At 41.4% G+C, this 60,948-nt stretch overlaps 1 protein-coding gene across 1 annotated transcript; it reads right to left on the bottom strand.

Annotated features, from left to right (window-relative positions):
- Nucleotides 1-249: 249 nt before the first annotated feature.
- On the bottom strand, nt 250-37,282 carry LOC139340257 (voltage-gated inwardly rectifying potassium channel KCNH7-like). The gene is made up of 16 exons (XM_070976003.1): nt 36,895-37,282; nt 36,198-36,428; nt 26,927-27,082; nt 22,209-22,643; nt 20,725-20,936; nt 18,556-18,981; nt 15,331-15,730; nt 14,889-15,088; nt 14,706-14,708; nt 13,337-13,589; nt 10,008-10,213; nt 9,729-9,816; nt 9,407-9,568; nt 7,741-7,897; nt 4,271-4,451; nt 250-3,220 (listed from the first exon to the last, which is right to left on the bottom strand). The coding sequence occupies exons 1-16, from the start codon at nt 36,968-36,970 to the stop codon at nt 2,906-2,908; spliced, it is 3,501 nt and encodes a 1,166-aa protein (XP_070832104.1). The 5' UTR covers nt 36,971-37,282; the 3' UTR covers nt 250-2,905.
- Between the last annotated feature and the right edge of the window lie 23,666 nt (nt 37,283-60,948).

The raw sequence follows: 60,948 nt of genomic DNA, 5'->3' as shown, positions 1-60,948 counted from the left end.
ATATTCCTTCCATCACACTAGTATGCCGCACTGCCCAAGCCCACCCAACAACTGCTGCTAACAACAGTAATAAAGTATGGACAGTACAATCCAATGACCCCTGGCCTTTTATCGTCGACTCGAAACCCCCAGGGATGATTCAATTCATCCTATCTCTCTTATTCTGCATACTGTACAAGTAACAACAGTATTTCCATTTTTTATACGACAATACGGACATGAAAAATCCAGAGACTCAACTATAAGTGTGTTTTTGTTTATTGCTCCCACAGCTTCAAAACAAACATATGCTCTACTGTTTTCTAAAGAGTTTCTCATATAAGTTACTCAGTTAAAAAAAATACATTTTTTTTTTATTTTTTACATCTGGCAATAAGATGTCTATTTTCTAACAATTGTCTAACAACATTTTAACTTTATTGTACATTGCCAACAAAAACAGTACAGGGAAACGATATGAATCGTTGATGGTTAGTTATACATGAAGATGCTGACTTAGCATTTGGATTGGTTGTATAGGCACAAGACCCTCTCTGGGGCCTGCTTATGCGCAAGTGCTAACTTTCTATGTGTTCCCCAATCCCCCCTTCCCCAACCCACCCTCTAAGTGCATCCTAAAAGAGACAAGTATGCTGACATCATTTATATTGTAATGTGCTACTTTGGGCTTATAAGCAGTGCAAAACAGTAAATATATATAAATAAAACGCATGCACTGCCTTGTAGAAATACCTACATCATACTTGTTTGTCAGAGGCCTAGCTCTGGGATAACAGAATGTTATGATATTAGCCTGGACAAACATGTACGGTGTATTCTGTTGGCTTCAGGTTGTAGAGTAGGTGCACGTCAGTGACAGCAGTAATAATGCACATTGTTTAAAGAAAAGACTACAGTATTCTTGATACTGTACTGTATATTGCAGTGCAATTGTCCATAACCCCTGAGTCACACTTCAGAGAAGACAGGCATACAACGAAGGATAAGAAAACTGTTCTCACACCTCTGTAATAATGCTGTATTACACTATTAGCTGCAGAAAATATTTTGTATAATCAGTTCATATGCAGGCTCAGGCCCTGGTAGAGTCTGTATATGTGTCACACATAGGCTTTCGACTCTAAAAGGCTCTAACAGCAATGACTAGGTTCTTCAGGCAAGTGTCCCAGCAGAGGAAATTTGTTGTGTTTCCACCTCATGGCCTTGTCAGTGCCTCAGAGTCAGATGCTATGCAGAGATTTCAGTGACTGGAGGAATGGCATCATTGTCATCATTTTCCTTACAGTTTTGGTATGCTTACCTGTATGATAGCCATGAGGACACAAAGCAGTGCAGGGCCCTAGCTTGGCTCACATTCTTGCCTCTAAGTCTCAGGTTTTGCTTGCTAACTGCCTCGACAAGCCTTGGTGACAGTGGCAGGCAGCCGTCAGGTGGCATTTAGAATCTTCCCTGAATCTGCCTCGATCTCTACTCGCCCATCGCACGGACTGGGGCATCAGAAGCTGAGCGATCGATTGCGTTGCTGTGTCTCCAGGGCTACTTCGACAGTACTGTAGCTGCTCTCTGTTAACACTCAGCTTGTGAGATAACTTTTCCCTCTTCAGATTGCAGGAATGAAAGGGTGGGAAAAGGCTTGAAAGGGTTGTTGGCAAATTCCCGTCCAAAGAAATGGTCAGCGTTAACCATGCAAAAGGAATTTAACAATTCTATTAGTCGATGGACAGGGATTTTCCTGGCAGTGTTTGTCCTGGAACTCCAGATCTCTGTTATGTACGGTGGGATGACCTATTTGTGTGGCCTTTTATTGCCCCCTCTCCCTTGCTTTCTGCACAGGAGTACCCCAGTGAAGGGTTGGTGGCTTCCGATTGTCACCTTGTAACTTTGATTTACTTAAGTCCCTGTTTTTTGTCTCTTCCTAGGTCTTTGACAAGCATGCTCGGCACCCACAGGTACCTTGCCAGGTGATGTTGAGGAGCAGTTGGCTTGATTCATACTGTGCATGCCCTTCCTGGATTGTTTTGCCATCTTCCATCTGCTGCACAGACTGGTGAGTGGTGGAGGCTGGGGCCTTGGTTTTGTGGAGCCAGACTAATACCAGGTCTGAAGAAGTAAGCCACTGGATGTGATGCACCGATGCCTGGAGTACTGGACTTGTCTAGCGTGAGGTAGGTCAGTCACGCCTCATGCTTAGCAAGTAATGATAGAGAGGTTGCCATGCCTTTTTTCTGGATCTAGGAATAACATTGTGAATAAAGTTCGACTGGTGCACCGAGATCCAATTTGCAAACAACTGGACAGAGATGGTGTTCATTATGGCTGTTTGTAGCCTCGCACCCACTCAGTCCATCCCAGTGTGTGTTGGGACATAAAATGTTGCAACAGAGGAACCAGAAGGGATTCAGAGCCCATTAGAGTACAAAGCCTGGGTTAGACCAAAAGTTATGTGTTGTGGTGCTCGATTTATCACAAGCAGCATCCCTGCTGACTCAGCGGAGTTGAGTTGAGAAGCTGCAGACTTAGGGTTAGGGTTCTCCTTGTGGTTAAATAGGTTGTCCTGGTTGGTTGGAACATCTACTTACAGATTTTTGAGTGTGTGAATCTGTCAACATGACGATGCTGAAAGTCCATCAGAGGGCTTCTGTGTTGATAGAACTACTGTTACAATGTGTAACCATTGTTAGTCCAATGAGAACTGCAGAAGGCAGTTTGTTAATGCACTGTGACCTGCCGCAAACAGTATTTTATCCACATGCATAAGGAACAAAAAACAAAAAACATCTTACCGCTATAACCAAGCCATTGCAAATGAACAATGCAGACATCTGTGCCTGCATACTGATAAAAAGCAGCTACTTAGTAATTACAGCATTACAACCCAGGTATTAGAACACTGCTGCCACAGGGTTTATGGCCTTGGAAACTCTGGGTCTGAGACAGGCCTATGGAGTCCAGTGGTGTTGAGGTTGGAGTCAGATGGGGATGGAGAGGAAGAGGAGGAGGAGGTGGAAGAGGTTTCAGTTGGAAGAAGGATCAATGCTGACTGTTGATGCCCTGTGATCTGCTGCTGCTGCTGCTGCTGCTGCTGCTGCTGTTGTGGCTCTGCGTGTCTTTGTACAAGCAACGCTGTAAGGCGGTCCTCGACGGGTGCGTTCACGTTAGCCAAGCTCGCCAGAGAGTCTTTGGATTCCTGAATGGTCCTCTCCAGTTTGAGGTTGGGGCCCTAAAAGAAGAATGGCAGGATATGTACAACTTACTGTAATTGCCTGCGATGGGGTAAATTTGACCTATAGCTATATTTTGTTTCAAAATTCTGTATTTTGTGGTGAAAAAATGTTAAGAATTGGATGAATGTGAAGTTATAATTGCCAGAAGAAAGCAATTATTATAATATTGAAACACTAAATACAATAAATTGGGTACAAATATCCAAAAGTCACTCTCTTGCCTCCAACTAGTTCTGATTGTAGCAGCTACACCTCTTACTGGTTTGAACAGACGACATCACATGACCACAATCCTGGCTCCACTCGCTCCCTGTTTAACTGATTGTAAGATTTTACTGATCACTTTTAAAACATGTCTGGGTCTGTCCCCAAGCTACATAGAAATGCTGCCCCCATTCGGGGCAGTTCGCAGCCTTAGTCCAAAGTCGAGGTTTAAATCTAAAGTTGGCCCCACTGCTTTGCAATGACCTGCTTGATGAGATAAGGCTTGCAGATCATGTGATGTCATCTTTTTACTGTGTCTTTCTTTCCTTCGATTTGTGTTTATTTACATTGACATTTTGCATCTTGCATTTTTGCGCCTTTGTGTTCTTGCTTTAATTTCATTAACTTAACTGTCATTTTTTCTTGGTTTCATTTGCCCATACTGTTTGGCTCTTTGTTGTTATAGTGACTTCTGAGTATCCTGATCCAAAATATACTACACTACTACTTTTAGCCTGTATTGACTCCCATATCGGTGAGGTCATCCAGACAGTTCAGATGGTGACAATGGCTCAATGATTCTTTCCTGTGATTGTCCAGACTTTCTGGCAAACGCTGTGGCAGACAAACCAATCAATCAAAACATTCAGCAGTAACAGTGTGAAGCAGGTAGCAGCAAAGCATTATGGAACAGTGGGAGCTTGTCAGATTACACAGATCACCTCATTGTCACTGATGACTTGGTGAGAATGTGATTGGTGATTGCAAAAGCCAGCTGATGCACAACTCGTGTGCAAAAATAGCAACAATAACATAGCCTGTACCTCCTAAACCCCCCTTACTTGAGTTCCTGTATGGCTGAAGAAATGGCTTGCAGTCAGAGCAACTGGCTGAACCTTCACAGCAGGTCTGTGATAGTCTGGACTGGCAGTCACAGTGCTGTAGGCTGGAGGACCCAGCGTCGGCTGTCTTTGCAGCAGCTGCAGGATGGTGTGAATATCTGACATCAGCTGAGATTCCAGCCTGAAAAAGAACAAGAAAAAAACACACAGTATGAGACAGACAAGAACAACTGAATGCATAATTCTGACAAGTCTGATCATGTACTGTAATGGCTGAAAACACACTCATTTGTGCTTCACTGAGCACTAGATGGAGCTTGTGCTCCTCGGTGGACAAATGAAGAGACGCTAAAGGCACGGAAACAAATTCTGCCAGGGTAGTAGACAAAAGACGCTGCTCCTGCTAGGAGTGATAATGAGCTTTGTGCGGGAGGTGTGAATTCAGCGTTTACTGTGGAAATGACTGCATCACACTCATTTGGTCAATCTAATTATGAGTAGATTTCATCCAAGCTCTATATTTAGGGCATCAGGCAAAATCGGGTAATGCTGAATAACGTTTTAATTACCTGTATTCCTTCTAATATACAGACATTGTCAAATTTGTTATGGTCTTGTTTTATTGTGCTGCTCTGTTGTAGAGAGGCAGCATTTATTTGCTAGGAAATGACTGATGAGGGACAAAGTAAAAGCAGGCGCATAGAAGACTTTATTGCAGGTGCAGCAAACTGAATTTTTCTTGGCTATTTATGTGGATTTGTTGAAGAGAATGCTGCACCAACATTTTTTTTTCCTGTCATATCCTTTCAGACTAGTCAAAGCCACAGAAACATAAAATGACAGAGAAGTGCTGCTCATCCTGCAGCCAGCTAGCATTAGGGGGGAAAAACAAGGTCAGGTAGAGTGCAGTGGATAAAATGTCTTATTTGTGCTAAATAAAATGAGCCAGGCTGGTATTTCAGGCTGCTGTCTCTCATTCTCTGTGATAATTCCAGCTAAAAATACCTCCTGCTGTTCATTTGTGTGTCTATTTCAGATGGCCTGCTAGCTGCAGGTGTGTTGTTTAAAGTACGGCCAGTGTGGTTGTCCTCTACAGAAAATAATGAGGCTAAAATGCAAAGCATTCTCTCTGCAAAGGCAGTGCAAATGCTAATTTATTGTTTAGTTAGAGAGTGGGTTTTCTTCCAAAGATGATTCAGAAATAGTTTGTTCTCTGTCCTACTCTGCAAAATTGCACAAACAAACCTTTTGTACCAATCCATTCTCAAGTTTGATATGTTCCGGTTCTGCAGTGGTACATCCTGCTTCCAGTAGATCCAACCGCCCACTCTGAGTCCGACAACAGCTTCTGCCAGCTAGTTGCCTTCCTCCACCTACTCATGTACATTGGCAATTGAACTACACATTACCAGTGATCGCGGTGGGAAGTGTAGCTTACTTTTAACAGTGTGGGAGGTGACAACTTTAAAGAATAAAGCACTTCATAATCATTAAGTCCCCAACTCAAAATGCAATGGTAGGATAATTAATAAGAATAAGCAAAATTTAATTGTGTTAACTTCATCATTAAAATGCAATGCCTAAAATAATGCTTCTGCAAATTTCTGCACAGACCTGCCTGATTTCCAACCATTTATTTGATTTGTAATGATCCCTGCACACAGTGTGTGCTGCTTTTTATACACAGACAGTGCAGACAAGGTGCTGGGCACATGCAGCCCTATTCCATCTAGAGACTTACTACTATTAGTACTCAGCTATTTACAAAAATAAGCCACCTTTAGAAGACATGAGCTGAACACAGAAGTTTTAATAATAATAGAATATTATAATAATTAAAGCTCCTGTGAGTAAAAAGCAAACATTTTTGAAGAGTTTTACACATCAGATTTAGATTTGGGATAGCTGTTTTTGCAGAATTTATATTGAATTTAACCCCATACCACACAGTTTCACTTTTTTTAACCCCCTTAAGTAGCATCAAAGCTAGAAATATGATCTTTATTCCACTCTGCCTGACAGTATTGCCTTCATACATCTTGTTTCTATTTGTTCCAACTCTTCATGGAATCTGTAGGACATTTAATACCAACATCCAATCACAAGGCTACGTGTTTTCCCCCTTTTTAAGCTGTACCACTCAGAAATGTCTTGTGCATTATTTTATACGCATTTTCCCAAAATTCAGTATCACATGTTTGTTATCTTTTGTATCTTTGGGAACGCCCCACACATTTTAAATAAAACTTCTTTGGGTTTGAACAACAAACAACGCAGAGATTCAGAGAGTGTACAATACATTACATTATTAAAACCAACAGTAAACTGGACTGTGTAGGGGCATTGCAGGCACATGACTCCAGATTTATGGAGTCAACACTGCCTACTGGCTCTTCCTGTTGTAGCTGATGGAGTTTACAGTGCATTAATACACAATACAGGTGCAGCTATTTGTGTAGACCTAAGTCCATCCAGGCGAAGACAACAAATGCACGATCCTCTTCATCAAAAGAATTACTTTAAGCCTAAAATTTCAGTCCTTGAGCCAGTCACTGTGTTTTGTTTTTAACAAGTAGAGTTTGAAAAAGTCAGTGTTGAGATATTTGCACGTAAACCTGCTGATATCAAAATCTTTCAGAATGTTTAAAAGTAGGTGTATACTTTCTCTTCCCACCAGAAATACAAGCCTTTCTTTCATGCATGCCTCTCTCTCCAAATCTTGCAAACTGTTAGCTATGCAATGCACAGAGCTGACCGAAAACACAAGAGGCCACTTGTTGCAAACTATAGTAAAACCCCAGTTGGGACACATATTTCAAATGTACTGTGCACATGTCCAATGAATGCTCCTAAAGCCTGAATAATATCGTCATGTCCAACACATCTTAATTGGAAAATTCTCCATTCAGAATAAAGCCATCTCAGAAAATCCAACCAGAACATGGTGTTTAAATGACCTGTATCAAATCTGGAATATAGTCATATTCGGAATAACAGTGGAAAATTAGCATGCAGCTAAACACAGTCAGTGTGTCCCAACAGCAAGTGTGGCTAGTGGCCATGGAAGACAAACAGTATGATGCAATTTCAACCAGTGAGTTATCAGACTCAGATTTATTTTTAACCTTTGTTTATTCAGGGACGTTTCACTGCAGGGATGATCAAATTCACACCGTCGCACGGTTCACACCTGGAAGATGCTCAGTGCAGCCACAGTCTCATCCGCTGGCCACCTAGCTGCTCCACTGGAGCGGCCAGGGTTAAGGGCTCTGCTCAAGGGCACCTCAGTAGTGGTAATGAGCGACCTTCCAGTCACAAGCTCGCTATCACTGCCTAATAATACAGCTATGAAAACACTTTCTGTGCCCTAGAATAGTATCACTTAACTATATTATAAACTGGTTTATAAGCTGGTAAAATTCACATTGTGGGGTGATTCAGTTATGTCTGCTGACTCTAGAAATACGTACCTATTTAGGTGCTCTTGAAGCTGACCTAAGCGCTGCTCCACCTCTCCATACGTGATTTCGCTGGCAGAGTTATCGTCCTCTCTCAGCTGATGGAACTGTGCTGACTCATCCAGGAAGTCCGCAGGCTTCTTACAGGCCCATTTATCACAGCACAGATCTGGAGAGCCAAACCAACACGCATGCTTTACATCCTCACATGTGGGTCAAAGCAACGTCATCACTGAACCCCCCCCCCCACTAAAATAGAATGTAATTAATCTCTACATGAGAGCTGCGTGTAGGTTCTTTGTTGTAATTTATCAAGCCCCTTGTACTGGGAGATTTGCTAATGCAGTGTTTTCTCGCAGCAAACTAACTATTGTTATCTCTCCCGGGCACATGTTAGTACTCCGCTTGCGGTCCAGTGATATGTGTTGAGCCTCTTTTGTGATTTTAAACAAAGAGATGATTCCCTCTGTGATTACACTATCTGCTGCAGCAGTCTGTGCAGGTGCGTTTGCACTGCTATGATGATTTGTAAAGATATGAGGATCATTGTTGGCTGTTGTTTGCGCCTTTACCTTGCATGGCACTTACCTTTGCCCTTGTGCTGCCTTATTTTCTGTATCCCTCCAGCAGCAGAGATTAACAATAGCTTCAGTCTGTCACTCAGTTTTTCTTCCACATCCCCAACTGTCTGTCTTGACTACTTGGCTTGCCAGCCTTGTCAGTTGGGTGTGCTGCCCATACAAAATCCTCCGATTTCTATATCAGGTTATTGCAGTCAGTCATTGCAGCGTATTTTAGATCTCTGAGCCAGACTCTTCAGGGAATATAAATTTGGAATTTCCACTCCTGTGTCTGTTTTATTGGAACGACTAAGTCTGCAGATCAATCATGTTGGTATAGTAAAAGATGCTATTCATTATTGCAAATCTATGTATTATGTCTATGTAAGCGTATTAGCCTTAGCCTCACATTTCTGTTATCATTTTTGTTTCTACTACTTTCTTGTATTATGTATTGACAGTCTTATCTGGGTTTGTGTCCCGGATGACTTGAAAGGTACTATCAACCAAACCACACCAAAGACCTCAGAAACTACAAGAGAACTGAATCGGGTCTCTCTTACATGTATGCCTGCGTCATAGTCGTGTGTCAACAGTGGTAAAATATGAAGCCCTACACTGCAATATCCTTGCGCTAAAAACTGCCTTTATGAAGCTTGTAATGTTTGGCCTTTATTGACTGTATAAAATAATTGGATGCTAATTATAGTGAGCTATTGATGTGAATTAGCTCAACCGTTGCATTTTTCCCTTTTTTTCTCCTTAATTTGAATGGCTAATGTCCCATTACTGTGCTGCTTGTCACTTCTAATCTAAACCAACATTAGCACTATGTGAAAAAGCAGCCTTCTCATTCATTTCAATGAGACCACTGCACTGGCCAATCAAATAGCGAGTGCACATTCCCGGTTGGTTGCCAGCCTTGGAGGCCTGGGAAGATCTCAAGTACCTCCGCACATTTGCTATTGCAGCAACAGGGGCATGATCCCACACTGGCTTCCCACTGCCACCAGTTATGTTTTTGCCCATGCAGGAACCCCTCACAACATTTCTTTAAGAGTTCTTGTTAAAACAGTCATACGTAGCTTATAATTCATCAGTAAAACAAAATACATTACCTTCAAAAGAGGGTCTCCTCTCCAAGTTGTCTCTGACAACAAGATTTGAGTCCAGGACTGTGGCACTGGGTGTAGGGGGACCTAGGACTTCTGAGGATCTCTTTAGGCACGAGTTAGACTCCCTCTCCCTCCCCATGTCTCTAACCACTTCCTTGCTTTCCTCTGGAGAACAGCAATCAACAACAGTCAGTGGAATAACACTGTACTGTATTCCACATGGAATAGATATTCTCGGGGAGCACCACTCAGAGAACAATAACAAAGAACAAATTTGCAACCACAAAGCATGTGGAAAGAGGACCCGTGCTTTGTCTCTACTTACCTTTAGAAAGATCTGTTGTGAAGGAAATCCGTCTTTTAGCGCTCTTTGTGGCCTCACCATCGGACTCACAGTCTTGGGAGCCTGAAGGCTGCAAAAATGTGAGAATTTGGCTCATTATTGGAATTAGTGGTCAATACATTCTGAACTGAACTTTGCACAGCGTCCCAATGTTTTTGGACTTGGTTGCAGTTTTAAATATCATTTTGAAAGCCCATAGTCATGGTGAATGCATTTTAAACAGCGGGTCCCATGACAGCAGTTATATACAGTATTGCCTACCTTTACAGACTCATCTCTGAGGTTGAAGGTGAGCTCCAGGTTGTTGAAGAAGTAGTCAGCAAACTCGGGGTACATGTCTATCACCTCCAGCAGATCTTCCCTCTGAATGGTGCTCAGGTCGCAGTAACTCAGAGCTCGCACGTCAGCATTGGACTTCCCGGGCTTGGCAAATGGATGGATCATTTCTCCAAAGATGTCATTTTTTCCTGGTATCAGCACACACAGAGACAATAAATCAACTTGCAAAGGTTCACCAGCATAGGGCAAAAATGTCGAGTCTCCCTGCAATGACTTTACAAGTAGGCATGCACGTTTCAGAGAAGGATTTATGTCACGATTTCTATGGGGACTCCACTATCGCACTGCTCCTGAGGCTCTCACTAAAGGGCACCAGACGTGTTTGTTTTGGTGGGTAATAAAAATCAAACAGAGATGTTCTCCCGAGGCCTGTGCATCAGTTGTCTTTCTATCTTTGATCCATTATTTACACTGAGGAATAACTGCTAACTCAAAGCAACTTTGAAGTGGAGGGAAAGGAGGCTTAGATTGTGATTGACACACTTGTGTACTTCAAAGGAAAGAAATGTGTGGATAATGGCTATCACATAATGAAGCCAGATCTTCAGCAAACCTCTTCAGCCATGAAATTCAAGTCATGAAATCTACCATAGGCTTAGTTTTCAAACTGGGGAACAGAAGCTGAAATAAGTGTTCATTTGCAAAGAACTGACTCCAGGTCTGGTTTAAAGGTTGTGATGAAAAACCCCTTTGTTGGTGCCCGGGTTCACTTAATGCCAACACTGTAAGCAGGGGTTCGAGAGAAAGAGATATGATATGTTGGCAGCCAGCGTGCCTTTCACAGCATGCACCGGACACCTTTCTGCCACAGAGAACAGCCTCACACAGAGTGCTGTAGCTCTCCCCCACGCAGCACAACGATTTGAGTAGTTAGATTTAGTCATTAGCATGGATGGTAGTGCGAGAGACTAATTCCTCACCTGTGGAACAATGCTCGTAACCTTGTTGAACTCGGCATCATTACAAGAGGAAGATGCTTTAGCACTATCGGCTGACTGCTGCCTTGTTAGAGGCCAGGGCCGTTTGGTAGACAACACTCAAGTTTTTGCAAACAAATTGCAGCCAAATGGTGCTGATGGAGCCTTATGTTTGTATCAAATATAAATGGGCTGATCCATGAGATCAATGACGTTTCCGGTGTGTTTGCTAATAATGGGTTTTGTGTGATGCAGCAGCTTTTGCTAAGCTTAAACCCCATTCTGTCAGGTGCAGCTTTGGAGAGCATTCATCTCATGAATAATGGCAAGTTTAATCCAGGCTTGGCCTGTAGCACCTGGTTGTGGTTCACCCATGAAGAAAAAGATAAATATTATTCTAATAAGAGTAATGAGTATTCAGTATCACAATATTACTAAAGCAAAATATTATTAATAAATTTCAAGCTGGCAATTAATTTTTTTTCTGCATTTTACTCTTTTCCTCCCCTTTTTTTTTATAATTATCATATTCCAGTTTTAACTCATTTTCCTGTGCTGTCAGAAAAGTGGCAGCTATTTCACAGTGTTCTTTGAAGATGCCAAACAACCTCTCATGGAGTAATGTAATAGAAATGTCAGCATTAACCTGCCACATGAACAGCCCTGTTGCGCAGAGGACAGGAATGGGGGGCGGCAGGCACACCTTGCCTTTCTTGTCAAAATGTGTGAACATGATGTGGTTTGGCTGCTGTAATGACTTGAAAATTATTCGCTCAAGGACTCACATTATAACAGTTAATTCTTTGATGTGCACACAAGTCACGCTGCGTTTCTTTGTAGGTATCGCTGTGTTAAAATAATCCGTGCCCACTGGGAGGCTGCACTGCCTATCCCTCTCTGAGCTTGTCACAGTAGCATCTCCACATATTTGGAAATATCAAGCATCCTGGGCAGAGTGGAAGTTAGCTCGATCAATAATTCAAATGTTTCAATCAATCAGAACAAACTACATAATTAATATCCTTCACCAAAAGTCAACAGTGAACACCCGTGTTTGGGTTACAGGCAGTGTGTTTCCTGGCTATTCTAACACATTTTACATACTTTCACACACAAAAAAAACACATACTAAATATTTTTGTGACTGCTTCCTCTTTGACTACAAGCAAAAAGCGAAATCCTTGCATACTGATAGGACAGACAATAGATTTGCTTAAAAAACCACACCGTGGTCAGAACAATACGACTTTGAAGCAGCATCTCCTTTTTCGAGATCAGAACAAAGGTTTTGTCTCCGTCTCAACAGATTTGATGCTGACATTCAACACACAATCGGCTGAGAGATCTTGGGCACAATAGGGAGGTGACTTTTACAGTTGTTCACACTTCACTGTGATAGGTGGAGGTTTTGAGAAGAGCAGGGCCTGTCGTTACATCCATGATACGAATGATGGACACTGGCAAAAACGTCAAACAAAAAACAATCTGTCTTGGCTCAAAGAGATAAAAAAAGAAAGAAAAAAGAAAACAGTCTCATAATAATTTAGCATCTACAACTCAAAGTTGGACTTTATGATGCTTTACATGATCAGTGTTGTGCAAGTTAAAGAAAATCATTAATTAGTTACGGTTGCTAGTTATTCCTCAAAAGTAACTGAATTACTTTACCAGTTACTGTATATGAAAGTAATTAGTTACTCGGGAAAGTAGAATTTCCATTACCATTAAATGTCCACTTCAATTTTCTAATTAATGCACACGTACATTGGCTATATTATTTTAGTGTTGCTGTGGCACAGTGTGGGACAAGACAATTGTCGAATTTGATCTATTATCATACTCAATATTGCTGCAGGGATAGGAGTTATTAATACCACCACACCACCAGAGGGCAGCAACTACCAGTCGTCCTACCTGTAAGCTATTTTGTATTATCTTGGTTAGACAGTTTGATTTGGAATAACACCCGCACGATGCCAGACGTACATGTTGAGCGAGCTTTGCTACAGTAGTTATTAAAAAAATATATTTGATGAACCCAAGTTTCTTCAGTTTATATTAGAAACATTACAATCACAACGAATAAAAGCAAGCACACATTGGCACCATCAGGTCAGGTGACGTTTGCTCATATACCGAATATCGAGGGAAGAGATTGTCCACCATTTTTCACATAAGACAAAAGTAGCGAATAAAAAGCCCATTTCGATTTCAGTAAATTTAATCGCGTTACGTAATTTGAAAAGTTACATTTTTAGTTACCACCAAAAGTAGTGGAATTACTCCTACTTCCATTACTTCCTACACCACACATAATCAAGAGATTATACTTACCCAGGATGGCTACAACAATGTCATCTTTCAGGATCTCAATAGAACCACGGGAGAGGAAGTAGAGAGCGGTCAGCACATCACCGCTGTGGACCAGAGTGTCTCCAGGAGGGGCATGAGTGGTTTTGAAGTGCATGGCCAAGGCCCTCAGGCAGCCTTTGGTGGCTCCTTGGAATGCTTTGCAGTTGTGAAGAAGATTCCTGTTGAGATGAAGGCAGATATCTGCCTGCAGGCACTCAGGAAAACCTTTTAACACCTGTGATGTAGACAAAAATCCATGAGTAAAACGGCCAACGTATTGGTTTCATAGCCTCAAACCGACGCATTTAGACAATTGTTGTGTGACCCGGTGGAAGCTGTGAGCAGCAAATGTGTTAAGATGAATGTGCTGTTACTAAGAGAAGCTGTTATTAAGCTTGACAATTCCACAGAGATAAGGACATCAGATGATGGCAAACACGTTACAGAGTCATTGACTGTTAAACACAGTTGGATGCATATACATCACATCTTCAGTGAAGCTCAAGTGCAACAGAACAGACACTATGATGTTTCTCCATTAAGATGCATTCATATAAATTATACAGAGAGGCAACAAATGCTGATTTTGGGGGATTTTCATAACAAATGTAAGATGTAAAAATAACTGCCACCTGGATTTATGTAACCGCCCCCCTGAGCTAAATACACAGCACAAAGCCTGCACAGTTCTGGCTTTGTCTCTTTCTTCTCTTGAACTGGTAGACTATATGCAGTATTACATTTACATGACTTATTAAAGTGGGAAAACAAAACTCTGACCAGAAACCACATTTAACAATCACGACTTCCGTGCTTTATCCCACTCCTTCATAGCATATATGGCATATTATATGGTTATGTAATTTCATCATTACAAGTTCACAATCTGCTAATTAAAACAACCCTTTGAAGTGGGTGGCTCTATATATCATCCATGTATGCAGGTATGTATGGAACGCTTTAATTAATCAAGTCTTTCATGCCCAAACTTTTGTTGCTTGAATTGATGAGAAATTGAAAAGCAGTTTCTACCGAAATCCGTAAAATTACCTGGGAATGAAATCCTGCTGGAAACCTTTCACTGTTATAATCTCAAACTTGGGACAGTTACAAGGTATTTACTTGAACACAAAACTAATAAACAAGCAGAACACACAAATTAACACATTTTTTTTGGTCAGGAACAGCAACATTATTTCTATGTTCAGTGCATGCTCTTAGTTTTACACTCACACACTTCACTCTAAAATATGATTTCTTTGCTTTGAGATAGAAACTATACTGTAACTAAACCGAAACAGTGCTGAAACGGAATGGAAATAACAAGAAATAAAAAAATATGAATATGTACCTCCTGCTCTTACCAATGAAGAGATGTTAATCCAGATGAAAAGCAGACAAGAGAAAGAAAGCTCTTTTTAGAATCGTGCATATATAACATTTCAGTGATTATTCAATGAGATGGTTAATTATGGCGGATATCCTATCCAGTTACAGTCGCGGGTAGATGATGGCTGTGATGTTTTTTATTTACCGTGTTCATATCAATGCCGTTGGTGTAGGTCCAGGAGTGCTGGAAGTACTCCTCCAGCCTTTGCCTCAGTGGGTTTGGAATCTGGTGAAAGCGTATGAATTCCTTGACCCGTAACATTTGAGCATGATAGCGGGCCGTACCCGAGTACAACCTCTGGATGATGGCAGAGACGTTTCCAAAAATACTGGCATACATGAGGGCTGAAATAGAGACAACGATCAATAAATGAGGTGAACTGCATTCGACAGACTGCTTTGCATGTTTATTGCCTTTTCCCACAGAGGCACTTGAACTTGATCGAATGCTGTGACAAACACAGACAATCTGTTGTCTGGGATTGCTTCAAAAGAAGTTTGCGCCTTAAATCATTTCAAGCGCTGTGGCAGATAAAAACAGAACAGAGGTATGCTAAAAGAAAAGAAAAAGACCATAACATACTCACAGCCAATCAACATGACGCAGATGGAAAAGATCTTCTCTGAGTTGGTGTTTGGGGAAACATTTCCAAAGCCCACGCTGGTCAGACTGCTGAAGGTGAAGTACAGTGCTGTGACATACTTGTCCTTGATAGAGGGACCAGAGCTTGGATCGCTGTAGTTGTATCTCTTTCCAATGGACACGCCCAGATTGTCCAGCCAGCCAATCTTGTGCTCCAAGTAGGGCTTCTCCACATTGCCGATGGCATACCATATACAGGCGAGCCAGTGGGCAATGAGGGCGAAGATGCACATGAGCAGCATGAGGACGGCAGCACCGTACTCAGAGTAGCGGTCCAGCTTCCTGGCTACACGCACCAATCGCAGGAGCCTCGCTGTCTTCAGCAGGCCAATCAGAGTGGTAGTCTAAACAAAAACGTACAGTTTGAATGTTAATGTATAAGCTGACAACACTGTGACAGTATTATAATACAAGAACATGCATCTTGTTTCACTTTTGGACTTTTTTGCGTGCAATTCTCTCCTCAAGAAACAATCGTATTTGTTGCATGTCTCCCACGGCCATGTGCTCTGATGTGTTCTCTTTGTTTACAACAAATCTAAACTTGTGACAAATCATGAGCGTCACTTCAAAAACTGACCTAATGGCTGCATTGTGGCAACTCCCCGCAGGTCTTTGGTCAAAGGCAAATGAACACAGAAGTGAAGACAGCAGCAGTCCACAGATAAATCCTCATTTATTCAACACTGAACAGGCATCAACACTCACACAGTGGCTCCCTGGGAGTCTGTTGCTGCTTCTGTGTCATCAAGGCGGGTTTTATCAACACTAACCGCCATTCCCATTAGCACGGCCATTTATCTACCTGACAATTACTGAATGACCTTTGAAAATGAAGTCAATGTCTGCGCACGAGAGAGACTCTCCTTCCTAACCACTTGGTTAGGGTTGTGTTTAATCTTGATTTTCTTAAGACAAATGAAAAACAAAACCTATCTGACAGTGTGTTTCCTTACAGAATGAAGTTGTTGAAATGAGAGTTTCACCATTTTTGAATCCAGATGTTATTAAGCATTACCGTTCAAAGCACAACCACACCAGTGGGTTAATTTTGGAGAGACTAACATCTCCACAACACTTTCTAACAGTTTTTTTTTTAAGTGTTCTTTCAAAAATGCACCAGTCTTTTTATTGTGCTTTATGAACACTATATCTCTTGGTTACAATGGTGCCATGAGCTGGAATTTGTGCAAAGCAGAGTTAATAAAACCTGATAGAAAGCATGGTTTGCAACCATCTTTTTCAGTGTAACTGACCATATACTGTGAGCTCTCTGCTTTTATGAGCTGGTGTACTTCTATCTATCTGGTTTGCTGACGCCAAACATCTTCAAAATCTAAACTGAAGCATATACGTAACAATCGGGTCTTTTTTTGCTGAACATGTAAAAGCATTTTATTCTGATTTCTTTGCTGGTTAGCACTGCTGCTTTGCAAAAAAGGGTCTGGGGTTCGAGTTCTCTGTTGACTGGCGCCTTTCCTGTGTCGGATTTGCATATTGGAAATGTCAGTGTGAGTATTTTTATCTGTAGGTATGTTGGCCCTTAATTTGAATTTAAAGGTCCACACTGACATAAATGTGAGGTAGATTCTGTATGTATGTACAGAATTCGATGGACAATCAGTATTTTGTGTGCTTCTCAATTGATCCTAATACAGGCTTGTTTTACTGCTGGCTTTACAAATGTCACTCATCTACCAACACTGGAGAAAAACTAATTAGAAACCCTCAACATGAAACACGAATAACAAAATAATAATCTGGTCTTTAAAAACTCATATCGGTTAAACCTACAAGCACATTGCAGTGTACAATCTAATGAAAGTTCAATTAAGTTTCAGATGTACCTGCACAAGCAATTATGTAACACGGCTGCACAGCACCCCCCCCCCCCCCTTCTCTCTAATAGGGACTGTCTCTAATGTTTAGGGGGTTCAACTTAGGACAAAGGACTCAACTTCTTTCCCACCACATCCACAGTGAAATAGCTTGAAGCAAATCTTTTGTTTTTCTGACTACAATTATTATGATGATTAACAAAACACTGCATGGTGCCAATTTTGCATAATGCCTCTCACAGTATGTTCAATCTTCTGGCAAGATTAAGCTGTTTTGAAAGCAACAAGACATTGATTGAAATCTATTTCAAATGTATTCCCTGCTCTAATCAAATGGTTTATTTAAGCGCTTGTAGGTTAAAACCGTCTTGTTGAGCTGCTAAATTAAATGAGCCTTGTGAAAACCATCTGCCACTGTCTCAGTTGCTTTTATTTTCTGAATGAGAATGCAGCTGAGCAGGACTTTGCGTGCTCAGTCTGAAAATTATGATGATGAATTATAGCTGGAAAGCCATAAATGCAAGTGAAGTATCGGCACGTTATCAAGGCATATGACGTCTATTTATAGACCTGAAAGGGAAACGACTAATTTTCCCCTTCAGTTAATTTTTTAAATGAAAATCAGTAGAGTCAGACTGAAATATGTTTCACAATTTATTGTGCAAATTTGCTGATTTGTTATTTGTTAAATCGTCTTGTGAGAGAAACAAACGTCCATTTGCTTTTTGATTTTTTTTGTTATTCACTGAACTGACTCAGCAGCAGCAGCAGCAGCAGCAGCAGCAGCAGCAGCAGCAGCAGCAGCAGTGGTGGAAAAGATGATTATGGTTTATAATCAGGAGCTTTCCTGGTGTAATGGAGTGCCTACAAAGCACGATAAAGCACTGAAGTGGATCCAGAGCCTGAGGGGACATATCCTACCAACAAACAAGCCAGCAGGCCTGGCAGCCAGCCTACCAATGGCCATCTCACATCTGCATGTAAGCTGTGCACACAGCCCTGTTGGCCTGCTCCTCACATAAATGCATCATTGATTGCCATTTGGTAAGCCATTAATCCGTGTAAATGGATTCTAGAATGAGGACCATTCAAAAAAAAGAAAAAAAAAAAGAAAAAGAAAAAAAGAAAAAAACCAAACAAACATGCAATTTAAAGTAATCCTTTCAGAGCCGAGACAGAAAGATTCAGGCTTTAAGTAGTGGCCCAGGGGCACAAGTCTGGACTTAGTAAATGGATAACAGTGCAAGCATGGCTGGGCTGATGTGCAGTAAAGCTTCCTGGGAGAAAAAAAAAACAGGTAGAAAAAACTATATGCATTAGAGATAACATACCTCATCTGATCCTGAGCCAAAGATGAGAAGGTCAAAGGGGATTGCTGCCACCATGTCTATAAGGAACCAGCCTTTAAAGTAGTGGATTGCTATCTTAGCTGGATCGCTGACCACCTCCTCATTCTGGTTTACATAAGTGGTCCTGAAGTTTATGAGGATGTCAATGATGAACATGATATCCACAATTAAATCCACTACATTAAGAGGGTTGCAGGAGTATCCGCATTCACGCCTCTTGTGCTCCCCTTGGTCATTGAGAAGAAAAGCAGCAGAGTAGGGAGTTAGGATTGCAGTGTAGATGACCAACAGCAGGATCAGCCAGTCCCACACAGCTTTGAAGGGGCTGTAGTGGAGGATGGTGAACTTGTCAATGCGGGTCGTCTGGAGTTTGTACTCTGGTAGCACGTCAGCTCCGAGTGACAGGACCTGTTGAGACAGAGTCGGAGCAGTGAGGGAAACCAGCTGATGACACAGCTCCGCAGGATCACTGATAATGTGAGAACATAATTCACTTACTAAATTGACGTTGATAGTGTTTGAGGTACAAACCCCCCCCCCCAATCTGTTCATTGATCATCCTGAAGACACCTTCAAGTACTTAATTCATATGATAATTATTGCTAAAGCCCACAGGTAATTTCACAGACTTCAAGGATTGATTTGACAGCAACAGTAACACAATAATGTAAGTGCTCTGCAGTCAAACAGTATTAGGTACAGGCAGCCACTCTAGTATGACAAGTAGATTGCCTGTGTCCTGGCACCATGAATAATGTCACTGCCACATTTGCAAGAGGTCCATTCAGTTAGAGCAGCTGTCTAAACTTGTACTGATAGATATTTTTATACATATATTTTGGTCAGCAAACATTTGTTTTAATTTCCCCATATGAATGAACTCTTGACTGGATGGTAAATTATTCAGCGTGCTCTGGAAGGCCAAGCTGTCCCCTGTTTTTTTTTTTTTGGCTTAATAAGCAGTGGCAGACAAAGAGAGAGGGCTCTCCTATGGCAGAAAATAGTGCAGGAGTGAGGATGAGGGCAGCAGGTCTGTCTATTCATTTGAGCACATTCCCCTATCTTCAACACATGAATTATAGATTTCCCCATGCTAGCAGTCAGGAAGCAGATGCAGTGTTCACGTCTCAGCGGTGTCTCAAAACTAAAAGCAGTAGGGAGGGAGTGAATTTAATCATGATAATGGTTTATCTTAATTTATGAAAGAGAAAGCTCTGTTGAAAGAAGTTTAAATATAAGGTTTCTGGGTCTCTAGTGAGCGTGGTTGTTGCTAACGTTGCTCTGCAGTACTAGCTGAATTTAATTTCTGTGCTTATTTCTACCCAGAGAATAAAAAAGAAAACATTTGTCAGAATGGTTCAAGCTATCTGACAAATATAGCCTCTGTATTTTGGTTTTCTACTTAATGTAATTAGACGAAACATAGACATTCATTAATGTGCGACAACTGCATGCACTCTTCACTGTCCTTGGCGAGCTGGCCTCAGCTGTGCTACAAGTCTTGTCAACAGGCTATTCTGCCACCAGACAGCCCTTGTTTCAGCCATATGACAGGAAGCGTTGGTCCTGCTACATTGTCCTTGAGCAGGAAACTGAATCCCTGCAGAAGTGTTATGAACCTGCATCTGGGCTTGCAAGTAAAAAGATGAATTTCATTGATGAGGGATCAGTGGAATGTCCTTTCTATCCCTTTCTGAAACAGTTACCTTTACTTGATGAATTTGAACCTTTTTTCTCTTAAATACCATCACCACTTTCTGCAGACAGTCAGTGTAAACAGGATCGGCAGCTACTGTTTTTCACCTGGCAGGTTGCAACATGTGCTGTATATCAATGTATCACACTATCCTGCATCTCTCCCTGGAGATGCCCCCGAACAATGACTATAGTCAGAGTCACTAGTGCAGAGCCTTATATATTATTCCTTTGCCAGCTTCCCACCCACAAACACCGCCAATTGCTTTCTTTGAAATGCAGAATCAAGGGTTACTGAGAAGCGAACCTCAGGTCTTGTGATGGTGGCTGATATTTTTGCCTCGGTGCCACCTACGCGAGCATGCATGTCGAAATTATCCACTCAGATCGGATACTAGCAAAATTATGAATCAAAAGATTCTGCAATATCAAACAAAGCGCAGCTTCCCGACTCACCTGTGTGACTTTCTCTGTGACATTGTGAGTTCTGTCTTTGACCTTCGGTGCTATGATGGTTGTGTCAGATGTTGGCGGAGAGTGAGTCTTCTTATCGGTCCCCTCCGAGAAGTTGAGTGCAATCAGAGGGATCTTGTTGATGGTGCTATACTTGTTGATGTTAGAATCAGAGGTAGAGCCGAGCAGGCTGGACTTCACGTGATTAAAAGGGCCTGGTGGTTTAGAACAAACAGCAGGCACCTTAGTACCCTTGCTAAACTTATTTTATCTTGTTGAACTTGACTAAAATCGGCATAATAATCGTACATAATATTTCAAATAGATTCACTGATAGGAGTTGAAGGTTAAGAACTAAGGGAGTTACAATTCATATTTTTGTTAAATAGTGATGTCCATACTGATTTTAAACCATATTTCTGTGTTTTAGGCATTACGCTCACATGACAGTGATACACAGTGCTCTGTACACTGTACACTGGAGGAACTACAGCGAATATTTATTTACTTTTTCTGCAAATCTGCTGCAGCTCATATGTCGTTGAGAATAAGGTCAAGTACTGAGAACTGTACCTGGCCTTGAATAAGAACCAATTACAAATTTAGAGGAACTGATAATTCAAAGACAAAAGATTTTCAATTGAACATATTCTTAAAAGCAAAGTTTTGACCTATGGTGCTTCTGTTTTCATCTCTGGTTGTGCATGTATCAATACACATGTGTTAATAGATGCTGGACTGGAGAAAGTGCATCTCTTGCTAAAATCATTTTATAGGGAATTTCATGTGTGGCAGCAGAGAACTGCTGAGTAAAGAGCGTTTCCGTAACACAATGCATTTGTGTAGGGTCTTCCCACAGACACTGTGTGCATGATGGCTAGCGTAGCTTTGAAGAAGAGCCAGTTAGCAAACTTGCTATGCTATCACATAACACAAGCATACATGCATGCAGGTTAATCTAAAAGCAATGCTTTGATTAGCATATGATGAGAGCAGATATGAGGCTAATAGTGTACAACCATTTAACAGAGTTAAGTGCAGTAAGCCTCAATTTGTGTTGATCTGTGAAGAGCATTTATACTGATTGCCTTGCTTGAAAGTCATGCTCCAAAAAAGCACAGAGCAATGAAATCATGGGCAGAAATATTTGATTACCTCTGACATGGCTACCATTGTCTAAAGGCAGGACAGAACAAATAAAGAAGAAACATTTCAACAAACTTATACACATTTGAGAAAAGATGGTAAATGAGATTGAAATGAGAGTAAAGTTAATAAAACAAGAACGCTGTCTGTTAAATATTACTTTTGAAGACCAAATCTATAATTGTGTACATTGCCTTGTTGACTCCAGTGTTACATAGTCAATGCTGGCTGGCTTTCTGATGCAAACTCATTTAATGTGATGGCTGGGCCAGTGGGGCGCTGTACATTAATCACAGATTGGAAAAATAAGATATACTCAGAGGAGATACTCTTGTAAATACCTTCACTTGTATGGCGATCCCTGAATACGCCTTTGGAATTGGAGTAGCCTTCAATTTCATGGACGGATGAGGCTCGCCTCATGCTGTTGATGCTGCCTCTGGGGAAGGTGTTTGACAGGGTGGTAGAGGTCTGCAGCTCTGTCTGGTACAGCTTCTCCCAGGGGAGTTTGGGGGATGAATGGTCAAGTGGTTCAGGACCGATGCTAGCCTGGGAAGAGTGGTGGCTTGAGCCTATGAGGCCATGTGTGTCATTGGCCTCAATGGGACTGCAAAGGCTCTTGGTAGGTGAAGGGAAGTTCTGCAGGGCCACTGAGTCCTCATTGTCTTTGGGTGAGTCCACCATCACAGCATCTGGGTCCTCTTGTGGAAGAGATTGCTTGTTGGTGTTCATTAGGCTCAAAGCGGCCTGGCGGAAGCGGAAGAATCTGCTCCTCCCTAAAAATTGAGAAAAAATGTCCAAAATTCTAGGTTTAGTCTGCCAAAAACATATGAAGGAAAATGGAAAATAAAATAAAATGTAAAAATTTGGGCTCAGATATCTCAAATGTGCAGGCCTCTGTGGACTTTTTCAGATTAATTTGTTGTAAGATTTCTATACAAGGAAGACAGAATTTCTGCAACAACGTCTGCACTGAAGCTCTCTTAATTAACAAAGCTGTGTTCAGCTGAACATTATATATGTTAAACATTAAAAGATCAGTGCACTAAACCATGAAAATGAAGACAAATCAAGAGAGATTTGATTTTGCTATAGTGCAACATATATCCATATCTCAGTGCCCACAAGCATTAGACGGAGAGCAAATTGCACCATTGATTTATCAAGCCTCATTGATTTGAGGCAGGAGCACAGTTTTTGTACCGAAGCCTTTCAGAATGGACACGGTAGCAGAGGTTAATGACCTCTGGGGACAGAGTGAAAGTTTTGGCTCATTAACAATAGAAAGTGAAAGTGAACCCTGCCTCACTCGTGAGGCACCCATCCCTCAGCACCCTCCTTACATAACATCATTGCCATCTGTTTCCATTCCCTGGCCTAATGTGCTGATGTTACAACTATAGCAGCTTACAATAGAGTCGTGACACTCAACAAGTTTCCTGGAGAGGAACCCGATGACATGCTGAGCTGAGATATGGACAACCTTCCTGTCTGCAGCAAGACTGCGTCAAGTGTACTGTTGCTTTGGCTGAATGCTTGTATAATACCTATAATATGTATTTTAGGTTTAGGGTCTTTTCCCAATACTTCTTGACTAAATACCTGCAAAAGTGAGATTCCCAATAGCCTCAGCTGTACTTTGTGTCGACTGCTAATTAACAAATGCTAGCATGGTAAAACATTCTACTAAGACAGTGAACACGGCTAATATTACAGCTGCTCAACATCATCATAATAGCACTGACATTGTGAACATGTTAGCATGCTGACATCAGCATTTAGATCAAAGTACCACTGCTGTTGACTCTCAGACTTTTTTAAAGTTAAGGGGCAATCGTGCTTATAAGCTTCAGTAAATCTTGAATTTCTAAACTTGTTACAGTAAGTGGGTGAAAATGCATTATACATATGTGAGGAAGAGATACTCACACGCAGGCTACCTTGTTTTAGTCTTGAAGACATGTCATTCCTCACTTTGTTCAATCTCTATTTCAAGTTTTTGTCTTTGTTCAAATTTTCACATTGTGTCCTCAAAGAAGCGTCTCTTATTGGCTCTCCCATACTAAGCTGCTCACTGGTTGTTGTCTTGCTGATATATGGATCTGCTTCCTGCTTGAACTGGATTGTTGTGCTTATATTTGGGTTTATTTTGTGTGGACGGGTGTCTGCCTTAGTGTGCTGCTGGGAGGAGGATTCTGTGTTTATTGGAGGACATTCCTTCCATGTATAGAAAGATTATCTTATCAAATCTATGTGTGCTGCCGTGGAGTTTTCACCATATGTTGCAGCTATTTTGACAAAAGCCTTTTAAAGCTTTCCTGAAAAGCTTATCATCAGCTCACAGTGCTGTCCTGACGTCTCTTCTGAGGTGCTTTCAAACCAATTCACACCTTAATTCAGGGGACTGATGACTCACACAGGACTGTTATGTGATCTGAACAACCTATATGTGGACCAAATGACTGTCACATGACTTTTCAGTCTGAAAGATTTTACCTACTTTGGGACTCCCTACTTGTGAGCAGACTGATTAAATCTCTTGGTTTAGCAATGAAATGTCTTCAAGAATAAGGCAGCTCCAATTCCAATTAAGTATCTCTTAATACCCTTTCACTTGGATGACTGAGAATGCATTATATTTGTTACGACACATTTTCCAGCTCAGTGTGAATGGCGAGGATGAGGATCAGCCCTCTGCTTGTACTCTGCTGGAAAAATGGTGGATTGCTGCCCTTTGAGCTGTGAGCGAGTTGCTGCTTCAAGGGAAGGAGTTCAAGTACCTCGAGGTCTTCTCAAACGGGGGTAAGATGGAGCGAAAGGTTAGATGGATGCGACATTAGCAGCAGCATGGACTTTTGTATCTCACTGCTGTGCTGAAGAAGCAGAGTAGAGCCTGAAGGCGAAGCTCTTGATTTATGAGTTGAATTATATTCTTGCCCTCAGCTATGCTCATGAGCTGTGGGTAGTGTTCAAGTCAGCGAGACTGCGGATACAAGCAGCCAGCATGACTTTCCTTCACAGGGTGTCTGGATTCACCCTGAGGGGTAAGAAGGGGGAAGAGCTTGCAGTGGACCTGCTGATCCTCTCTATTCAAATAAAGAAGGCTCTATTTGAAAGTTCATTCATTCTAATTGAGTTTTAGGAAACCGCTGGCATTTTGTAGGTGTCAGATTTATATATTTACTATGCAACTTAAATGCGTTTTTACTGTGAGAGAATTTAGTTAATTAAGCCATTCAGGAGTCCCTGGCAGTACAGTACAGCTCCATGCAGCCGTAATTACATTGTTGGAATAGTGTCACTCAGTAGAACTCAAAGAGAGTAAGCATAGTGATGCAAACCTTTACAGTTGGAGTTTTGAGTGAAATATTGTATTGCACAATGCATCATATGCATCCAGTTGTACACAGAATAGTAAAACGAACTCTGAGCACTGAACAGTGTTTCTTTCTGCTGGGTAATTTCTAACTATTGTCTCTGGTGTTGGACCTTGAAGGCATGTTGAGGTTGCTGAATGGTGTGTTCTGGATGGCAGCTCAGGGAAAGAGGGATTGCTCTCTTCCAGGCTCAATATTGTGCTGGTTGACACCTGCAGGATTATTGCCTGCTGTCAGCACCGGATCATAATTAGCCCCCCAATGTCCCAAAATGACTTTTCACAGGCTGCTACACTAAAACTTATGGTTAGATACAAATGTCTTCCCTGATCATTTCAGGTGAAATGCCAAAAAAAAAGAAAGCAGTCTGAAAGCAATGATGTATCAAGGTACTTCCTCTGCCAAGGGGATGGTTCTTTCATTCTCCTTTAAAAGCGCATTAACCGGAAAGGACTTTTCATTTGCTGTTAAATGCGCCTATCTGTCATACACATCTGAAGTAATACAGAATATGTGGTGTGGAAACGATCAATATGAAAGACTAAAATATTAGCATCAGTCTTTAAAACCCCAGTTATAGCATAAAATTACACTTTAACACCCTGCTGCTATCTAAGGGCTGCCCACAGACAAAGACAATGGTAAGGTCATCCTTTAAGTGTGATGTGTGCATGTAGTCAAGACTTGTTCTAATGTAAAGTCACATCATATGTTTATCTGCCCCATCTACCCACAGATCCCCCTGCTGAAGCGCTGTCACAAGCAATCAGCTCTGATTAGCAATGCTAGCAACGGACACAGGCACTCAACTCACACACATGCATGCACGCGCGCACACACGTATGCATGCATGCACTGAAAACACACACACACACACACACACACACACACACACACACACACACACACACACACACACACACACAGCAACACCACGAGCCGGATGCCAGTGCCTTGGAGGAATTCATGCTGAGTGAAGTGGATCGCTGAGCTCCGGTCAGAGAAGAGATGCTGAGTGCCTCCAATCAGAGAGGAGCTGGAATGTCTCATTGACATTTACACCTATACTGACACACATCCAAATAAAAGATGAGGGTGCGGTACATGCGTGCATGTACAGGCTGCTCTCCGAAAAGACATAAAACAGGCAGAACGATTAAGAATTAAACACATTCGGTAAGGTTATATAAGCAGACCACTCACACTGTTTTGTCCTGGCAAACTAAATAATGCATACTTTTTTGGAATAATAGATGCTGGCAACAGGATTGGATTACACTGAGAATTTGAGGCAATCAAATTCTCTAGTGCACAATTACTGTCTAACAGATACAGAGGGCTTTTTTAATGAATTATCTCATATACAGCCATCCACTTATGCAACACCCCTCTGTTAAAGGAATTGTGTGTTTAAGGACTGGAGCCATCTCACAAAACATACACAGGTTCACTGACAATAAAGAGAATAAATGTGACCAATGAATGACAGATGCATCATTTTTTGATGAGGCATCATGCCATCATGCCAGAAAGAAAGAAGAAAAGGAAACATAAAAAAAGAAATGCCATGACAACAAAACAAAAATGAGTCTCATTTCTATTATACTTTTTTACTCCATTGATATTTTAGGTACTTTTATAGTATATAATAGTAAGGAGAGAACTGTATATCAAATACTCACTTTGATCTGACTTTGTAGGAGATGTTGGGCTTATCTTCTCCGTGGAGTTGTCACTCTCCTCATCCACAACGTAATCAAAATTTAAGATAAACATCATCACCACGCCCTCCTCATTCTTCACTGGGATTATGTGAGTGTTACACTGAAAGTCAGACCCTGGAAGAGAGACAAAGTGTCAGTGCCAAAAAGAAAAAGAAGCATACATTATCCTCCTGCCTGTCACCTCTGAAAGGGTTAGTATGTCTCAAGATGTCTGACCTGAACCTATAGAGAAAACATTTGTGCGAGACACTGTGCAGATTTTTATTTAGAATGTTAAATAAAGAGAAATCTAAAAATGACTAACACCTCCCTCTGGTTTCCCATGAATGCTGGGAAAACAGACGAGAAGTGGATTCGATTTAAAGGTCAGCGCTTGCATGTCGGAACAAAGTTGAGATAAAATAAGTAAGCCCAGGGGTTATACAAAGTATATGTGTGTGTCCATGTGTGCCGCACGCCTATTTAAGCCCATATAGATGTGCCACATGTATTTTAACGAGCAATACAATGTGGGCTTGGACAAATGTGATGCAAGAGCCACAGTATGGTGCAGATAGCTGGGTTTAGCAGAATAGATCAAACCGGCGGGACAGATTACAGCCAATTTAGAGGATTGCGATGTGCTCATAGGAATAATGACTAGAGGATCGTGTGAAGCGGTGGAGCGGAAAACAATCTGTGATCTAAACTTATTCTGGAGCCCAGAATATCTCAATTTCTCAACTGCATCGGTTATTGCTGTGTTAGTGAAAGCTACTCAGAGCCTGCGGGCACAACTGCCCACCAATAAAAGTGTCTACTCACTGGACCCTAAACAACAACAACATAATAGCTACTATAAAGCTATAGGGTGACTTACAATATCACAGTGGCCATCTCTGGTATGGGATTTAACTGCCTTGACAGCCTCTTCTATTATATCTGCAATGACTCCAATTTTAAACACATAATCAAAAAAAAATCTACATATGTCAATCATGTTTTTAGAAAATATATCAAAAGCAGTGTTTATCATCTGGCTGATGAAATCAAAATATCTACGACAAACTGTCCCTTTGTCTCACTGTGTGGGTCTGTCTGTCCTTCTGTCTTGTAGTGCTGCTTCTACTCACAGAGGACACATATTACCAGTGTTCACTGTAATCTCCGCAGGGCTCACAGACACCCTGCCAGCAGCATTCATTAGCAGTAGACTTGCTGTCTGACTAAATATAACAAGCACGGTCTGCCTCAACATGCCAGAGTTCTGTTGGAAGGATTTCTGCATCAAAAGTCCCAGAAGTCAAGCCACATTGTTACCACTGGCAATATGATAATGTGATTTGAATACAATGGAAAACATCATAAATGTACGGAATTGGAGAATTCGGGTAGAATTCAGTGTTTAAGCAGTGTCATGTGAGGGGATGGGAATATATAGCTCTGCATGCTTGCGTGTGTGCCGTATGTGGATAATAAAACCAGCAGGGGGAGGGGGGCTGGACACTCCACACCCATCTTGTCTGGTGTCATGTGTGTATATTTTAAAGTAGAAGAGCAGTGCTTAGAGAGCTGGGGAACTGCGAGTCCTCCCCCAGAAAATCCCTTTTTCATAAAAAGCACTTTCCTGCATTTCCCAGAAAGCCTCCACTTAATTCTACATTGTCCCTTCCATTAAAGGGGACATTTTTTGGTTTTGACTCTGATGTGTTTGATTTAACAGTATGCTCATTTTCAACAGTCGAGGAGAAACGAGGCGAGCGAGAGAGTTATTCAGTATCGACTTTTAATTATCTGATAAATCCCGCAGGAATTAAACTTGTTAGTTATAAATCCTTAAAAATGAATTGCCTCCAAAAGTGAACACTTACTGATGTTATTTTTGGGACATTTTTCCTTGATTCAAAAGTGGACACTGGCGCGGTGACAGAATGATTTCTAATGCCAGATTTCAAACCACATATTCATTACTGTTTTTCAACCAAAATGATTTCCAACAAATCCTGTTGTTCTTGTGAGAGAGTAATATACCGAGAAATGTGGAGCCATGGAGCCATACCTCCACCTTTCTACTGAGCCACAGATAAGCAGACTATATATATGTTACAGTATATTGTATTTATTGTAGTTTTTCAAATGCAATGTAGTTGAAAATGATGAAATGTTAAGCTGCGTGTATTCTGAGCATTTCTCCTCCTTATGATGCAGTTGTGCCCTTTGCTCCATGGTTTCTCACTTGGTGTAAATTTTGCTCCCAGTCAGGGGTTTTTCCACAGTTTTCTGAATACAGCAATAATATATATAGCATTAGGAGATCCCTGCTATATGGTTGCACGCTCACATGTAAATATTTTCATTCGCTTAAGCACATTTTTTTCGTTATGGAGCATTTTAGACAGTTTAAGCATTGTGTGCAACCGCATTATTAGCTGCAAATGAGGCGCAGTGTGCACATTTGCAAAGGAATGCAAAATGTGAATGAAATGCAAAAAAAATGAAGCTCTAATATCCCCTTCTGTTAAAGGAGAGAATAGAAGTAATACACTGACTATCTATACTGGTTGATACCAGCAGAGGTCTACTGTACGTCATTTAGAACTATAAGCTGTGTGTTGCCAAGATGGTAAATTCAGCAGAAATATTTCTGGGCTGCAGTTTACCTCACCAGATGGGAAACAATGGTCATGCTTAAAGGCTAAACCATGGGGGGCTCTTCTCATCTGGTCTCCTGCTGAATGTCACCTCTACCGAAATGGATCAAGGGAAAGCTTCTCTATAACTGCTGCGCTAAATCAGCAGACACTGCGCCGTTCTCAGTTTGATCTGATGATGTGTTCTTATCACTACGCTCATTTTAGAAACGGACAAATTGGCCCACAGTGCTCTGACCCTGGTGAGCAAGAGGAACTTTTTGTGAATAAAACAGCTTTTCTTTCCTTCACCCACAGTCAAGCAGGAGTAAGCCATGTGATCAGCAGAGCTACTCATGACCTGAAGAAAAATGGCCTTCATCATTGATTGGGAACAACTACGTTATTCATCTTCTTTATGATTTCACAACAATGGCAGACAGTTTAAGGTATTTCGGGTGGGGAAAATTATGTGAATCCAAAGATCAGATTTTCTCCCCATTATCCTGATTCAGCTAAACCTTAATCCATGGCAAAACTAATTGAGATCCACAGTATCCCATGATGTTTGTGTAAACTTATTCATAGCATGCTGAACCTTGTAAGAACCATGATGCTTTTTGTGCACACTCAACACATATTCAACAGTGCAACTAACAAACCAAGGTTTATGATGACCGCTTAAAACAAATATCATTACAGAACACGATGCGATAATACAAATCAAACCTTTAATTTCAAGTCAAATTCAAGCTACAGAATACTTCATGAATCAAAGCTGAATTCAGATTGAAAGATCTCATTTTCTAGACGTGTGATGCTACCCTCTGTTGATGGACAAATTGTCTTGGCAGACATGACTTCTCAGCTGAAGTGTCACAGTGAACAAAACTGTCAGCTATGGTCTTTCCCAGATTCACTGGGAAAAAATGCCGGATTCAGGAAAACACATTTTTCACCAAAAAAACCCAACAGAACTGCATAAAAAACTGCATAAAATCAAATGTGTGACTGCGTAAACAATATTTACTGGACATATAAATCATGAACATGGAATACACTTATTATGTGTTTCCTTTTCTCTGACATCAATCGCACTCATTCAGGTCACTTTTTTGCACCGCCATCATTCATAAATGAAACCTTTTGCGTCCGTGCTTCCCTTCTTTTTATTTGCTCTCATATTTGCTGTCATTTCTAGTTGTTTCTCTCCATTATCACCATCAGTTTGATAGTTTGACTGATGGCGTCCAGCTGCACGCCCTGTGCCTCATCCAAAGCCATCAGTACACTTCAAGCAAAGCGCTTGTTGGATTGTCAAACAGCATCTGAAGCCTCTCTCTCAAAGCCTTCAAGAAGACTGTTCAAAAGTGTGCGTTTGTATGATTCATTATGTCTTGTCCCTCACTGTGATGGCAGACTTTGAGTGAGTGTGGTTTTAGATGTGGACAGACAACACTTTGTACAGACTAGTGTGTAACAAGCGTACCCGGCCTTAATGGTGCCTTAGAGTGGCTGCAAAAAACAGACAAACAAACAAAAAAAGCACAAAGAAAGGAAAAAAAAAATAGCACTCTGACAATGCATGCATGCATACATCATGTTGACAAAAAAAAAAAAATCTCCTACAGCAATTAAATCAAATATTGTTAGAGACCTGCTCTTAGACAGTGACTCTTCCAGGAAATTAGGAAACACATTCACCAGTTTGACAAACGAACATGACATTAAGAAATGCAAATACACAAATGCTGCAAGTCGTGTAGAACGATACAGAGCTGAATTCATGCTAACATGCTAGTAATTAGTAAATGGCAAAATGCTATGTTGGTACAGCCAGCATCTCCAGTAACATCAGAATCATGCAAGCGCCATGTTACTGTAACACTAAAATATATGTAACATTCATGGTCAACTCATTATCCAACATCAAGTCTGGCATTCTGCTGCGTTCTGCATGTGCTCTATTTCTGCTTACGCTGCGCCATTTCCTCATTTTCTTGTCTTTTCTCCATTATCATGTGTTTTCTTAGCTTTAACTCTCTTTCTGCCAATGTGCCATCGAGCAAACGTACAGACAGACAAACATGGTTGACTTCTGACGCTGGTAAACATGCAGCGTTACCGTATGTGTGCTATTGAAGACTGCTAACCATTCAGGTTTTAGGCTATCCAACCTCACTATTCTCCTGCAACACTCAAATCAGCACAACACAATGCTGTCCAAACATGGACATAGCTGCTGGACATGGTTAACATCACTGGCAGTTTGTACCAGTGAGCGTCCATTAATTCCCTGACCTTTATATAGTGTTTCCCTGCTAGCCAAGAAATGTTATTTACACCTGCTTGAATGAATGGACAGTGTATTAAGACTAGCTCCCTTTTCATGATGGAAATTTCATTACTGTAGATTCTATTTCCATCATCAATTATTAAAACATTGCTGCTTAATCAAGTGATCCTTTGGACACCCTACAATGACTCACAGGTCAAGCAGAGTTGCGGTGAAACGTCTTGTGAGATGTCTTCAAGACTCATCAATATGCAGTAGTGGTGTTTATATTCATGGAGAAGAGCGGGTACCGCTATACATGTTCTCAAATCTTATTTAAAAAAAGGGAAGCTATTTGATTGTGATGTATTGACGCCTCTTATTAATCTGCAATAGCTGATCTACTTCAGGGAGAAACATGAGTTGATGATTTTTGTATCTTTATACCAATGTACTATCCACAACTGCAGCATTTAAACAGTACAGCCCCAGACCACCGCCTGGTAGTAAGTCTCATATAATGAAATCTGACATGTTTCTCGTTTAGGGCTATTCTGCTTAAGCCAATAAGCATCGTTACTGGGGCATAGCCAATCGGGACTAGGGCATGTAGGGAGAGGCCATGCAAGCTAACCCTTTGTTTAGAGTCCCTGGGCCTTGTGGCAATATCTCGCCTCAGTGAGACTGCTGTAAGCTACACAGCCTGGCCTAATTTCATCTTCAATCAGTGTCTCCAGAACCGTCAGGGATAACTAGCAGCTCAGGCTCAAACTACATTTCATTTGTGTTTATCAATTCATGATATTTTGCTCGGCGATCTTTCATTCTGTTTAAGTTCAGTGCAAATGTTGGTGCATTGAACGCAGCGGTAGAAACTGAAGTTAGCGTACATTGATTGATAAGAGAAAAACACAGACGGCATGGAGTGGAATACTAGATAATCACCTCCACTACACGAATCCATGAGATAAAAATAGCCCGTGGATGAATATTCCTACCCAGTGCAAACTCAAACCTGTGCTGTTATAGTGTTCAAACATCCATCTGCGCCCCCTCTCCACCAATTAACTTGTTTCGCGTTGCAATTATGGGCAGAAATGGCCGTAAACAGTCCATTATCGAATAAATATGCAAATGTTCCTGGGATGAAGCTGATATGAATGTCTCTGAGATGGAAAGTCCCTCGGCTTCTACTTGGACGAGCTGATTTCACTCGAACACGTGAAACCTGAGGAAGGCTCAGTGCGTGTTTCACCTCATACTGCGAGACACCAAAGAGGGCTGAGCGTGATGAAAAATGGATGCGCTCTTTTGGAGGGTAGTCATCCAAGTGTCCTGCAGCACACCTTGTGCACTTGGGGCACTCGGCGTCCCCCTGTCCCCTCGCTCCCCTGCCACCAAACCCTCAGCGGGGGCACGTGCGGCCCTTCAGTCCCCTCGGCGGGGTGTCACCTATGAAACCCTGCACCCACGCATACCACATGTCCCAGATCATTCAGCACGCTTAGCTAAGCTGCCGCTGTTATGAAGCCATTATCCATTTAACTTCTCTCTGCATGGTGTCAGCTTCCTTTTGTTAACACTCATTCAGGTACAAAGTATTATTACACCCCGTGGAATAGGATAGCTTTACAAAGCCATCAAGGGAAAGCATTTACCTCATTGATTATGTATCATCGTTAAAGGAAGAGTGCACGTGTGGTATCTCCTCTCACAACCCATGCTGGTTGCTCACACAGACCAAAATGAGAGGAAAAATGCCCTCGTGCTGAAGGCCTTCGCCGTACTCCCATGGTCCCCTTTGTTCCACTACTTTTAATTTCGAAGCATACGCATAAGCAGCTTAACTTTTTGCCTTTTCAGTGAAAAGAGCCAAAGCTTTTTTTGCTCCTGATGTCGCACGGCTCCCTTCCACAAATCCTGACCTTACTTTTTTTAAGACTTGTCACTGCAGTTATTGATGGATGAGTGAAAACAAAGCACACTGCACTGTCACACTGCAATCCCTCTAAACCCTGGCATTTAAGGCATGTCCACAGATCATACTTAGACCAATATTTAGAGGGGAAAACGGGGAGAAATGGATAGAGGGAATACTGGGAACACATTTCAGCCACTGCTGGTTTATTCTATGTGCTTTTTAAACATGCCTGTATGATTTGTGACGTACAGTAGGTGTGTAGAAAATGGATGGGTTTAATACAAAGGATTAGCTGATTTGCATGAGGACTGATGACTTCAAACACAGGAGAGGAGACATTGAAAACATCCACTTTCCACCCATCAGCTTCAATTTGAGGAGCGACTTGAATCAATATGGCCACCGCTCTCAAGGATGCCATGAATCTTTCATCCCCCTATAGCAGTGGGAGCGTGTGGATTGTGTCCTCCATACCAGTTTAATGCATTTACTCTGTAAGCTGCTCATTCCCAGTCACTGCACTGTCAGCCTGACATCTTTATTCATGAGCACACGCACTCACTGTAAATTCCTCTGAGGAGTATTAAGAGTTGTGTCTTGAAGCTGTGATGCACACCGGGGAGGATTGTGAAGAGACAGAGAGCAACGATTATGTCGGAAGGTTTCTGCGGCTCTCGTCCGCCACACTTTAAACATTACACAGGCGCATGACATTTCGACGGAGTGGAGCACATGCGTGTAAAGATGGGAGGATGGGAAACTAAATGAAGTTCAAATCCCGCTTGTCAAGAAGCAAGCTGTTCGTGCTCTCGCAAACAGACTCTGGAGTGTTTTCTGTAATTGTCCTGCAGGCTTCTGAGACAATCTATTTTAACAGAACAGCAGCCGGCTCTTGACTCTTCCTGATTAGCAAAACAAGAAAAGAAAAAAAAAAAAAAACGTCCAGGCTGATGGCTGCTGATGGCAGATTAAACATGTATCCATGGCCTAGAATCTAATCAAACTCACAATTAAAAATTAAAGCCCTAGCTCCTTATGATTAAATAAAACATTACGTCTCTTTTTTCCAGCTTTGACTCCTCATATATTGCTGTTTGTAGCATGGAAGTTAGCGCAGTAAAGAATATCAGTTCATAGAAACAATATCACAAACAGTGGCAGGGAAATGAAAGAAAGGGGAAAAAAAAGCATGGTTTAATTGTGCTGCTCTATAAGAAGAGTGCTTTGGCCTGACTCTGTGCAGCTATGTCATGCTGACCATAAAAAGCTCATGTGAGAGCATGGCAGGAGGTGGTCAATCCGGGGATTTATGCCACTGAGCGGTAACATCATATTAATACTCTGACTCAGGATTGCTGTCTCTGCAGTGCACCATTCATACCAGAAGTAGGATTGGCCAAAAATGAATGACAAACACCAGTCTAGCATTAAAAGGAGAGCATTTTTATGCAAAGCTGGCAAAGCTGTAGCCTATCGCATGTGCAGCAATAGCACAGATTAATGGATTGATCCACTGTGGAGTAAAGCTTCTGTACACCTTTGCTGCAAACCACGACATGGCTTAATGAATCACAGATCTTCAAATATGCAGTGAGTGTATTTTAATTGAAGAGTGTAAAGCCGGAGTCAGAAAACATGAACTTTGCTCTGTCTATCCACGCCCCGTCTCTCCTCTACCGTCTCTCCCTCTGTCCATCCTGGCCATCAAAACACAAGAATCATGTTATCACCTGATATAGCACCGACTGCTTCATCCTATTCCCATCTCTTTGCTAAATCCAAAACCAAGACGAGGTGCACACCACAATTTTGGCAACCAGACTTTTTTTTTTTTTTTTGTCGCCCAGGCGCATGATGTTATGAATCAAGGCAGGTGCCAAAAAGATTCTACTGCTGTCTTTCAATGGATTCACACATAGAACTTCTGATGGTTGTATCTGACACGCTGGCTATAACCCCTCCTCTGCAATGCACACGACCAAACATTAATAGCATTAATATGACACCGTTTTCACACCACATCACCACAATCATTTTCTAATGTGTTATATGGATATTATATGCAGCTACTTCTTCTTCCTTAGGATAATATTCTTGTTTTGGACTGTTTTTCTAATCATAACCCTCCTCATGTATGAGGATCAAAGTTATCAGTTCACTTTCAGCAAGTACAAGAATACCTGCAGCATAAAGCTCAAAGGAGGTCTTTTAGAGCTGAGTGGTTTCCTCTATCAGGGCTAATGTCTGAAGCACATATTGTAACCGAGTGGTTAGTAGCAGACTGACAGGCCACATCATGGAGTGGACACAGTGAGGAGCTGCAGTAGATGCTTTTCTCTGGAGCCACACGTCACAAAAAGAAGCCCCTCTTGGCTTACCGGCACTCTGTGACAGCCACACTCTTGTGCCAGGACTCTGACTCACCATCCTTCCGGTAGTAGGTGATCTCCACCTTGCGCTCCTCGGAGCCAAGCACAGCCTGGGACACCTGGCTGATGGCCTCTTTGTCTGTGAGGTCACCGTGGAGGAAGTCGCAGGTGCATGGCTTCTGCATGATGTCCGGTCTGGAGAAGCCCGTCATCTCACAGAAGCCATCGTTGCAGTATATGATCGCACAGTTCTCCACCCTGGCATTGGCTATCACAAATTTCCGGTCTGCATGGAAAGAGAAAGTATGCACTTATGTATGCATGCTGACCTCAGAGCCCACGCCATGGTGTCGGCTCACAAATAAAACCAATCAGCAATCAAGTTGATTAAATTCAGTGGCACTGTAAAGACAAATAAGCAGCCTAATGTAAAATTGAGATTCATTTTGCAGATAATCTTATCTTCACCAGAATTTGCATATTTTAATTAAAGGTAACTACATACCTATATACACACTGTATTCAGTTCCTGCACTACTAATGTTTATATTCAGCAAACCTCATGTAAAAATCAATTAATTCTTTTGTTCGTCTTCTAAATAAACAAAGTCATTAATGTTTTGTTTTTTTTTATGGGATGCACCATTTTTATCACAGCATAAACTTAGATTTTCAACGTAAATTTATCAAAACGTTTACTTTGCAGTATTCTCTCTCTGGCAGCAGCATTTGCACATCAAGAACATACTTACTCTGACCCTCGAATTTCCGAATTATTAATCCAAGGAATGTGTTTTGTGGCGCAACGTGACCTCTTCTTACAGGCATGTTTGTGCACAGAATATCCCACGATCTCCAGCGGAAGCGCCTTTACAAGTAAATCCCGAAGTTACAGATGTTGGCTCTTTGTGCTGCTTCCCTCACCACAGACCATAGTCGACGCGAGCCCTCTCTTTCCACTTTAAATGACCTTCCCACTTCGCCGAGGAGTTCCTTTAGCCTGCTTGTATGCCCGAGCGTGTAAATACCTCCTCGCCGAAACGCACGGAATCGGGGAGGATTGCTGGAGTTACATTCAGTTCGCAAAGCATTTCGCGTTGAGGATGGGTGCGATCCTGACGTCCTCTGTGGCGGTGTGTTGGGCGCATGCAGCGGACAGTGGCTGATATGCCAAAGGGAGTGACGTTGCTCCCTGGGGGCTTAGTTCCCTCCACCTCGGGTAAGAATAAGTCCCAGCCTTGTGCACCGAGACTGAGCGTTATATGGAGTATGCACTCAATCGGAATTGTATGCGCTGCAATATGCAGGTATATGACCGCACACTGTCAGTGAAGTGTGATGAAGTACAGTATGCTTACAATGTAGTGGTGCTTCCTATGTGGATTCATACTATGAAAGGCTGCTTATAGCCACACTACTTCATATGTGTATGCATGCTTAAAAGCCTGTAATGTGCCACTACCTTTAATTTTACTCTACAGCTATTTTCACACAGTGTCTAACATATAGTACAGTACTATATCACTGACAAATATGCTGTAAATTGTACTTTAGTTCTAGCCTTCTTTATTTAGTGAATGCGTTCAGTCTAAGTTCACTGGTATGAGTATTCTTAAGCCTCTTACTTAACCAGTTAATCAGTTTTGCTCTGCTCAATAAATAAGTATGAATGTGACAATTTATGGTTTCACCACGGGCTATGAGCTGGACTATTTCTGGTTGAGGAGCAGTGACTGGAGGTGCAAGTAACTGGATTTTGTTGCCAACAGACAGAGCCAGGCTAGCCCATTTCCAGTCTTTATGCTAAGCTAAGGTAAGATAAAGCCAATAAGATGAGCACCTAAAATGTCTCATTTCTATTGTTTTAATGAGATGATTTCAAATCAATTTAAATGTATTTTTTAACCAAAAATGTGTAATAATTGATATTAATGTAATACATATTGTTTTATATATACATCACATTTAAAGGCACTAAAGGCAGAAAGCAATAGCAATACTGTATTTCATTTTGAAGGCGAGATTAGGATTAGGTTAGCTCATACCAAACCCTAGCCCTATTTACTTAACGTTTACTTAAATGGTAAAACATCTGTTTCCAAAAGCAGGGATTTAATGCCAGTGGTGGTCCTGGGCCCCTTTCTGGGTGTTTTCAAAGAGCATTTCTGCAAATACGCTATAAAAGTTCAACACTGATATACCTACATATAGGCTCTGCATACTTAACAATTCTTAATACATGTACTTTGATGACCGCAGATTGTTGACGGTCCAGCTTTAACCTAAGCAGGAGTCTATTCAGTCAGAGCAACTGAAAACACTGGTTTCAGTCTGCTGGGCCTTTAAGAGCCAGCACATTCGTTTCGTAAGAGCTCCTTAAAGTTGCTGTCCATGGTGCTGAAGAGGATGATAAATTCAGGTGCTGATGGAGAACCTGATTAGATTTATATTTGGCAAATGTGGGCTGAATATTTCAGCACAAATCATCTTTTTCTGAAACTTTGTAGAAGCAGGTGCTGAAAATCTCAAGACCACTCCTTTGGGTTCACTTCAGTTTGCTTCTATTCTGCTGTGTGAAGACTCTCAGTCATCCAGGTCATGGTTATCATAGGAGGGTTGAATCAAGGGCAGCTGGTCTCAGCTGTAGAAACTTGTAGACTTGACTCTCATCCTGTGGGCCTCTCCAGCTGTAACTGATCAGTACTTCATACCTTAGACAAGGGGTGAAACGTTTTCAAGTTTCAGTCCAGTTGCCCTTAATTCAGCCCACCTTGGACACCTGCTTTGCTGTGTGTAGCTGATGTGTTCACTGACTCTAACATGCTGAGCTGAGGCAGACGTGTTATTTTAGGATGGAAATTAAAATGTACTATTGAGCGTTCAGTTTAGGGGGTTCAGGCTTGTTGTCAGTTTCGCTGCCCAACACCTGTACATGACATAAATAAGAAATCCAGTATTTAGTGGTGTTTTAGCCCTGTTTTGGTCCTGTATTCACTGTTTTAGTAGTGCTGTATAGGTTCACCAACTCCTGAGAAAAATACATACAGTAGCTTTTATTGGCTTGGCTTGTTTGCCCAAAGTAAGCACTTGTTTACTCCAACTGTGGTGCTCGACAGGAGCATCCGTTCTCTAAGACTGTATGCCGGAATCAGCTGCCCACAGTTTTATACGGGGGCTTGATGAGCGATGACTGAACCAGAAGGTCTGGTGATCTAAAACAGAAACACAGGCTGGGCTGTTTTGTCATTTTGTCAAAGTCCAGTCAATTCTATTCATATTTCCCAATATCACAAATATGCCTCAAGGGGCTTTACAATATGTGCAATATACAAACTTTATCATTAGCCTCTGACAAAATAGCAATATCTATTTGCACATACCAACCCAGAATACATGAAAGGTAAAATCTGAATATATAGAAGTGTTTCTTGACAACTGTCAACTGTACTCACTATGTACTAGTACACTTTCTTGGGTATACTTTTTTCCAACTTGAGGCACATTTATTCATGAAATCAGTGCATATTGTATGCTGGAGAGCTTTTATCTCTATCTTGGGTTCTCATAAGTTCATGTACTGTACATGTCTACACAACTCTCCTCAAAAGTCAGCCTGAGGTGAGTTTGACTGAGGTGCTGTCCATGGTCCTGCAGCATCAGTCTCTGTATCCTCTGGGGAAAGCTGCTATACTTCACTGATATGCAATCGCCTGCTGGCAGTCACAAAAGCATATATAAACACACACACACACACACACACACACACACACACACACACACACACACACACACACACACACACACACACACACACACACTTTCTCTCCAAATTATTTTTTTCCTCTGTCATTCAGAGGATTTCATGAATGGGTGCATGTAAATAAAAGTTAAGCTAATCTGGGAAGACGACAGCTTACAGCCAGGTGGTGAAAAAATGAAAATGTATGCGTAATGCAAAACCTGACTTACAGTCTAGAAACATCTGTCCCAGTATTGCAGCTCGAGCTCATCGCCCATCTGGCCAATTGAGCCTGAGAGAACACACTGAATGAACGCATAAATACAAGCATAATCGTGTCCAGAGATCATACTGTATATTTCATTAATATCAAAATGACTGGTGGATTCTTTTGTATTCAACCACACCAAATGTGATGGATTTTTGGTGTTTTAATCTAACTGGCAGGCCAGTTCTTCATGTATCATGAACAAAAGCACTAGTGTTCAATATTCATGAATCTTGGCTGTGATATTTGTGTGATATTTTGTTGCCTTTTTACTTTTCCTTCAGTTTTATTGGCCTACATTTAGATGATACTGTGTAAAGTTCTCACGTGCCACTATTTGTTCTCTTGTTTTGCACTACTCTTCGAAACAAAAGTTTACTTTAAAAGTCAGCTTCCGCTAATCTTACTGTGTTTTTTCCTCCTGCACCCATAAACACAGAGCTCCCCAGGCCACAGTGCTTGGTCGGCTGTATTTTATTAAATCACTGTTGCATTAAGCCAATCTGCAGCTCGTGTCCATTACTCACAACACAGCTACAGTTGAACCTTTCAGAGGTCGGCCATTACTCACAAACAATTACATTACAAAGTCATGTTTTTTCCGTTGGTTGTTTAGCTTAGCATCTACGCACGCAAATCCAGCTAATTGGCCATTGTATGACCTGGAGTCCAAACTATTACTTACAGTATTATGACTAATGTGAGAAATATCATTGTTGCGTGTATCTCACTTCTGGAAACATGCTTGATTAACAGTGGCACATATGCTGACTGGCAAAAGCAAAGGGTAGCATGGGTGGGTGAGGGGTGATGCTTCCTGATAGCTGCACACAAGGGAAGCAATATCCCATCGAGGGCTGTGTGCCCTTGGGTGAAAACATACTGTAGTGCTTCTCTCATCTCACAATACATCTGCACCACACATATGAATTACACTTAAAACTTATTCTGCCAGAACTATTTTTCTGCCTTTGAGAGCTCAATGTTGACTTCACCTCTAATTCTATAGCTAGCATTAGTTAGCTCTTAAAGCATTTACTGTATGTGCTGAATTTTGAGTGGTTTGTGAGTATTATTCTGTGTTCTATGATGTAATGTTCAGAGGCAGCGTTAAATACTATATCTGTGCAATTTACAGTAAAGAGGATAGAAGTTGGGATCAGCAATCTGATGAACAGACAGCACTCCACTCATCTATGTGCAATGAAATTAAGTGAGTGAAACCTCCAACCCCTACCACGCAGGTCTTATTATGCGGATGTTAAGAGAGCATTTACTCTAATGGCATGGTACCTCATCTTTTATCTTCAAAGGGTGCAAATCAAACAAGATGCATGAACGCATTAAATCTTCCATCAATTACAGGTAGTAGCGTCTGTGACTGAGTAAGATGATGACGTTCATCACCAGGATTTGTGATTGGTCTGCCAGATTATAACAGTTTCAGCTTTGAGTGATTCCAAAAGGGAGGATGGTACTTGAGTTAAAAGAAGGAGCACCCAGATGCAAATCCGAATGCCAGAAAACATCCATCTTTTTCCAACAAAGTGAACGTCTACCGGCTCACAGCTGAGCTCATCTATGTGGAAACCATAATTTCTGCCTGAGCCTCGTGTCATATCACATTACACTACATTACACTCTCAAGAAGTGAGTCACGTTTGAAAATAAATCACAGGATATGTGTTTATTTTTACACTTAAGTGCACAGCTTCGAAGGATTCCAGCACTAAAGCTTTCTGGACACTGTATGGTTGTTTTGAAGATCATGTCGCCATTCATTCATTTGGTCATTCATTCATTCATTCCACATAATCTCTGAGAATTTAGAGCAATTTGAAAAACAGCTGCAGCCACAGCAGCGTCCACTGTCCAGAGCATAATCCAGGTCTCACGGCAGTGTAGCTCTCTCACTCTCTCTCTGTCTCTCTCTCTCTCTCTCTCTCTCTCTCTCTCTCTCACCCTCACCCCTTCCTCTCCTCTCCTCTTCTACTGTGGCCCATACACATACACCCATGGAGCACAGTTGCACGGCTTACTCATTGTCCATATAAACCATTATGGCCCTGTCTCGGAGAATAATCCACTAGTGCAAAACACTAGAGTGCTATTGCTGCTTTTGCTGCTGCGCCCTACCCCATATGCCATTGCACACATTCTCCACCATCTGCCATCAATGAAAAAAAAAAAAAAGAGAAAATAGGGCCACCCTGCACTTTTGGCTTAGTATGCGACTTCATAATATCATTTAATCTTCCAGAGGTCAGTGCTTTTTCTCTGTCACAAAGGGTGAAACATTTTGAGAAAGGGTTCTTTAAAATGATATGAAAATTTGTAACGCATCAATGGTGCATTTGGGCGCAAAGATTGTTTGCACCAACACCAACACCAACACCAACACCAACACCAACACCAACACCAACACCAACACCAACTTGTATTGTGTATGTTTTTACTGATTTGCAGAGTCAAATGAATACTGCAGCATCTGTCCCCTGTGTCACCATTGTGAGGAAGCTGGTGCTCGGTGTCGCGTCAATGCAGCTGCAGTCTCTAGGCACAGGCACCATATGTTGCCACCCACAAATAGGCTACAAAGTCATCTGACAGTGAAGCGGCGTGCGTGTGACTTGCTTTGCCATTCGCCTTTGTCCAGGCTGTGACTGCTGATTCATCAAAGCCAGGCATCTCCTGTAGGTCAGCCATCCATTGTTGTTTATCAGACTGACAGTGGAAGGAGAATTAGTCCTGATACATAAAGCTTATACAAATCCTGTTTATGTTTACGGATTACATGCACTCTGGGTTAAAGCATCAAGAGAATAAACATATATGAGATATTGGCTCCAGTTAAAAATAATTTCTCTCAGATTACTTGAACAAAAGCTAATTAGGGTCAGAACTGCCATAACAATCAATCATCCACATTCATCACTCACGCTTTGAAATAATTGGCAGTGCATGTAAAGCGACTTGAGGCGACGTTAAAGCATTTAATCTTTTCCTAATGGCAGGAGTCTCCCACTGAGGTCATCGGCAGCATCGCTTTTTTCTCCAGTGCAAATGGCTCTGAGGCTACAGCTAAACATTATTATAGATTATTTATTCATCAGCAGTGTAATGCTAGATGACATGCAAAGGGCACCGCCACTGGATTTTTTCCCACTAACAGTTTACCTTTATGGATAATTAAATGTCACCAATTAAAATCTGATGATGACTAAAAGAATGCCGTTCCAAATCACTTTGACGACCTTCTGATCTGAGTGCAGATTAATCATTTAAGACAAAATAAACAGCATTTGTTGTATGTCTTCCGGCTACTGCGGCTAGAACAGCAGCAACAAACAGAGAGAAATCTTTTTGGGTGAAACTTGAAGAGTCTAAAGTCATAAATATTTCAGAAAAGCAAGCTAATTAGCTGCATAATACATTGATAATGATATTGATAGCATTTGTGTTGACAGCAGACAACAACGACAAGGATGAAAAGTACAGACGTGTCTACTGCTGTGGACCTTCTCACTTTGAATGGGAACATGTCTGCGATCAGAAAATGACCCCTCCAATCATCAATAGTTGGATATCCTTAAAGGGCGCCGTGACGCCGCCCTCCTCCTACAACATCATCAAGATGTGGAAAATCTCCAGTCGGCAAGTTTTAGGAGGAGCAGCTCAGTGCCGCTGTTGTCAAAGTGCTGGCAGGGCTCAATGGAGTGATTACCGCATTTCAGTTATCCCCTCTGTGATCAGAGGTTACCATGGAAACTGGTGTGCCCCAGTAGATGTGCCACTGCCGATCTTCCCCTGGCAGTGTAGGCTACTTTTCATATAATTGTTCAGTGATGGTGATGTCCTCATTAATGTTTCCATCATACCTGAGCCCTGCTCGTCAATACAGAGAATGCCATAATTTAAAATACACTCTTGTTTTTATTTTAAGCAACAGGTTGAGCTGACTAATGCGGAAACTGCATAAACATGATTGACAGGGCTTTCAATCCGTTCGGTATAACAAAATGTCACCCTCCATGTCACCGTGTACTTGATAACAGTAGTTTGAGGGTGTGTATTTTGTTTAGACTGCAGGCAGAGAAAATCTCCATCTCTTCCTGCTCTGTCTGCTTGGCAAATCACACATTTGGGACCCTCGCTGGAGTCTGACTCCACAGCTCTGTCTCTCTGGAGGGCAGCCAAAAAAAAGGCCTTCTCCATGTTCAAGCTAACCAACACAGATGTCCCCATGCATCACACAGAGTGCACATCCTGCACCGACCTGCATTGACCATCTAGGGGGAAATTTTTCACATATATAAGAGACATACTTAAAAATGAATATTAAAATAATGTTTCGAAAGCTAAGGTCCATTCTGTCATTGAGACAGGCAGCTGCATGCATGTATTTCCACAACAGATAAAAGCAGCCACCACACCAGTAAACACATGCAGAAAACAATGACTGAAAAGGAGACAAGAGACTTTGAATCTTGCTCGTTTGCTTTTTATGCCAGTGACAGCCATGGCTTTGTTTTCTGGCTGACGTCCGTCTGTCCCATTCTCGTGAATGTGAAATCTTGGTAAGGCCTTGAGGGAACTTCTTCAAATTTAGCACAAATGTCCAATTAGACTCAAGGATGAAGCGATTTGATTTTGGTGGCCAAAGGTCCCTGTGACCACACACAACACATTTTTGGCCATAACTCAAGAATTCATTGGCTAATTCTGACAATATTTTCACATAAATGGCTCAGAGGATGAAATGATGAAGTGGTGATTTTATATCCAAAAGGTCAAAGGTCACTGTGACACCGTAATGTTCTGCAGAAACACTTTTCTGGCCGTTATTCGACACCATAACTCGGGAGCAGAAGCAGAGATTGTGACGATATATACATTTTTTCAGATACTGATTTGTCGACATTAATCTTGGGCGTCCGCCTTCAAACTGTGCTGATTGTTTAGATCTTCTACGCTGCCGGGTTGAAGCGTCCACAGGTTACAGTTTGGAGTGTCATTGCAGCAAAATCCATATTTTTTAAGCACTGCAGGCCACCACAAGCTCATTGGTTTTGCTGATGTTGAGCTTCAGGTGATTGTTGTTGCACCATGTAAAAGTAAAAGTAGTCTCTAAGTGCAGACGACATGTTTCTCACTGGAAATGATACACTGGAATCATACAATATAGTAATGACTTCCATTTCACCAAAAATACACTGAATACCTTTTATTGAATTTCTTCAAAGTCTTCACTGCAGATATTATACGACTGTGGACAGACATGGACTTGAATGCAACTTGACTGGTTGGTAGAAGAAAACAACCACAAGGCGGTAATTGTAGTTTCCTCAGAGGAGAATATTTATGTATTGCAGCAGTATAGTCTGGCTAAGCATTTTTAATGAGTATTCCCTTGATGATATACTGTACTTCTCTCTGATCTTCACTGTCATTCACTGTGGTCTCAGTAATGCAGATGCAATTATCTGTAAGGTTTGATATCCAAGGACAGATGAGGAAGGTGAACTCACTATAAATGTTTTAGAGGAAAGTAGACATGGTGCAGCCTTCACTGTTTTCAGTGCATACATATAGTACGTTATCTTTGAGTTGAATGCAATGTGATACATGTAATATACTCCAATGGAGTAGCTGTGCAATAAACACTACAGCAACATTCAGTTGTTGGTGTGCTGGTTCAAGTCTACAGTATAATCATTTTTAAGGCAGGTGGTTTTGTATTTAATGTTATTGGTGCTGTTTAACAAAACCTGATCGCCGTAAGCTTCACAAAGGTGGGATTTACTGCTTGGCATTGCTTTTTTGTGTTTTTGCTCTGTGTGGTTCAAGGGTTTGCGTTTCAAACAGATTAGTGTTTTATAGCATGTCAGTGGCACAAATTCAGAAACTACTTGGTCTTAGATAGGTAAGGGAGAACCGTCTCTATCTGCAGAAATATCAGCTTATGCATGAGCCAGCACAAGTTTAACTCTAAATGGAATATGTGATTCAGTGGACGTGAGCACGTTGGGAGCCTGCACGTTAAACCTTCGTTGTTGGGGGTCTGGAGAGGACCTGTCCTGGTTATTGGGACACCTTTTTCATGGAAAATACCCACCACAAGCAGCTACACTAATCACTTTGCTGCAGTGGTACTCTAGAACTGACATTGCACAATTTTGAGAGATTTATTGAAATAAAAAACTTAATTTGTTGAACAATTTGTTAAAAAAACATTACTGAACTAAATGTTGAGTTGGCAGGAATTACAGGCCCCCCACATACACAGTGTGCAGCAATAAATGGCTGTGTGCTGACATCATGTGGTTAATATGGCAAGTTACATGTAAGGTTATCAATGACATCTTCTGTCCTGATTTGTATCCTGGCTCTATTTAAAACACCCACAGCACATGATGAAAGCATGTGATCTCCAAGTAAAAGCTGGATGAACACACAGCGTCTTTGTGAATCCATTTCCGCTAAAAGATGACATGAGAAGAAACACCAAGGCCTAAATAATGTCAGCGATGCTCAGCTGGTGCAGCCCTCTAAAAAGTATTGCGCTGCATGCAGTTCTCACTGTCAGTGAATCATTTGTGTCCATCATAGTCACAGTTATACTCCACTCAAAATAAAATCAAACATAAATCTAAATGACTCCTTAAGTTGAACCTTTGTGTTATACCTGCAATGTGGAGCTTTTGTCTCCCCCTTCTGGCAAAACGATATCATACTGTTCCAGATAAAAGATAGACAAGCACAGTTTATGGAGCATTCATAGGTAACTGTATATTTTACATGACACCTGCACTAATGTTCACAAGGTTGTTTGTTTGATCCTCGTCAGTGTCCTGTATGTCATCCATATTAATGGAGTGCATGCTGCATACAGAAAGTAAAATAGCGAGATGTCTGTAGTTCAAACAATACTTTCAAAGACACAAAAAGCCCAAATCAATAAATCCTGCTTTGCTCACAACTGGTATTATAGCTAATGTGGAAGCTATCATCCCTCCAAGTACAGACTGTAAGAAGTGACAATGAGCTGCGATTAGCTTGCAAACATTCTTAATCCAAAGAAGATCCTGCCAAACTATCACACACGCACAGAGATTTAGAAACAAAGACAGATACACAGCTATAAAGTCATAGGCTACTGTTGATTGGTGTCATTTAAGAGAGTTTCTTCCTATGGAGTAGTGGACCTTTGTGGATTATGTGTAGTAGGCTTGTGTCAATAAGTGATCCAATTGTGTATTAACATTTGAAGAGATGATTGGTTTTTCCTGTTAAGGTGATTTTTGCTTACTTAATATCAGAATATTAGAGAATCTGCACCCTACTGTGCATTTAGACATGTATCTTGTGGAGAGACATGTCCGCCCCTGGAGCCACGGTAATCAGCAGGAGTGACGAGTGAATTTTAAATCATTCATTACAAACCAGTTGGCCGTCTCTTAGCCATGAATCTGACACTCCACACATTTATTCTCCATATGCCTGCCCAACAAACCTTAGCTCTGTTATCCATGAGAGTAGTTAATGTTACTGATAGGATTTAAATTGTGATTTTAAAGCTAATAATGTCAAATGGAACATGATGGTGTGATATTGTCACTGCACAGTCCTTCACTGGCCCACATCTTTTACAGAGCTTGCTCCAACTTCCGCTGCCCCCTGGTGAACGGATCCCCTGTCAGTGATCTCGAGTAACCATGACTGGATGTATGAAAAAAAAAAAGCTTGCCCACAGGGTGTCCGGTAGGGTAAGCTCGATTCATTGAGCTGATGCAGGGCTGACATTGGGGTTTTTGAGTTATCAGAGAGACAACAGTTATCTATTCTCTCAATACAGTTTCAGGTTCTGGAGTGTTTTTAGGCTCTGTCATACTCCTCATGGTTTGCTACAGATGGCAAACCAGTCATTGCTGGTTGGTGTAAAATGCATCAGTATTGGTGCGCCAGTGTAGGAATGTCATCATAGACCCCAGATTAAAAATTCTGGTAACCAGTAGTTTACCTGGTGGTGATAGGCTCAATCTGCATTGTGATCTTGTGACCTGTAATGCTTGAAATTTCAGAATAGGTTGTTTGAAAGAGACTCCGTGTAGGTGTGGATGATGGTTGTGCAGGTAAAACAAGTCCCGCATTTGGGCCCAAAAGCCCACAGTAGCCTTGAGAGCACAAGGCACTGAAACTTCAGTAAACACGTGCAAATAGCTGCACCCAAACTCCATAAAAGTAAGCAAAATAAAAGCAGAAAACTTAACAAAATCAGTTTTTGTAGCTCAGTAATCTCACTCTATATATCAGGCTAAATGCTGTATATTCATTGATCTGAAATGGTCATTATGAAATGGGGAACAAATCTCTCATTTAATTCTTTGTACATTTCCATTAAGTAAAAACAGCCCATCAAGTATTCTTACCAGTGCAAAACGTATTTATGACAATACTCAGCAGCACAGACAGTAGGATTAACGATATGTTTGGCGTTTAAGTGTCTCAGCAGCACCGTGTAACTGTGCTCTAACAAAGCTCTGAGCGCCCTCTGCTGGCTTTACTCATACTAGCACAGACATACATCCACCTAAGTTTTAGTGTCTTCCGGACCATTGTTCTGTAACGTTCAACACAACTGTTTGGAAAATTGGGCCACATCAACAACTCTTACTGCTCAACTGATCTCTCATCGACAGGTAAATGTTGCAGGTCTTGAGGTGATCAGTGTCAGCGCTGCAAGTAGCACAGATAACAACTGCCAGTGCTTCTAGGGGACGTGTTGCCAAATTAGTTTCCTTAATTTGCTTGTGTTTTGTCTATCATGTATTTTCTTCAGATTATTATTGTTCCGTCTGCTCATGGAAATAGGACTGTAATGTGTATCCTTTAGTCATCCCCCAGTCATAATTTAGTCCACTTTAAAGCCAACGTAACAGGTTCAGCCAACTCAGCCTGTAACATTTTGGTCTGATGTGGTTTGGAAATATCTTTGATTTTTATGGTATACTTAAATGAATTGGATCTGACCTGAAACTGAAACAGATTCACAAATAAAAGGTTATTCATGGGGGTGTGATAGCTTGATGTTAACTTTGCACATTTTTTTTTTTTTTTTTTTTATAACATATTTATTTATGGGGACAAATTAGGTAAAGTTGCCATGTGGTATGTTATGTGTGTATGCAGATATGTATGTGTGTGTGTGTGTGTGTGTGTGTGTGTGTGTGTGTGTGTGTGTGTGTGTGTGTGTGTGTGTGTGTGTTGTAAACCTCATTTCCTTCCAAATGAAGCACTGGGAACATTGCTCAAACATATAATCTCAAAAGTTATGCAAATGACAAGCAATTTAACGCCTCATAAACAATTAGGTCACGTTTTATAGACAGTTCACATCCACGGACATAAAAACAGACATAGTGGGATTCTTTTGTAGAGATTTGATGTTGCTCACTAAAAAATGAATAAATTAGATGAATACATTCTCCTTTTTAACATATTCATAGTCTTTAAGTAATTGCACTCAGTTGTGATTTCTTACAGATAATATTGGAAAGTCATGGCACATGCACTAAATACATAAACTTGCATGTACATAAATGCCTCCCATGCCATAATGACGTCAAACCAAATCAACTAAATTCATTATGCTGCCTTTCATGTGGAAAAAAAATCCCTGGAGATAAATGATTTGACATATACATACAAATGCTACACCTGATTTTGGATGTATTGCTATGAATGGGATTATAATCTTTGTATGTATTTGTGCATACTTTACGTGTATGTGTGTACTGGCATGTGCATGTAAGACCAAAGGGCAGTGCACACAAAGAGGAGCGTGAAAGTGTTTGACTCATCATGCAGTGGTGAGTCATACGAGCAGGAGTCAAGGCTGTGTTAAATACTTTGATCTCGCATTGATGTGGGATCTCTGCTCCATTTAGTGATGTTGTCCTTGAATTTCATTTTTTTTTTTTTTTTTGCCAACTGCAGTAACTGGACCTGCACATTTAGGATATTCGGTTATTAAAAAAAAAAAAAAAACCTCTGCTCACATGTTGAACAGAGGAGGGCAGTGTTGACCAAGATATAACTAAGAAGTCAGAAACTATAACTGGTCCAGCTGGATTGTTTTGTTGCAAATCAAAAGCTTAACATTGTCCGTGATTTTCAGGTGTAAATGAATTGGAAAATGTCCAAACTGCATTTTTAATTGTAACCTACACCACTGTGGACAACACGTTTGTGATTTGCACCAGCTTTCAATAAAAGAGGCCATGTATCATGACACGTGCATGTAAACAAGCATTCTACTGTAACTTGACACTCATTTCAAGCTTGAGGTTATTATAGTTTAGGACTGATGCTCTGACTGGTGACCTGACTGGAAACACCAAACCTGTGGCACAGTGCGTGTTGGATTGCCACACTGGGAATTAACAGAGGAAGGTTATGAGCCTGTCTAGGCTTGCCAGAGGCAGGTTGAGAAGTACAGAGACAGCCAGAGACTAAACCTGACAAAAGTTGTGCAGACGGAGACAGTGAAAGATAGATGGATAGACGACTGCATGCATTTTAAATACTCTACATGCCTGACTAAAAACTGGTGAATAATAGTGTCAATTCCATGTAAATCCTTTCTAGTTTGGTTCCTTCTTAGTGAGAAATCTGTGTTCGGGAGCGGAGCGAGTCTACTTTGAAGTTGCCTCTCCAATGAAGAAAGGTGGATGGTGTTAAAAGTCATTCTTAAGTGTGGCACTGATGATAGAAAGTTGTTCTTGTGAGGGGGGAAATGGTGCCATACCTATGTAACATTCATATCATTTGAATTATGAATCAGAGTAAGAAGAACTCTATGTTCTAAGCTGATGAATATTTAAAGGATTGAGTATACAGATCATCATATTGACAAAGGGAGAATACTAATGTCCTCTTCTCGGAGTCTGATTAGAGGTTAAGCAGAATGCAAACTGCATAATTTATTTTCATTCTTGCATTTTTGTACCTTTTGATTCAGCTCCTCTTTTTAGGTTTGATAACTTCTTTGTGCAGAAGTCTGTCCCGTCTTAAACCGCAGTATAGTAAAGTGCAGCAAGCAAAGGAGGGATAATTGGTGTCATTTGTTTTTCACATGTCAAAGAAATTTAAAGACCATTTTATGTGCAGCAGACCATTGCTTTAACATTAAGTGCAATATGAGTCTTCCATTTCTGAGGCCGGTGCTTCAGTAGTTGACATACACAGAGTGCCAACTGTCCCCACTGACACAGACATTGTCCACACACTATTAAATTGAATGTTGTATTTAACTGGTTTGCAGCCAGGGCAAAGTTACATGCTTTTGTATCATTCTCTCTCTGGTGGAATGTGCTTATTTCAGGGAGAGACAGGCAGAGAGAGAAAGTGGGAGTGAGAGCCCATGCAGGTGAGAGTGTCTAACAGTGAGGAAATCAATATGATGTAAATTATTAAGAGCTCAGGAATGCGTCTGACCCCTACTGTCTTGCAGCAGGCTGGGCTCTGAAGGCTGGCAGGTGGACGCGAGCTTGGACTCTCCCTCTAACACTCATTAGTGGCTGGGAGCCGGGGCTCCTTGTGAGTGGGAAGGCAGGGATCACAGCGGGGAAGTGATGGCCCAGGCCTCTCACATCCCGGCTCAGCCTTCGCTCTGGCTCTGCCAGCCTCTCCCTGGAAGCTCATTAGTAAGTGCACTGATGCATAAGAGCTAGTCATTAGCTGGGCTTTTTTTCCGTCTTCATCTCTCTTTCCCCCGACACCATGTCTGATCCTGAAGACTGGTGGCAGTGCTGGTTTAAAAGACGAGAGAAGTCCACATTACCGCAGGTATTCCAGACATATGGATATGAGACAGTGGTAGCCATCAGATTTTTTTTTCTTTTCTTATTGGGGGTGAGGGTGGGGGTGTCAATTTAGAGTTCTTCAAATGGAGTCCATCCATAGCCCTTCAAACCAAAGAGTAAACATTACTGCTTGACCAGGACTTTGGCTGAGCGCTCCTTTCTTCCTCCATGGCTGGTTTTGATCTGGGGTATTTGCTTTAGCTGCTGGCCAGATCCCCTCAGCACCTGATGGTTGCTTAGGCTCTGAGTAAATAAGATCTGGGGCCCAGGCCTCTTCGGGGCTGCTGGGTAAATAAGGTCTCTGGTGTGTGTAGCGTGCCTGGCAGCAGGGTGAGCACTGGTGTGGAGGCCTCCAGAGACACGCCATCCCCCTTTTCTATATCTCGTTGTTTAATTCTGTGATCCTCTCTCTCTTTAACTTACTCCATTCTCCTTCCCTACCCACCGACACACACACAGACACACACAAACAGACCTCCCTCTCAGCAGGCGTGCTGATTAATGTTAGCCAGTTGTACTCATGAACATTTATGGCTTCTAAAGCACTTGCAACAGGACCCATGTGTGTCCAATATCATGGAATTAACTTGATACACTTGTTCAGGTGGATTGCATAAATAAAAAGGAAACAAACCATCTTCAGATTTAGCTTATGAACTCTTTATTCACATGTTTCTTCAGAGGCCCCCGTTATGCCTCCAGTTTGCAGATGATCACTATTAGAATTTAAAGATCCTGTAATTAAAAGTGTTTGAACACACAGGATCAAGCTCCTGTCTCTTAGGAACAGTTTGGCATTTAGTAAGTCTTTAAATGTCAGAAAGATAAATGATGATGATAGCACCTGTAATAATGTAATCACGTTCTCAATGGTAATCTTCCAAGCCCACAAACAAATGGATTTCATATACTACTGAAAGATTAAACAATTTAACACCTGATGTCTCCGTGACTTATCGAAACAAAAAGTGGCCACAAGGGAGCTGCAGAATATTGTAGTCATTAAATTGCTCATCCTACATATTGTGTACCTTGTTGTCTTCTCAACAAAAGCTAACAGTGACCTTTTGTAAAAGACACAAGTTTCCCTGGTAAATGCTGTTCAGCCGCTGATATACAGCGTTACTGTACGTGAATGTCTTTTCAGTGGCGGATTTACAGATAAGTTGATATGCTATAGTGTCATTCAGCCACTGTAACGAGGGATTTGCCTTTGTGAAAGTTTACTGAGTCAAATCTCATCAGCTTAATGTGATCTGGCGCTAGCCATGCTGGATCCCCTTATGCCAATTAATCCAGGTTGTAACTCACAGACTCCTGCTGACCAATTCACATCCATTGTTGATAGTTTTTGGCTGCAGGAGCCTCAAACCTCCTTGTTAGAGCCAAAAACCGCAAGAAACCCACCACCTCTTTCAGCCCCATCATATTGTCTGTTGATTGCCAGCAATTAGTAAAGCCAGGCAGGCTGAGAAATGACAAGATGGGGCATGGCTATTGCAATGCATGGGCGTTGTTGGCTCACACGCCAGCTGAAAGCCTCGACAATGTTTGTTAACCCTAGGGGTCACGACTGATTCACTAGCGCAGACAGAAAACAAGATTTATGTAGCACAAATCAATACGCAGTCAGACTTTTACCATTGTGGAGCGCCAATCCAGGCACTTCTCTCTATCAGTCTAACATGACACTAATGTGTTTTTATTCCTGTTTAACCCAGCCAGTGATGAATCTGCTGGCAGGCTACGGTGGAGACGGTGAGAAGCAGGCTGCCCTTGATTAGTTGGGGAACACATGGCAACATGCAGAGGCTGATGCAATGGCATGTCACGGAGGCAATGGCCTATCAGTCTTCAGGTTTCCTGCTGGGGGTTGTTTATCCACTGTTTATCCATTGTGAGAGAAATCAGCTATTTACATCCCAGCGCCTGACAGTGTATCAAATGGACTAATGACAGTGTACTTAGGTGCTGATCCCACTCAGTGCTGTCTTAAGAAAATTAGAATGAATGCAATTCCTCCAGTTCTCCTCACGGAGAGTGTTCACTGACTAACCAGTAACTGGTCCTCTTTATTCTCCTCTGCCACCAGCTCTGATTTCATTAACATTGCTTGTCAACTGAACACAAAGGGACACACACCTGGCAGAACACTCGCTGCAAACAACTCCAGAGTAAATGATTGTACAGTAGGAGTCCTCCTCTTACAAGCTGGCAGGCCAATAATGTAAAATTTGTTTAATGTCCTCCCCGCTTACCCTGTTAAAGGCGGGAATTGGAAAGTGACATGAGTGACGGGTGGTATTCTCTGAGCATTGACCAGCAGGCACAATAGAGGAGTTGAGCTCGGTGCCAAGTTCTATTTCAGGGGCTGCATTCCAATTGATTAGGAGGCTTGTGAAACAAACTCTGGTGACAGAAATGAGAGTACGGCCCTGGCAACTATCGGGCACAGTGCCAGGTGTACAGTCTTTCCTCGCAGCATCTCTCTCTGTCTCTCTCTCTCTCTCTCTCTCTCTCTGTCTCACACACACACATTAGTGACACATTAACGACACCCACAATGTGACCACAGGGATAACTTAGCGGCATTATCTCTCTGCATGCGATTATGTATTGAACCAGCTTTTGCTTGTTCCCTTTAATTCCGGCGGTACAATGGTTGTGAGCCAGGACTCTTCAAATGTATAACCTCTATTTAAAAGGATTTTTTTTTTTAATTTGCAGGATTCCTGGTACACAGAAATATTCCTTGATTTGCATTAAACTTTGGTCCTTGACAGTCAGTCCTGAATTGTGCTTCAGTCAAGTATAGTTTTGAAGTACTTTGAGTACTTTTGGCCTGAACTATATTAATCTATGTATGTGAGTGTGTGGCATGGAAATACTGAATGTGAGTTTGTGCATGTGTGTGTGTGTGTGTGTGTGTGCAAGGGCAAGTGAGTGCATGTGTCTGCGCATATGCATGGTCTTAGCAGCAGCACCCTGTAAACCCCAGCCTGTCTTTATAGTAAGGCTGATGATTGGATAAACAGTCTGAGTCTGGATTATTGTACTGGAAAATGAAAGCATATGCACAATTTGCATTTTAATGAGCAAGTGAGCATTATAAAACAAATTGTCCTGGCAATGGCAAGTCTTACAATAAAGCCATGGCTTGATTTAGCAGTCAAATATTTTAAAAACATTTGTAGATCAGTTATCATTATAATTCCAATGCAGACACTCAGGATGCGTTTAGAGTTGATTTAAAATTAATTTGAGTATATAAAATGGTTTCATCTTGTCTTGGTTTACTGTAGATTCAATATAAACCAAGTCATGTGTTGCATCTTGCTCGTTGCAAATCTGTTTTGATTGTGACACATATGAGGAAGCCATGCATAAAATTTATGCATGGCTAATGCAAAGTTCAGTAGGCCTGTGCCAAACAAAACACTGTTCAATTAAAAGGGAAGTAATGGCATCCTATATAATAAAGGATATCTGTGCATACATAAACTGACAGAAAAGCATGATGGCTCATTCACGCCGTGCTATGTAATTTAGTTAATGCATTTCCCCTTGCTCTTTAAAACACTTGCACATTCAAATTTGCCATCATAATCTCTATGACAGAGGACATTAATTATGTTCGTTGGCTGATCGCTGTTTCTTCACAACATCTCTGATTAAAATTTCACACATTGTAATGATGTGCTTCAGAGCTAGAAGCTGTGAAATTTACTAAGCAGTCAGTGGGCTTGAATGCTTATTCTTGGGAGGTTCGTCCAGCACAAAAAGAAAAAAAAGAAAAAAAGGAAAAAAAAAATCACATATTATCCAAATCAAAGCTGTTAAGTGCTTGAGGAAAAGCTTTATTTACATGCAAATGGAAATATATCTTCGCAACTTGTTCATTAAAATATTGTGCAAATGAGGGAACAACAAAGCTGTAACTTCTCTCCAGATATGTGGGTTCAAATTTCATATTTGGGAAGTTTAATTAAGCAATAGATTATATTTTGAAAGGAGTGTTCACTTTAATGAATCCCCAGAGACCGCAGATAAACACTGCTATGGTATCAAAGCATTCATCTCTTTAATGGATGTGAAAATTAGGGATGTAAATGGATTTGAGCCTTTATTTTCATTGCTCGTGGGAATATTTACCAGATAAAGACGACACTTATGTAACCTACATTATACATATACTTTCTTTTTTGGAAACCGCATGAATAGTGCTTGACAATTTTCAAGGACAAACACTAAACACTTATTTAAAGCATTTAAAGCATGCTTTTAACAGCTGCACCTGTCAAAAAAAAATGAAGGAAGTGGGCTTTTCTGCTTTATTTAGCCTAATTCCATGTTGATTTAAATATGCACGCTGTTGTTAACATCACTTTAACTCTACCACCACGCTTTCCAACTCTTGCTCTTCTGTTTGGTTGAGCTCTTGTTCAATCAAAGAACATTTTTGAGAAAACCACTGGTCATTTTAGCTTTTTCAATAAGATGTTTGCCTGAGTGTGGCTCTATATTCTGCAATCCCGAAACAGTGCAGAGTCAGTGAACCCTGGTACATTGTGTGATGGAGGAGTGCTACGTGCCCAACATTCACCTCTGCGAGGCCGGCTGTTGTTTTTCCCTGTAATGTCCATTTTATTGGGAATCTCAGCGAGCCTTCACACTACCTGCTGTGCTCAGCAGTGTGGAGAAGCCGGGGCCAGTAGAGTGGTGGTCAGTGCCTGTCAATCACAATCACAAGGATCAGTTAGCAGCCATCAGTCTGAGAGGCCGTACCCAGATGTTGCCTGTCTTCCATCCCCTCATGTTCTGCCTCTGTAGGCTGTCCTTTTTCCATTACTTGTTGTCTAAGCTTTCCACCCTTGCACATCATAAGCTAATGCAGTGGGACACTTTTGATTATTTTATTCCGTGATTGTTTTTTCTTATTCGGTGTTTAGACATTTGGAAAGAAATATATTCCTCCCGTTAAAGAAACTACAAAGAAAATGTGCTATTTTCAGCCACAAGTGAGGCTGTTTGTTTCTGTGTTTGTGTTGGAGTCTATAAAGGGGAGGGCTGATGCTGGGGAAGAGAGCAGTCAGAGGTGATAAGAAGGGAACACCACAATATACTCTAGCTGCTGGAAAACAAACACAAAACATTGATTATATCATCTTTACAGACACCCAAAGCTCACCGTGGCTGATGTTTACCTGACACGAAGTAAACAGCACACTGGACTGTAGACTTCTGCTCTGCATTTCATTTGCTGCTGTGCCCTCGGTATATGTACGCCTCTGACCTGTTCCTGCCCCTAATTTCCCCCATCACATTCAGAGCAGACCTGCCAACGGTCAGCTTCATTACAGCCAATATCTTAAATCACCTCTCATGTGTTTCCTGCCAGTTTGGAGCTTGGTCTCTTCTGAATCGCAGTCATTTAAATGTTCCTGTGCTGATTGCGGGTGCAGGTGGTAATACATTAAGGGACTGAGACAGCCAGTGGCAGAGTGCTGAAAGACCTTTATCCATTTGCGCTAAGTTTTCCCTCACATTCGGAGGCATGTCGGTCTAATTAGGCCAATGGTTTTGACTGTGGCCATATTCATATGGGACAGCTCACTTTAAGTTGTACAACAAGGTGATTCTACATCATATATACTCCACCAGGCCAATAGATTATGCCATGGTCTGGGGAATTTCAAGAAGAAATTGTACATTAATGAAAGCAGAGAATGGCTGTGGAGACCTGCGACAGGGTTATTGCTCTTTTCCTCTCTGTCTTTGAAGTAAAGGAGTCTCAGATCTCACGAGAGGTGAAGATATATGGGGTGTAAAATACCACTGATGATGCCTTTTTGTTTCTGTGGCAGCTCAAAGGAAGACGTGTTTGAAGCTCTTTAAGTGGACGGTCTATTTACAAATTTGCATATGAAATTTAAAGTGAGCACCTTAATATGAAGAAACAGTGCTGCATGTCAAATCAAAGGCACAGGTTCAATTTTATAAAAAGAACTTGTCTCTGTGTTTGAACCGCAGTGAGTTCCCAGTACGTCTCCGCCTCTCGATGATGAGCTCTTCGAGCAGGTAAAAGCTTCAGAAAGCCCTCGGTCCATTTCCATTCTAGCTTCCAGCAGTGTGAGTGGTGTGACAGCCTCTTGGGGCAAAGGGATTATTGAGATCAGGCCTCCCCCAGCTCTATGCCTCTGGCCCAGCCAGCCAAGCCAGTCCAGTCAGTTCCGCAAGCCCCCCCGGTGCCTTACAGAGCAGCCCACCAGGCGCACAGAGAGCAAAGAGGCACCAGGGACCCCTCTAATTGTCCATGCTTTGGGCGGCTCTCTGGCAAGCCAGCATGAAGAGGGCCCCCAGTCCCAAGGCTGTCCCACTGCTCCCCACTCAGCCCCCGCTCAGAGATTCTGAGGACGATATATCTGCTTTGAGGCTCTACGTTTCTGAGGCCTTCCTATGGTACAGCTGGAAATTGTGAATTTGTCTGCTTTCAACATGGTCAGTGTGAGTTTTACAGCAGGGTCATCTTCTAAACTGCTCAAATGATCCATATGATTCGTGCCTTAATGTGTTCTCAATTACATTCTCTAGCAAGTTTTAAAGTTTGACGGCTTCTGCTGTTAATAGGCTTCAGCAAAATGTACATTGTGACTTAGAGGGTAAGTAAGACTGGTTTTATACTGAATCTTTGTTTTGCAGAGATACTCAGATATTTGTTTTGACATAAATATTTCAGGGGAAGCGTGGTGTGTCATTGCCAGAAGTATTTTGTCATAAAACAGCACCAAAATATTTGTGTGTGTGTGTGTGTGTGTGTGTGCATTCAAACACACTCCCTGGTCACTTAATTAGCATAATGCATCCGCCGCAAATGAGAAACACCTCTTAATAATATGCAGCCCCTCTCTGACAGTGTCAATCAAAACTGAACATTATTATCTTTGTAAAAGTAGAATTGATGTTGTATGACATGGCATTCAATTTTCCCTAAAAAACTGGCCACTGGGTGTATAATACAGCACGGGGTAGTCTAGATATTCTCAGTTTTCTAGCAGCTGAGGAATTAGTGCAAGTTGTCAGGTAGTCTCGTTAGTATTGTTGCAAAATATGTGTTATCAGTGTTATAATATTGCATATGTTCCTGCATGCTGTTGGTAATATAACCATGGTACTGTACGTGGAGCACTGGCAGCTTCAGAGGATCCTGTTATTTAACTACCCGTAAACAATGACACATATTTTGTTAATGTAATTCAATTTCATTGTTTTTTATTTCTTGGAAGTATATTCCAAGAGGAGCTGCTGACAGCTGAGAGCTTGAGGTATTGGGGAGGCCATGGCTGCTGGGAACTGGATGAGGACTGACAAGGCCACCCATACAAAGGAAGGGTCAGCCTCTAGTCTTCCAGCGGGGGGAGGGGAGGCAAATGAACATGTACAGCCACAATAATAAACACACAATTACTTTGATAATTGCTGCCTGTTCCTGCTCTGTTCATATGTGTTGTGGTCTTTTGTCAGTTTATCGATCAATCAGTTGCAATATATGTGGCCTCTTTTTTTAATTTAACAGCATCTACAACAGAAAATGATGCTTCAGTGAACTTCTCATGAGACAGTGTTTAACAGTAGAAAGGATTTTTGAAATTACAACCGCGGAGCAGGAAACGGTGGAGCAGTGCGCTGACCACGCAGCAGTGAGAAGGTGTTGAAAATCTGTTAGAGCTTATGTGCTGCTTTCAAACTGCATGATCAACCAAATGGAACTAAAAGCAATTATGAGCCACAATGACATTTAGGTAAGCATGCTATTTCTAAGATTGACAAAACATCACAATTATTGTGTATGTATTAGCAACTCATTAGCAACGTACATGTTGCACAATATCCTCAGCCATTTAATTAAAGTGATTCCATCATTTACCCCCCCACCCCCACCCCCCCACCCACAACCACACACCCATTTAATTCATAAGCATCAAAACACCTACTGTAGTAGCTTACAAATTCCACACCAAAAAACACGTGTGTGTGTGTGTGGACAACAGTTATTTGGTAGCATCTAATAATACTGAGGTGGAAAATTATTATATGTTTTGTTTCTGTAAGTCATTATCCACTACAAAAATACAGCATTAGGCTGGGCAAAGCAACACAGTCCTTACATTCTGCACAAATAGAGTTCAAAAGTGTTTAAAGCAAGCTGTGCCTGCAGGTTTTGACTTTCTCTTCCTCTGCAAAAATTGGGAACTATTGAAAAGTTCTGATCTCAGTAAATAGGTAGTTAGGCATGCTGGTCATGCCAGTAACAGCTATGCAAAGGATAGCTAGACAATAGCCCCTAACTGGACTGTGACAGGGTAATTACTGTGCGCACATAATAAAATTCTCTTTACATAGGTCACTCGGAAAGTGTAATTAAAAAAGCGTTATAGATTATTTTTATTGAAGCAATTAAACCAAAAAGCAAAAAGTAATTAAGTGTGGAGGTAATAATAGTGTTGGTCAACAACATTTGTTTTGAGAGAGGGATTTGTCAGCTTCACCTCTCTAATGCAGCACAGACATCCTTTAATTTACACTCAACGATTTTATTATGTTAAACTGTTTTTTTTTTTTTTTTTACTGTCTAACGATTATGTTTATAATGCCAAAAACTGAGCAGGATTTAATGAAATCATTATCACGTGTGATAATTGTGAGTAAATGCTAGATTTGAATTATCATCTTCCTCTATGTACTGAATTAATGAATCGTTACTATTCAAACTACTGGTTTATAATTATGTTAAATTGGCCGTCTTATCAGCAGTCAAAGACTTGGGATTATCAGTGTGTGGACTGTGCCAAATTCCTTGTGGATGTACGCCTGTTCCCTGCACAAAGAAAAAAAGGAGAGATAATATTAGGAGGTTAAACTCCACAATTTTCTCTTA

Source organism: Chaetodon trifascialis, chromosome 12 (genome assembly GCF_039877785.1).
Source record: "Chaetodon trifascialis isolate fChaTrf1 chromosome 12, fChaTrf1.hap1, whole genome shotgun sequence".
NCBI classification, from domain to species: Eukaryota; Metazoa; Chordata; class Actinopteri; order Chaetodontiformes; family Chaetodontidae; genus Chaetodon; species Chaetodon trifascialis.
This window is presented reverse-complemented; position numbering and strand designations above follow the sequence as displayed.

Excerpts from the sequence above, each read along its gene's own strand:
- LOC139340257 (XM_070976003.1), bottom strand. The coding sequence starts at position 36,970 with ATGCCTGTAAGAAGAGGTCACGTTGCGCCACAAAACACATTCCTTGGA. Across the intron at positions 15,089-15,330 it reads CTGCGTCATGTTGATTGGCT|CCCTCATGTATGCCAGTATT; the intron begins GTGAGTATGTTA and ends TCTCTATTTCAG. Across the intron at positions 3,221-4,270 it reads TCAGCCATACAGGAACTCAA|GGCCCCAACCTCAAACTGGA; the intron begins GTAAGGGGGGTT and ends TTCTTCTTTTAG.